Consider the following 71,888-nt stretch of genomic DNA (forward strand, 5'->3'; position numbering starts at 1 on the left):
CCAAAAAGAGAGAATGTATTTGAGGTTATATTTAGCTGTTTTCACTTAATGGTGTACAGACATCTTTCCCAATCCAGGCCTTGTTCATTTTGATAAGAGTCAGCCTGTCAGCATTTGCAGTTGACAAGCAGATACGCTTATCTGTGATAATTAAATCAGTGGCACTAAAAACCCTCTCTGACAGAATGCTAGCAGCAGGGCAGGCCAGGACCTCCAAGGCGTGGAGAGCCAGTTCATGCCACGTGTCCAGCTTGGATCCCCAATAACTAAAAGGCACAGAGGAATTACGGAGGATGTTTGTACTATCTGCAAGGTACTCCCTCACCATTTTCCCAAACATTGTACTTCTTGTGACAGCACCCCTTGCCTCTGTGCCGCCACGATGGAAGGGTCTGAGAAAACTGTCCCAGAACTTGGCCATTGTTCCCCTGCCTGAGCTGGATTGTACTTCTGTCTCTCTCGCTTGGAGTATTTGGTTGTACAACAAACTCTGATGTCTGCTGCCAGCGTTCTCACATGGGAATTTTCTAAGTAATTCTGCTACAAGAGCCCTGTGGTACTGCAACATTTTAGTACACCTCTCTGCCTCAGGCAGAAGAGGTTGAGAGTTTTCCTTGTAGCGTGGGTCTAAAAGTGTCACCAACCAGTAATGAGTGTCACCCAAAATTTTGATAATCCGAGGGTCATGTGAAATGCAGCGCAACATAAAGACAGCCATGTGTGCCAGACTGTTAACAGGCAAGACTTCCGTGTCCTGAACAACAGGATGACTGACCATGCTGTCCTCCTCCTCCTTATCCTCATCCTCCTCCTCCCTGTCCCCAGGCCATCCCCGGTGAACAGAAGCTAATACAGATGTGTTTGTAGTACCATCTATAGCGCATGAAAGTAGCTCCTGTTCTTCCCCCTCCTCCTCCTCCTCCTCCTCCTCATTGCCTACCAATCCACGTTGAGAAGACATGAGACTGGGCTGAGTGTAATCCCCCTGTATGTTTCCTTGCTCCATGTCCTCGTGCTCCGCCTGCAATGTATCCTCTTTTATTGTGAGCAGAGAGGTTTTCAGAATGATGAGAAGCGGGATGGTGATGCTAGTTATAGCGTCATCGCCGCTTACCATCATGGTGCAGTCCTCAAAGTTTTGGAGGATGTTACATATGTCTGACATCCATGTCCACTCCTGAGTTCTTATGTGTGGAGTCTGACCTGAAATTCGATGGTTTTGTTGATGTTGGTAGTCAACAATGGCCCTCTTCTGCTCACAAATCCTTTCCAACATTTGCGGCGTAGAGTTCCAGCACATTGGGACATCACACAACAGTCGGTGAGCTGGAAGCTGAAACCGCTGCTGAAGCACGGCAAGGGCAGCTGAAGCTGTAGCTGGCTTTCTGAAATGGGCAGACAGACGGCGTCTTTACTAGCAGATCTGGCAGCTCCGGGTAGCTTTTCAGAAAATGTTGAACCACAAGGATAAGTGTTATGATCTGGTGGCTTTGGAGCAGCATGTGACGTACTCTGGAGGAGGTGGTACCTGTACTGACCGCAAACCCTGAACTTAGCAGCGCAACTAGAAATAGCCGTGGGATGTACCTAACACTCCCTAGACACCTCGACACAGCCTAAGGACTAACTTCCCCTAAAGATAGAAACGGGAAAACTATCTTGCCTCAGAGAAAATCCCCAAAGGATAGACAGCCCTGACTGCCGTAGGGCCAGCAATCCTCGGCGTGGAGAGGATGTGTTCTATCCCAAGGTCTGACTGGGTCCCGGCTTCCACTATGTTAACCCAGTGTGCTGTCATTGAGATGTACCATCCCTGCCCACAAGCACTTGTCCACGTGTCCGTGGTTAGGTGGACTTTCCCGGTAACAGCATTGTTGAGGGCACGGGTAATGTTGTGGGACACATGCTGGTGTAATGCCGGAACGGCACACCGGGAGAAATAGTGACGACTGGGGACCGAGTACCTTGGGATGGCCGCCGCCATCAGGTTGTTGGAAGTTTCTGTCTCAACAAGCCTAAAAGGCAGCATTTCTAGTGCAAGCAGAAGAGAAATATTAGTATTGAGGACTGTGGCCTGTGGGGCGTTGGCTGGGTATTTCTGCTTGCATTCCAACGACTGGGTTAAAGACAACTGAACGCTGTGCTGGGACAAGGATGTAGACGGGCTTGCTGATGGTGCTGCTTGACTGTGGGCCACAACAGGTGCAGGGCTAGAGGCATCTTCACATGCATGGTGTACTGGGGATTGGCTTCTATGCAAAACAGTGGAAGAAGCAGTGGTGTGACCAGCAGGCAGTGGTCCTGGAGCCTGGGGTTCAGCCCACAAAGTCGGGTGCTTTACTTGCATATGCCTGATCGTGCTGGTGGTGGTCAGGCTGGTTGTTTTGCTACCCGTGTTGATGCGGGCATGGAAAGTGCTGTAAATGGCCTGTTTGGGGTTATCGGCAGAGTCTTTAAAAAATAGCCAGACTCGGGAAGATCTCACAGGTGGAATGGCAACTTCACTCATGTTGGTGTTACGGGGAACGGATGCACGCCTTCTGTCTGTGGCCACCCCACTGCTTCTTCCTGCCTGTTTGGGGGTATATGCCTCCTTCACCATTTATGATGCTGTACTCGCTATGCATGTCCTCCTGCCAGTTTGGGTCAGTCACTATGTCATCCACCACCTCGTCTTCCACATCCGCACCCTGCTCCTCCTCCTGACTTTCCGGCAATTGTCTCATCATCATCCACCTCTTGTGACACTTTCCCACCATTGCCTTCGTGTGACCGGGGCTGGTCAAAGCTTTGGGCAGCTCTACATGCGATCTCATCTTTCCCCACTTCAAGTTGACCGGCAGAGATTTCTGAATCTTGAAATGGAAAACTGAACAGCTCTTCAGAGTGTCCAAGTATGGGATCAGTTGTCTCAAGGCACTCGGCATGGTGGGAGGAAGGAGGATGAGGGTGAGGAATATCCTGGCCACACTCACGGCTACTCAGACTTGACCATATGGAAGACAAGGTGGTGGTGGCCAAGTGACTGGAAGCATTATCCGCTATCCAACCAACAACCGTTACACACTGCTCTAGCTTCAATAGTGGTGTGCTGCAGTCCCTCAGACACTGAGACAGGAAGGTCGAGTGAGAAGATGTGGGTCTTTGTTGTTGCTCACTTTCACCTTGCCCACGGCCTCGTCCTCTGGATGCACCATCAGCATCACGTCCACTTCCCCGTCCCTTGCCTTAACCATTTTAAATGGACTACTGCACTATTTCAAATGCTCAACAGAAATGTCTTTATTACTAGCGAAATAATATGTGATCAGTATGCCTGCAAATCTATGATTTTAGAAACCCAAACACCAGGCAGGCCTCAGCCTGACCTAACAGACTGTATTCAAATTTCTTTTTTAAAAGTTAATTTATGCTAAATAGCACTGTATAGAATTTGAGCATCACACAGCCAAAAAATAAGTACACCAGCCTCCAATGCCAAAACTTAGTGCACAGAGATATATGATGGCTGTAACGGAAATACCACACTGGCAAATCTATGGCCTTTGAATTTTTTTGGATGCTAAATAGCGCTGTATAGAATTTGAGCATCACACAGCCAAAAAATAAGTACACCGGCCTCCAATGGCAAAACTTGGAGCATTGAGATATATGAGGCCTTTTTCGGTGAATTTAAAACACCCAAAAAAAAAAGGGGCCACAAGGGTAGCACACACAACTATGCTACGTATGCCTGACAAACAAGCACTTTTCAACAGGCCTCAGTCTGACAGAACAGACTGTATTTTTTTTTTTTGGGGGGGGGGGATTTTTTTGAAAAAAAAAATTGGTATATAGACTGTAAATTAGTTGCAGCAGCAGGCAGTTATGGAGCTTTGGGAAGGATGCAGTGGGAGCAATGGATGCACATACAGTGCCTGCAGGCCTTGCACTGATGTGGATATGATGTGCCCTGCCTACATAGCGCTGCAATATCGGGACCCACAAATTAGCCCTAAAAAGGACTGTTGGTTTCTCAGGAGCTGTGGATGTAACAGTTGCAGACCTACACTACCTCTAAAACCACAATTCTGACCCTATCTCAGCTGCAGCTCTCCCTACTCTCGCTGAAACAGGAACAGAACGCGGCGAGCAGGGCGGCGCCAAGACTCTTATACTCGGGATGATGCTGTGCGGCCCCGCCAATCACTGCACAACACAACAAAGATGATGGAAGCGTTTCATGGCCTGGCAGACAATCCCTGCACCGTGATTGGATCTCTAAAGTCCGCCAAAACTGCTGGGTGGAGACTGCAGTTACCGCCGAATAATCCCGGAAATGCTCGCTGCTCGCCGAGTGCACCGAGTACCCCGATACTCGGGCGAGTAACGAGCAGTGGCGAGCACGTTCACTCATCACTAATTATTAACTGTGAATACTTCATACATGTGGTGACTGTCAAAGCCAAGGATTCTCTGCTCATTTCTCCTTTTTTATCTCTTTTCATTGGTTTTATTTAGTCTTCAATAAACATGCTACTTTTTACTGTTTGGGCTGCTTTGCGTCCCCTTTTTTGCGGTTATATATATTGTTGGAAGCGCCCCCTTTACTTATGGGTCTAATAGGTTCTTCCTCGCAGTGACCCCACAGTGCGGAGGTGTTTGTGCCGGATACGCAGCTGCATCGATTCTGCGGCTCTGATTACCACTTCTAGCAGATTCTCTTTGTCCTTTGGACGACCTGCGATGAGGTTCTGCCAGAGCGGCGTAACCTGCTCAGTGTCTCAGACCTAATTGCTTGTGGAATATATTAAATATCCATGTGGCCGGGGAAGGGGGGCACAAACCTTTGTAATGAAAGCAGAGTCGGAGTCCATAGCTGTACAGATCACACGGCAGTGATAGACCTGGATCTATACAGAGCAGGGAGGATGGGAGGATTGATCCCTGATATCATCATCATGGAAGTCAAACTGTCCCCTGCTTCTTCACAGGAGCTGTCAATAGGGTCCGGGAGGCATTATTGGGGTCAAGATACTGTAGTCAGGGACAACCTGGCATCATTGGGGTCCCGGTGCCATCGCTAGGGTCCTTGTGCTACCATTAGGGTCCAGGTGCTGTCATCGGGGTCCAGGTGCCATCATTGGGGTCCAGGTGATGTTATCATGGTCCACTTGTCGTTTTTGGGGTCCAGGTGCTGTTTTCATGATCCACCTGCCGACATTGGGGGTCCGGGTGCCATCATTGGTGTCTAGGCGCCGTCATTGGGGTCCAGGTTCTGTTATCATGGTCCACCTGCCGTCATTGGGGTCCAGGTGCCATCATCGGGGTCCAGATGCTGTTATCATGGTCCACCTGCTGTCATTGGGGTCCAGGTGCCATCATTGGGGTCCAGATGCTGTCATTGGGGTCCATGTCCTGTCATTAGTGTCCAGGTGATGTTATCATGGTCCACTTGCCGTTTTTGGGGTCCAGGTGCTGTTTTCATGGTCCACCTGCCGACATTGGGGGTCCAGGTGCCGTCATTGGTGTCTAGTTGCCGTCATTGGGGTCCAGGTTCCGTTATCATGGTCCACCTGCCGTCATTAGGGTCCAGGTGCCGTCATTGGGGTCAAGGTGCCGTCATTAGTGTACAGGTGCTGTTATCATGGTCCATCTGCCGTTATTGGGGTCCAGGTGCCATCATTGGGGGTCCAGGTGACGTCATTGGGGTCCAGGTGCTGTTATCAGGGTCCACCTGCCGTTATTGGGGTCCAGGTGCTGTTATCATGGTCCACCTGCCGTCATTGGGGTCCAGGTGCATTCATTGGGGTCCAGGTTCTGTTATCATTGTCCACCTGCCATCACTGGGGTCCAGGTGCCGTCATTGGGGTCCAGGTGCTGTTATCATGGTCCACCTGCTGTCATTTGGGTCCAGGTGCCATAATTGGGGTCCAGATGCCGTCATTGGGGTCCAGGTCCTGTCATTAGTGTCCAGGTGCTGTTATCATGGTCCACCTGCCGTCATTGGGGTCCAGGTGCTGTCATTGGGGTCAAGGTGCCGTCATTAGTGTACAGGTGCTGTAATTATGGTCCACCTGCTGTCATTGAGGTCCAAGTGCCGTCATTGGGGTCCAGGTGCTGTCATTAGTGTCCAGGTCCTGTTATCATGGTCCACCTGCCATCATTGGGGTCCAGGTGCCGTCATTAGTGTCCATGTGCTGTTATCATGGTCCACTTGCCATTATTGGGTCCCAGGTGCTGCTATCATGGTCCACCTGCCTTCATTGGGGTCCTGGTGCCATCATTGGGGTCTAGATGCCGTCATTGGGGTCCAGGTGCTGTTATCATGGTTCACCTGCCGTCATTAGGGTCCAGGTGCTGTCATTGGGGTCCAGGTCCGGTTATCATGGTCCACCTGCCGTTATCATGGTCCGCCTGCCGTCATTGAGGTACAGGTGCAGTCATTAGTGTACATGTGATGTTATTATGGTCCACCTGCTGTCATTGTGGTCCAAGTGCCGTCATTGGGGTCCAGGTGCTGTCATTAGTGTCCAGGTCCTGCTATCATGGTCCACCTGCCGTCATTGGGGTCCAGGTGCTGTCATTGGAGTCCAGGTGCTGTTATCATGGTCCACCTGCCGTCATTGGGGTCCAGGTGCCGTCATTGGGGTCCAGGTCTGGTTATCATGGTCCACCTGCCGTTATCATGGTTCGCCTGCCGTCATTGAGGTTCAGGTGCCGTCATTGTGGTCCAGGTGCCGTCATTGGGGTCCAGGTGCTGCTATCATGGTCCACCTGCCGTCATTGGGGTCCAGGTGCTGTTATCATGGTCCACCTGCCGTCATTGGGGTCCAGGTGTTGTCATTTGTGTCCAGGTCCTGTTATCACGGTCCACCTGCCATCATTGGGGTCCAGGTGCTGTTATCATGGTCCAGGTGCTGTTATCATGGTCCAGGTGCTGTTATCATGGTCCACCTGCCGTCATTGGCGTCCAGGTGCTGTTATCATGGTCCACCTGCCATCATTGGGGTCCAGATGCTGTCATTGAGGCCCAGGTGCTCTCATTGTGGTGAAGGTGCTGTCATTGGGGCCCAGGTGCTGTCATTGGGGTCCAGATGCTGTCATTGGGGTCCAAGTGCTGTCATTGTGGTGAAGGTGCTGTCATTGTGGCCCAGGTGCTGTTATTTGGGTCCAGGTCCTGTCATTTGGGTCCGTGACCTATTATTGGGGTCCACATCCTGTTTTTGGGAGGTCAGGTGCTGTTTTTGTTGTCTAGGTGCTGTTATTCAGGTGCTGGTGCTGTTATTGGGATCCAGGTGATGTTATTGAGGTTCATGTGCTATTACTGGGGTTTCAGTGCTTCTATTGGGGTCCAGGTGGGAGGTGCAGGGAATCTTCTTGGTCAGCGCACTTTGGCCATCGGGATCAATCACTTCCCAGAGGAGAATCCAAGAACTTTGAACAGTATGTCCCCCCAGCCTAGTCCAGGGCTGAGCCACTGCTGCCCTTGGAGGAATACTCCCATCATACACAGACGATGGACCTGTGATGGACATCTGTTGTGAATTCTGTGGCTGAATTCACTCCTGTGGTCACAAGTGGTACTGCAGCTTCTGAGCTTCCTCCCTCAGGTGTTCTGGTGAGCTCGTTAACTGCTTCATTACTTAACTCCGCCTGATGCTGCTATCCTTGCTCCTTGTCAATGTTTCAGTGTTGGATCTGAGCTTCTCCTGATTGTTCCTGTGACCTGCTGCTCTGTATAGCTAAGTGCTTTTTGCTTTTTTGTTGCTTTTTTTCTGTCCAGCTTGTCTTTTGTTTTGCTGGAAGCTCTGAGACGCAAAGGGTGTACCGCCGTGCCGTTAGTTCGGCACGGTGGTTTTTTTTTGCCCCCTTTGCGTGGTTTTGCTTTAGGGTTTTTTGTAGACTGCAAAGTTCGCTTTACTGTCCTCGCTCTGTCCTAGAATATCGGGCCCCACTTTGCTGAATCTATTTCATCCCTACGTTTTGTCTTTTCATCTTACTCACAGTCATTATATGTGGGGGGCTGCCTTTTCCTTTGGGGAATTTCTCTGGGGCAAGTCAGGCCTATTTTTCTATCTTCAGGCTAGCTAGTTTCTTAGGCTGTGCCGAGTTGCCTAGGTAGTTGTTAGGCGCAATCCACAGCCGCTTTTAGTTGTGTTTAGGATAGGATCAGGTGTGCAGTCTACAGAGTTTCCACGTCTCAGAGCTCGTTCTTGTATTTTTGGGTATTTGTCAGATCACTGTGTGCGCTCTGATCGCTAAGCACACTGTGTTTCTGGATTGCCTTCATAACACCTGTCATTAGCAAACATAACAGTACAAGGAGCCGCCTAATGATTCTCAATAGAGGGAAAGAAAAAGTTCTGACATCATTTTTTTTTTTTTTCCTGCTCTGTGTTCACTTTTTTTTTTTCCCCTAGACATTTGGGTGATTCTGGACACAGGTGTGGACATGGATATTCAGGGTCTGTGCTCTTCAATGGATAATCTCGTTATAAATGTACAAAAAATTCAAGATACTATTGATCAGAAATCTATGTTAGAACCAAGAATTCCTATTCCTGATTTGTTTTTTGGAGATAGAACTAAGTTTCTAAGTTTCAAAAATAATTGTAAGCTATTTCTGGCCTTGAGACCTCATTCTTCTGTTAATCCTATTCAACAGGTTTTGATTATTATTTCTTTTTTGCGTGGCGACCCTCAAGACTGGGCATTTTCTCTTGCGCCAGGAGACCCTGCATTGAGTAGTGTCGATGCGTTTTTCCTGGCGCTCGGATTGCTGTACGATGAGCCTAATTCAGTGGATCAGGCTGAGAAAAATTTGCTGGCTTTGTGCCAGGGTCAGGATGATATAGAAGTATATTGTCAGAAATTTAGGAAATGGTCAGTACTCACTCAGTGGAATGAATCTGCGCTGGCAGCTTTGTTCAGAAAGGGTCTCTCTGAGGCTCTTAAGGATGTCATGGTGGGATTTCCTATGCCTGCTGGTTTGAATGAGTCTTTGTCTTTGGCCATTCAGATCGGTCGACGCTTGCGCGAGCGTAAATCTGTGCACCATTTGGCGGTACTGCCTGAGGTTAAACCTGAGCCTATGCAGTGCGATAGGACTATGACTAGAGTTGAACGGCAGGAATACAGACGTCTGAATGGTCTGTGTTTCTACTGTGGTGATTCCACTCATGCTATTTCTGATTGTCCTAAGCGCACTAAGCGGTCCGCTAGGTCTGCCGTCATTGGTACTGTACAGTCCAAATTCCTTCTGTCCATTACCTTGATATGCTCTTTGTCGTCGTTTTCTGTCATGGCGTTTGTGGATTCGGGCACTGCCCTGAATCTGATGGATTTGGATTATGCTAAACGTGGGTTTTTCTTGGAGCCTTTGCGGTGTCCTATTCCATTGAGAGGAATTGATGCTACACCTTTGGCCAAGAATAAACCTCAATACTGGGCCCAGCTGACCATGGCTCCTGCACATCAGGAAGTTATTCGCTTTCTGGTGTTGCATAATCTGCATGATGTGGTCGTGTTGGGGTTGCCATGGCTACAAACCCATAATCCAGTATTGGATTGGAATTCCATGTCGGTATCCAGCTGGGGTTGTCAGGGGGTACATGGTGATGTTCCATTTTTGTCGATTTCGTCATCCACCCCTTCTGAGGTCCCAGAGTTCTTGTCTGATTATCAGGATGTATTTGAAGAGCCCAAGTCCGATGCTCTACCTCCGCATAGGGATTGTGATTGTGCTATCAATTTGATTCCTGGTAGTAAATTCCCTAAAGGTCGATTATTTAATTTATCCGTGCCCGAACACGCCGCTATGCGCAGTTATGTGAAGGAATCCCTGGAGAAGGGACATATTCGCCCATCGTCATCACCACTGGGAGCAGGGTTCTTCTTTGTAGCCAAGAAGGATGGTTCGCTGAGACCGTGTATTGATTACCGCCTTCTTAATAAGATCACTGTTAAATTTCAGTATCCCTTGCCATTGTTATCTGACTTGTTTGCTCGGATTAAGGGGGCTAGTTGGTTCACTAAGATAGATCTTCGTGGTGCGTATAATCTGGTGAGAATCAGGCAAGGAGATGAATGGAAAACTGCATTCAATACGCCCGAGGGTCATTTTGAGTATCTAGTGATGCCGTTCGGACTTGCCAATGCTCCATCTGTGTTTCAGTCTTTTATGCATGACATCTTCCGTGAGTATCTGGATAAATTCCTGATTGTTTACTTGGATGACATTTTGATCTTCTCGGATGATTGGGAGTCTCATGTGAAGCAGGTCAGAATGGTTTTTCAGGTCCTGCGTGCTAACTCTTTGTTTGTGAAGGGATCAAAGTTCTTCAACTATTCTGTTCTTCAACTGTATCATACGACGTATACAACGCATACGACGCCATGACAGAAAACAACGACGACGATACTGTTCTTCAACTATATCAATAGTAAAAGAATAAAAACTGAAAATGTAGGCCCCTTAAAAAATAGTGAGGAAAGAATGGTTGTAGATGACGAGGAAAAAGCTAACATATTAAACACCTTCTTCTCCACGGTATTCACGGTGGAAAATGAAATGCTAGGTGAAATCCCAAGAAACAATGAAAACCCTATATTAAGGGTCACCAATCTAACCCAAGAAGAGGTGCGAAACCGGCTAAATAAGATTAAAATAGATAAATCTCCGGGTCCAGATGGCATACACCCACGAGTACTAAGAGAACTAAGTAATGTAATAGATAAACCATTATTTCTTATTTTTAGTGACTCTATAGCGACAGGGTCTGTTCCGCAGGACTGGCGCATAGCAAATGTGGTGCCAATATTCAAAAAGGGCTCTAAAAGTGAACCTGGAAATTATAGGCCAGTAAGTCTAACCTCTATTGTTGGTAAAATATTTGAAGGGTTTCTGAGGGATGTTATTCTGGATTATCTCAATGAGAATAACTGTACAAATCCCTAGTTAGACCGCACATGGAGTACTGTGTCCAGTTTTGGGCACCGGTGCTCAGGAAGGATATAATGGAACTAGAGAGAGTACAAAGGAGGGCAACAAAATTAATAAAGGGGATGGGAGAACTACAATACCCAGATAGATTAGCGAAATTAGGATTATTTAGTCTAGAAAAAAGACGACTGAGGGGCGATCTAATAACCATGTATAAGTATATAAGGGGACAATACAAATATCTCGCTGAGGATCTGTTTATACCAAGGAAGGTGACGGGCACAAGGGGGCATTCTTTGCGTCTGGAGGAGAGAAGGTTTTTCCACCAACATAGAAGAGGATTCTTTACTGTTAGGGCAGTGAGAATCTGGAATTGCTTGCCTGAGGAGGTGGTGATGGCGAACTCAGTCGAGGGGTTCAAGAGAGGCCTTGATGTCTTCCTGGAGCAGAACAATATTGTATCATACAATTATTAGGTTCTGTAGAAGGACGTAGATCTGGGGATTTATTATGATGGAATATAGGCTGAACTGGATGGACAAATGTCTTTTTTCGGCCTTACTAACTATGTTACTATGTTAAAGTGTCTCTTCGGTGTGCAGAAAGTTTCATTTTTGGGGTTCATCTTTACCCCTTCTACTATCGAGATGGATCCAGTTAAGGTCCAAGCCATCCAGGATTGGATTCAGCCGACATCTCTGAAAAGTCTGCAAAAGTTCCTGGGCTTTGCTAATTTTTATCGTCGCTTCATCTGTAATTTTTCTAGCATTGCCAAACCATTGACCAATTTGACCAAGAAGGGTGCTGATTTGGTCAATTGGTCTTCTGCTGCTGTGGAAGCTTTTCAGGAGTTGAAGCGTCGTTTTTGTTCTGCCCCTGTGTTGTGTCAGCCAGATGTTTCTCTTCCGTTCCAGGTCGAGGTTGATGCTTCTGAGATTGGAGCAGGGGCGGTTTTGTCACAGAGAGGTTCTGATTGCTCAGTGATGAAACCATGTGCTTTCTTTTCCAGGAAGTTTTCGCCCGCTGAGCGTAATTATGATGTGGGCAATCGAGAGTTGCTGGCCATGAAGTGGGCATTCGAGGAGTGGCGTCATTGGCTTGAAGGAGCTAAGCATCGCGTGGTGGTATTGACTGATCATAAGAACTTGACTTATCTCGAGTCTGCCAAGCGCTTGAATCCTAGACAGGCCCGTTGGTCGTTATTTTTTGCCCGCTTCGACTTTGTGATTTCGTACCTTCCGGGCTCTAAAAATGTGAAGGCGGATGCTCTGTCTAGGAGTTTTGTGCCCGACTCTCTGGGTTTATCTGAGCCAGCGGGTATCCTCAAGGAAGGAGTCATTGTGTCTGCCATCTCCCCTGATTTGCGGCGGGTGCTGCAAAAATTTCAGGCGAATAAACCTGATCGTTGTCCAGCAGAGAAACTGTTCGTCCCTGATAGGTGGACTAGTAAAGTTATCTCTGAACTTCATTGTTCGGTGTTGGCTGGTCATCCTGGAATCTTTGGTACCAGAGAGTTAGTGGCTAGATCCTTCTGGTGGCCATCTCTGTCACGGGATGTACGTACTTTTGTGCAGTCCTGTGGGATTTGTGCTCGTGCTAAGCCCTGCTGTTCTCGTGCCAGTGGGTTGCTTTTGCCCTTGCCGGTCCCAAAGAGGCCTTGGACACATATTTCGATGGATTTCATTTCTGACCTTCCCGTTTCTCAAAAGATGTCAGTCATTTGGGTGGTCTGTGATCGCTTTTCTAAAATGGTCCATCTGGTGCCCTTGGCTAAATTGCCTTCCTCCTCTGATTTGGTACCTTTGTTCTTTCAGCATGTGGTTCGGTTGCATGGCATTCCTGAGAATATTGTTTCTGACAGAGGTTCCCAGTTTGTTTCAAGGTTTTGGCGAGCCTTTTGTGGTAGGATGGGCATTGACCTATCCTTTTCCTCGGCTTTCCATCCTCAGACTAATGGCCAGACCGAACGAACCAATCAGACCTTGGAAACATATCTGAGATGTTTTGTTTCTGCAGACCAGGATGATTGGGTGTCCTTTTTGCCGTTGGCTGAGTTCGCCCTTAATAATCGGGCCAGCTCGGCTACCTTGGTTTCTCCATTTTTTTGCAATTCTGGGTTCCATCCTCGTTTCTCTTCAGGACAGGTTGAGTCTTCGGACTGTCCTGGTGTGGATTCTGTGGTGGATAGGTTGCAGCAGATCTGGACTCAGGTAGTGGACAATTTGATCTTGTCCCAGGAGAAAGCTCAACTTTTCGCTAATCGCAGACGCCGTGTGGGTCCCCGACTTCGTGTTGGGAATCTGGTTTGGTTATCTTCTCGTCATATTCCTATGAAGGTTTCCTCTCCTAAATTTAAACCTCGTTTTATTGGTCCGTATAGGATTTCTGAGGTTCTCAATCCTGTGTCTTTTCGTTTGACCCTCCCAGACTCCTTTTCCATACATAATGTATTCCATAGGTCGTTGTTGCGGAGATACGTGGCACCTATGGTTCCATCTGTTGAGCCTCCTGCCCCGGTTTCGGTGGAGGGGGAATTGGAGTATATTGTGGAGAAGATTTGGGATTCTCGTGTTTCTAGACGGAAACTCCAGTATCTGGTTAAATGGAAGGGTTATGCTCAGGAAGATAATTCCTGGGTTTTTGCCTCTGATGTTCATGCTTCCGATCTTGTTCGTGCCTTTCATGCGGCTCATCCTGGTCGGCCTGGGGGCTCTGGTGAGGGTTCGGTGACCCCTCCTCAAGGGGGGGGTACTGTTGTGAATTCTGTGGCTGAATTCACTCCTGTGGTCACAAGTGGTACTGCAGCTTCTGAGCTTCCTCCCTCAGGTGTTCTGGTGAGCTCGTTAACTGCTTCATTACTTAACTCCGCCTGATGCTGCTATCCTTGCTCCTTGTCAATGTTTCAGTGTTGGATCTGAGCTTCTCCTGTTTGTTCCTGTGACCTGCTGCTCTGTATAGCTAAGTGCTTTTTGCTTTTTTGTTGCTTTTTTTCTGTCCAGCTTGTCTTTTGTTTTGCTGGAAGCTCTGAGACGCAAAGGGTGTACCGCCGTGCCGTTAGTTCGGCACGGTGGTTTTTTTGCCCCCCTTTGCGTGGTTTTGCTTTAGGGTTTTTTGTAGACTGCAAAGTTCGCTTTACTGTCCTCGCTCTGTCCTAGAATATCGGGCCCCACTTTGCTGAATCTATTTCATCCCTACGTTTTGTCTTTTCATCTTACTCACAGTCATTATATGTGGGGGGCTGCCTTTTCCTTTGGGGAATTTCTCTGGGGCAAGTCAGGCCTATTTTTCTATCTTCAGGCTAGCTAGTTTCTTAGGCTGTGCCGAGTTGCCTAGGTAGTTGTTAGGCGCAATCCACAGCCGCTTTTAGTTGTGTTTAGGATAGGATCAGGTGTGCAGTCTACAGAGTTTCCACGTCTCAAAGCTCGTTCTTGTATTTTTGGGTATTTGTCAGATCACTGTGTGCGCTCTGATCGCTAAGCACACTGTGTTTCTGGATTGCCTTCATAACACCTGTCATTAGCAAACATAACAGACATCGCTCCACACAACATCCATGAGAAGTTTAGATTCTTTTCCCGACGTCTCATGTTAGGAAGTAAAAGTTAAAAATGAGAGTATAAAACAGCGCGGAGGCTGCCGTCCTCCGAGCTTCCTGATTTGTGACAGACTTGTGGTCCGGAGATAATGCTCCTAAGCCGCTTTGTAATATATATTTATTTGATATAGTGACACTCGTATAGTTAATGAGAAATTCTCAGCTGTCAGCCGTGCCGCCATCGCGCTCCGCTGCTATAAATCAAAATGCAATTATGCAACAAATGTGATTCTAAGAACACGAGCAATAAATCATGAAAACGCCTCCAGATTGGATCTTGGAACAGAACTATGGAGGGATGCTGGGGCTTCAGGCCTGGGAGCCCGGCTTGCCGGAGTCTAGTGGAAGATGGCAATTCGGGGGTTAATGACGACATGTGGAGCTCTGGTGGGTTTTATGTTGGGGTTCAGCTTCCTGATCTCATGTGGAATGACGTCTCCTAATGGCAACTTCCAGATGGTGTATGGTCATACAGTGCCCAAATATAAGCGCCATACAGCACCGTTCCGAATATCAGCCAATCACACTCATACACAACATTGCTACCAACACCCTATAGAGTGAACTTATTAGACTGTATCATATCTAAGAAGACAAATAAATACCACTATGGAGGGTTTAAACATTACCGCCATATAGAGACCAGATAATCACTTGTACAGAAAGTAACCTAATCACAATTCTAGAGCGTCAATCCACCTCCGTATACAACTAATGCAATAAACTGTGTATAACAATGCCAAAGAAGCTGAGACAAATAAATGCCACTGTACGGGGTTTGAAAAATACCACCATATAGTGACCAAATAGCTGCTAATACAAATCTAATCACACTTCTAGCGTGTGCATCCACCTCCACATGCATAAAATCTAATAAACTGTATGTAACAGTGCCGAAGAAGCAAAGACAAATGTCACCATAGATGGTTTAAATAATACCGTAATATACTGTCCAAATAACCGCTTATACATAAAGTAATCTAATCACACTTCTAGAGCGTGCATCTACCTCTGTATACAACCAATGTAATAAACTGTACATAACAGTGCTGAAGAAGCCGAGAAAATAAATGTTACTACAGAGGGATTAAATAATACTGCCATACATTGACCAAACAGCCGCTTCATGCCTAATCTAATAATGCAACAGAGTACTGTCATCACCCTGCACAGTGAATACACTGTACCGCATCTAGAAAGGAGAGCCAAATAAATACCCCTATATAAGGTATAAATATTACTGCCATACAGTGACCAAATAACCGATATATACGTAAATGATATCACAACAATATAATAGACCTCCCCACTACCCTATATAGTGAATATAATATATTGTACCGAACCAAAGAAGCATGGACAATAAATATTTCTATAGAGGGTTTAAATACCGGTAATACTGACATATAGTCACCAAATAACAGTTTATACATAAAGTAATCTAATTATATTTCTAGAACGTGCATCCACCTTCTTATACAGCCAGAGTAGAGTCAAATAAATTCCAGAATGCTGTAGATAAGCCCTTGATGCTGGTGGGCTTAGCTCACCTTCGATTTTGGGGGTGACAGGTTCCCTTTAACTGAGGCAAATGAGGCATGCATCTTTAGATGCTGTTGTGGGGTGTGTTGTGGCCTTTTGAATGAGTCGTCGCTCATGGGGTAATGTTGATCAGCCGGACACTCCTAGGACGGTTCACCACTGTTCCAAGTTTTCACCATTTGCGGATAATGGTTCCCACTGTGGTTTGCTGCAGTCCCAAAGCTTTACAAATGGCTTCATAACCTTTTCCAGACTGATAGATGTCAATTGCTTTGTTTTTCATTTGTTCCAGAATTTCTTTGGATCGCAGCATGATGTCTAACTTTTGAGGAACTGTTTATCGTCTTCACTTCAGCAGGCAGGTCCTATTTAAGTGATTTCTTGATTGAGAAAAGGCATGGCAGTAATCAGGCCTGCATGTAGCTAAGGGATGTGAACTCAGCTTCCCAAAGATGTGATAAACAACTGTAAATTTATGGGGGGTTTTTGGGGGGAGGGGGCAATCACTTTTTCAAAGAGGACCCTGTAGGTTTGGATTTCTTTTTCCCTTAATAATAAAGACCTTCATTTATAAACTGCATTTTGTGATTACTCGTGTTGTCTTTGTCTGATATTTAAATTTGTTTGGTGATCTGAAACATTTAAGTGCGACAAACATGCAAAAGAATAGGAAATAAGGAAGGATGCAAACACTTTTTCACACCACTGTACATCATGAGCCCCACATAGCCTTCCTATATCCAACATGAGCCCCACATAGCCTCCCATGCTCATCATGAGCTCCACATAGCTTCTAATATACAGCATGAGCCCTCACATAGCCTCCTATATACAGCATGAGCCTCCACATAAAAAATGAGCCCCCACATATCCTCCTATATGCAGTTTGAATCCCACATAGCCTCCTATATACAGCATGAGCCCTCCACATATCCTTTATACCAGGGGTGTCAAACTGCATTCCTCGAGGGCTGCAAACAGGTCATGTTTTCAGGATTTCCTTGTACTGCACAGGTGATAATTTAATCACCAACTCATTATTTGTGTAGGTGATTAAATTATCACCTGTGCAGTACAAGGAAATCCTGAAAACATGACCTGTTTGCAGCCCTCAAGGAATGCAGTTTGACACCCCTGCTTTATACAGCATAAGCCCCCACCATTTCCTCTTATATAAAGTTTGAACCCCCCACAAAGGAAACAAGTTCATAATCATTTAGAAACAACAATACTAATGTTTTAACTCAGGAAGAGTTCAAAAATCAATATTTTGTGGAATAACCATGATTTTTAATCACAGCTTTCAGGTGTCTTGGCATGTTTTCCACCAGTCTTTCACACTGTTTCTGGCGCAAAACTGTAAGCAGTTTTTTGTTTGATGGCTTATAACTATCCATCATCCTCTTGATTACATTCCAGAGGGTTTCAATGGGGTTCAGGTCTGGAGATTGGGCTGCCCATGACAGGGATTTGATGTGGTGGTCTCTTAATTTTTGCCAGAGCTGCAGGGCCATATTTGCCACTAGCACGTGAGGACACATGCCTAGGGCGGCATGATGTGGGGGGTGGCACCAGAGCAAGGTTTTTTTTTTGACTGGGGCAACCGGCCGCCCACCCATCATCCCCCCTCATTCCACCCCCCCACTCACCCCTCCTCGTAGACGACATACTCACCCTCCTCCAGTGGTGCCTGCAGCTCCGTTGGTCTCAGCACCGGCAGCTCCTCCTGTGCTCACAGTGGTCACGTGGTACCGCTCATTAAGGTGATGAATATGGACGCATATTCATTACCTTAATGAGCGGTACCACGTGACCGCTCACACAGGAAGAAGCTGCTATGGCGCACCGGAAGTCGGGACAGAGAAGCAGGGAGTCCGTTCAGCGTGCTGTGAGGAGGGTGAGTGTGATGGCCCGGGGGAGGATGAAGGAGGACGGGGAAGAGAAGGAGGATGGGGAGGGGAAGGAGGACAAGAAGGAGAAGGTGGACGGGGAGGGGAAGGAGGACAAGAAGGAGGATGGGGAGAAGGAGGAGGATGGGGAGGAGAAGGAGGATGGGGAAGGGAAGGAGGACAAGAAGGAGGAGGATGGGGAGGGGAAGGAGGACAAAAAGGAGGACGGGGGAGAAGGAGGAGGATGGGGAGGAGAAGGAGGACTGGGAGGGGAAGGAGGACAAGAAGGAGAAGGAGGATGGGGAGGGGAATGAGGACAAGAAGGAGGATGGGGAGGAGAATGAGGACGGGGAGGAGAAGGAGGACGGGGAGAAGGAGAAGTAGGACAAAGGAGGATAGGGAGCCATGCATACAAGATGGGGGAGCTGAGACATGCATACAAGATGGGGGGGAGCAGAGCCATGCATACAAGATGGGACAGGGGAGTCGAGCCATGCATGCAAGATGGGGGGAGCTGAGTCATGCATACAAGATGGGACAGGGGGAGCAGAGCCATGCATACATGATGGGGGGAGCTGAGACATGCATACAAGATGGGACAGGGGGAGCAGAGCCAGGCAAACACCGGAGCATAAAGAATGGACGACGTGAAGATAAAAGCTGGACGACGACTCCAGGGATTCATGGACGCTCCTAATAAAGCAGCCGCACTCTTATCACTTCTAGATCAGCACTGTTCTGGGGGGAGACAACAGTCGCCGGCAGGAGAGCGGCGTCCACTGCGGAGAATACAAAGCTAATTACCGTATATTGTAAGCAATCAAAAGGAAAGACACATTAAAGGGAGATAACCCCACCGTACAATGCAAAGTTGGGGGGGGTGAGCCATGCACACAAGAGGGGGGGAGCTGAGCCATGCATACAAGATAGGGGGAGCTGAGCCATACATACAAGATGGGACAGGGGGAGCCGAGCCATGCATACAAGATGGGATGGGGGGAGCCGAGCCATGCATACACCGGAGCATAAAGAATGGATGACGTGAAGATAAAAGCCGGAAGACGACTCCAGGGATTCATGGATGCTCCTAATAAAGCAGCCGCACTCTTATCACTTCTAGATCAGCACTGTTCTGGGGGGAGACAACAGTCGCCGGCAGGAGAGCGGCGTCCACTGCGGAGAATACAAAGCTAATTACCGTATATTGTAAGCAATCAAAAGGAAAGACACATTAAAGGGAGACAACCCCACCATACAATGCAAAGTTGGGGGGGGGTGAGCCATGCACACAAGATGGGGGGAGCTGAGCCATGCATACAAGATAGTGGGAGCTGAGCCATACATACAAGATGGGACAGGGGGAGCCGAGCCATGCATACAAGATGGGTGAGCTGAGCCATGCATACAAGATGGGGGGTGAGCCATGCATACAAGATGGGGGGAGCTGAGCCATGCATACAAGATGGGATGGGGGGAGCAGAGCCATGCATACAAGATGGGATGGGGGGAGCAGAGCCATGCATACAGGATGGGACGGGGGAGCCGAGCCAAGCATACAAGATGGGGGGAGCTGAGCCATGCATACAAGATGGGACAGGGGGAGCAGAGCCATGCATACAAGATGGGACGGGGGAGCCGAGCTAAGCATACAAGATGGGGGGAGCTGAGCCATGCATACAAGATGGGGGGGTGAGCCATGCATACAAGATGGGGAGGTGAGCCATGCATACAAGATGGGGGGAGCTGAGCCATGCATACAAGATGGGATGGGGGGAGCAGAGCCATGCATACAAGATGGGGGAGCTGAGCCATGCATACAAGATGGGGGGAGTTGAGCTATGCATACAAGATGGGGGAACTGAGCCATGCATACAAGATGGGGAAGCTGAGCCATGCATACAAGATGCATACAAGCTGATTGGTGGAAAAAGAGGCCATCAGCACCTCCTCCATCAATGTATTCACTGCTGTCTGCATCCCAAGAATGTGGATAGCGGCGACGGTGATGGTGGATGGACAATGGGTGGGGGAGAGGGCACTGTGCGGTCCGTGGGCCACTGTTTCAGCCTTGCGGCTGTGTCGGTCTGCAGGCCGTAGTGGAACAGCCAGAGAGCCTGACATGGCCCTCAGGCTGTACTCTCCCAGGTCTGGATTAGACTACTTCCCCACCACCACACCCGACGGGCTTCTTCCTGCACCAGTCTAGGTGATTGACAGGTGCCTCCCGATGCACACACATGGTCGACAGTTGCACGAATTGCGAGACATATTCCCATTATCAGGCAAATTCATGATTTACATAAAGAAACTAAATAAATTGACTGTACATAACGATTAGTATGGAAAAATGAATAAAGTATTGGTGTGTGGACCCATGTGTAGCTGCACCGGCAGTATGTCCGCCTAAGGGTCTTGTGTCAATTTAGGGGTCTGGCCGGTGATGGTTTTGATCGGCGGGTGTGGACATTTCTAAGTTTGGGTCTACTCAGCCCCAGTCTCTGTGGCTTCACGGCTATCCTGTGACTCTTCATAGTATTTGTGGCCAACACCGGAGCATAAAGAATGGACGACGTGAAGATAAAAGCCGGACGACGACTCCAGGGATTCATGGACGCTCCTAATAAAGCAGCCGCACTCTTATCACTTCTAGATCCGCACTGTTCTGGGGGGAGACAACAGTCGCCGGCAGGAGAGCGGCGTCCACTGCGGAGAATACGAAGCTAATTACCGTATATTGTAAGCAATCAAAGGGAAAGACACATTAAAGGGAGACAACCCCGCCGCACAATGCGAAATTGTCAGGAGAAGCAGAAATACGGCAGATTATAAGACGAGCGCGGGAGGGAAGATAAAAGGGTTTCTACCTGGGAATAAAATAGCAGCCGAGATAGAAGCAAATTGTTCAATAGAAGTAAAATGAGTCAGACAGAAATTCACATCCAACATAATATAAAAGTCCGACCATGATAATGATTGCCAGAGGAACGCTGATTAAATTGTACAGATAGGAATTCAAAGAAAAATGCTCTGCGCTGCTGTGGGGCTCATGTACCGCACTGCAAAATCAATTATCGTAAGAAGTAAGACGAGGCAGAGGGGAAGAAAGGGGCGCGGGAGGCATCATGGGAAATAAGATTACAGTCCGCCAGGGTCACCCCCTGCAACCCGGGCACAGAAAACTGCGCCAGTCTGATTGAGAGCTAATGGCCCCGACATATTGGAGGCAGATTGGTGAGGAAGGAGAACAGAACTCTTCTGCTCCTCAACATCACTCTTACATTCCTCCTATCCTTTCTGCTATCACCTTCATTCTCTTCCTAAGTCTTTCCAATTCCTTTTCTTCTATTCCTCTTCATTTTCTTCCAATTCCTTGTCTTCTTCTTCTAATCTTTCTTCTTCCACCCACTACTCTTTTTCCTCATATTCCTCTTCTTTCTCTTCCTTCTCATGTTTCTCTTTTTCCTCATCATCAATCCTATTCCTCTTAGTATAACCTCTTGTTCCTTCTGTCCTATTGCTCTACTCATCCCTTCCCTTATTTCCTGTTCCTCTTCTTCCTCTTCCTATCTCCCAATTATATTCCTAATGCCTTTCTTTGTTTTTCTTACTCCTTTTCTTCCTCCTATTCCTCTTCTTCTTCCTATTCCCTTTCTTCCACTTCCTCACGTTTTTCTTTTCTTTGTCTTTTTCAATCTTATTCCTCTTCCTATCTCTCTTTTTTCCAACCCATTGTTGCTATCCCACTTCTTCCATTCTGTCCTTTTACTTCTTCCTGTTCTACTCCACTTTCAATTCCTCTATCTTTGTCCTATGCCCTTCTTTGATTTTCTAGCCCTCTTCTTTTGCTTTCTATTCCTTCTCCTCTTTTACCTCTTACTACTTCGCGTATTTCTATTTCTAATCTTCTTCAACATCCTGCTAATTTTTCCTCTTCCTGTTCTTATTCTTCCTCCTATTACTTTCTCCCCTTCCTAGTCATTTTTTTCCTCTTCCTATTCTCCTCTTCTTCCTTCTTCATCTTTGTATCTTCCTATTCATTCCCTTCCTCCTATTCCTCTTTTTGCCTGCTATTTAGTGTTGAGCATTCCGATACTGCAAGTATCGGGTATCGGCCGATATTTGCGGTATCGGAATTCCGATACCGAATTCCGATACTTCCTGCGTATCGGATACTGGAATCGGAAGTTCCCAGAATTCAAACAGAACGCAGCAGCCAATGAGGAATGATTGGAAGTGTGGGCACATCCTGTTTAGCATGGTGGGCATGTAAGTACTGGCAAGGCTGTGATTGGCTGCTGAAATGATGTCACTCTGCACTATAAAAAACGCTGCCGCCATTTTGCGCTCACTCTGCTGTGATTTCAGTTAGGGACAGGACGCTGTGTTCTAACTGAGGGCCAGCTGAGCTAGCTAATTGCTTTATTTTCCTTTCCAAAGGCTAATTTAGCAAAACGCTGTGTGTTCTTCACTGTTCACCTTGCTCTTGCCTTGCAACGCTGTTTTAACAGCGTTCTGCAAGGTCTCTGTGTGTGTGTGTGTGTGCAGCTCACTCTGTAGTCTGTGTGCAGCCATATACCCGGTTGTATTCAGCTCAGGGGGGGTTCACACTGCCTCACACAGTTGTCCTTTTTTGCTCATAGTGCAGCCTGCTGCACATTTTTTCTCAAATTTCCTATTAGTGTTTTTCCACCCGTCTCCAGCTAAATTGTGGAAAAACACTACATAGGATAACCTAGAGGGGGGTTTTTGGGCCTTGCAGCGCCGTTTACGGCTGTCTGCACGGTCTCCGTGTGAGCCCAGCTCGCCCTGTAGTCTGTGTGCAGCCATAGCCGGTTGGATTCAGCTCAGGGTTCGTTACTGGCTCATACCTTGAGAAAAATTTTCCTTTCTTTCAAATAGTGCAGCCTGTTTAAAAATTTAAAAAAAAATTCCCTATTAGTGTTTTTCCACCCGTCTCCAGCTAAATTGTGGAAAAACACTACATAGGATAACCTAGAGGGGGGTTTTTGGGCCTTGCAGCGCCGTTTACGGCTGTCTGCACGGTCTCCGTGTGAGCCCAGCTCGCCCTGTAGTCTGTGTGCAGCCATAGCCGGTTGGATTCAGCTCAGGGTTCATTACTGGCTCATACCTTGAGAAAAATTTTCCTTTTTTTCAAATAGTGCAGCCTGTTTAAAAATTTTAAAAAAAATTCCCTATTAGTGTTTTTCCACCCGTCTCCAGCTAAATAGTGGAAAAATACTACATAGGATAACCTAGAGGAGGGTTTTTTGGCCTTGCAGCGCCGTTTACGGCTGTCTGCACGGTCTCTGTGTGAGCGCAGCTCGCCCTGTAGTCTGTGTGCAGCTATAGCCGGTTGGATTCAGCTCAGGGTGCGTTACTGCCTCATACCTTGAAAAACAATTTCCTTTTTTTCAAATAGTGCAGCCTGTTTAAAATTTTAAAAAAAAAATTCCTATTAGTGTCTTTCCACCCGTCTCCAGCTAAATAGTGGAAAAACACTACATAGGATAACCTAGAGGAGGGTTTCTTGGCCTTGCAGCGCCGTTTACGGCTGTCTGCACGGTCTCCGTGTGATTTAAACTAGCTCTGTAGCTCGATCTGCACAAAAAAAAAGTAAAGTTCACCAAACACAACTTAACCCTTGTGTAGGCCACATTTGAAAAATAATAAAGTTTAGTCCACACTTTACAACATTAGTGTTTCTTACACCTGTTAGGAGGAGCATTTCAGGAATAAGCACGCTAAGGCCTTAGTACTTTTCTGCTTATCTTTATCTGTCAACCAAGATGAAGAGGGCAGGGAGTAAGGCACGTGGGCGTGGGCGCGGAGCAGGGAGAGGAGCAGGGAGAGGACGTGGTGATTCTGTGCCTGCTGCGGGCGCCGGTGACTTGTCGTCACTCAGTTTCAGCAGGGAACAGTCCTTCATGCGCAGCTTTGTCGGAGAGCGCCGTGCACCGCTGCTGCGTGAAGACCAAATTGAAGCCGTTGTCGGGTGGATGGCAGCTAACGCCTCGGCATCGACTTCAGTTAGTGCCACATCCTCTCAGGCACAGAGCACTGGAGAGCAGCCATCTGTCTCTTCACCACCTGCCAAATTGGCCAGGCAGTCAGAGAGCCCAGGACAGGAGCCGTCTCTACTTCTGTTCTCTGAATCTCTTGGCTTGGAAACAGGGGGCCAGCCAAGCAGCATTGGAGAAATGGAAGAAGAGGCAGTGTGCAGTGATGCCCAACAGCTTTTTCTCTCTGACTCTGAAGAGGCAGGTGGGCCAGTGCCTCCGGTGACCACAGCGCAGTACGCATCTGATGATAAAACTCAGGTGCCGCTTTCTGATGCGTACTGTGCTGCCGAGACTACCCAGGAGGAGCAGTTGGTGGCAGAGGGTAGTGGAGATGATGAGGTCCTTGACCCATCGTGGCGTGAGGAACAGGATGGTGGTGGGAGCAGCTCTGAGGAAGAGCTTCCCCTTACGGGCCAAAGAGGGAGAGGGAGGGGGAAGACTGCGGAGCCTGTAGCCTCCACTTTGGCACCCGTTAGGAGCCTGTCTCTTTCCAAAGCCAAAAAGGGCGCTCCCAAGACTTGCAGTGCCTGGTCCTTTTTTGACACAGTTGCAGATGACATTTGTTTTGTCAAATGCAAGCTGTGTCATCAGAAAGTAAAAAGAGGTAAAAGTGTCAGCAACCTCAATACCACAAATATGTGGAAACATGTGCGGACCAGGCACGCGGTGGAGTTACAGAAACACAGTGAAGACGTAGGCCAACCAACAGCGGCAGCTACCACCTCTTCATCTCGTGTTGCCTCTTCCTCCACTGTTGTCCAGAGACCTAGTGTAATTCCACCCACAGCACCACCTTCCCAGTCATCCTCACACTCCCAGTCTACTCTACAGCCATCGGTAGTACAGGCATGGGAGAAAAGGCGGGCATTCTCGGCCAACCACCCCCGAGCACAGGCTCTGAATGCAGGCATTGCCAAACTGTTGTCCCTGGAAATGCTCTCGTTCAGGCTGGTGGAGACTGACAGCTTCCGTGACTTGATGGCATTGGCAGTCCCACAGTACAAGGTGCCCAGCCGCTTTTACTTCAGCAGGCAGGCTGTCCCTGCCCTGCACAGGCATGTTGAGGTAAACATAAAACATGCGCTACTGAACGCCGTCAGTAGCAAGGTCCACCTCACCACCGATGCGTGGACCAGTCAGCATGGACAGGGGCGATATGTTTCCCTCACTGCCCATTGGGTTAATGTTGTTGAGCCAGGTACAGATCGTGCGAGTGGCGCAGGACGTGTCCTGCCCACTCCAAGGATTGCAGGAATCCAGTCTGTACGCATCGACTCCTCCTCTTACACCAGTTCCTCAGATTCCTCTCTGCAGGATCCGTCACAGTCCACCTCCACATGGACCCGTGAACGTTTACCTGTTACGACTGACATGAGCACAGCCGTGGCCAAACGTCAGCAGGCCGTCTTGAAACTAGTTTCATTGGGGCATCGAAGCCACACAGCGCAGGAGCTCTGGAATGCCATCAAGCAGGAGAGCGATGTGTGGTTACTGCCAGCGAATCTCCAGCCAGGCATGGTAGTGTGTGACAATGGCCGAAATCTGGTGGCAGCTTTGGCCCTTGGCAACCTCACTCACATCCCATGTCTGGCACATGTGCTCAATTTGGTTGTGCAGAGTTTTCTGAGGGACTATCCGGATCTTGATGCCCTGCTGTACAAGGTCCGCCTAGAGTGTGCTCACTTGCGGCGTTCCAGCTTGGCCAGATCCCGCATTGCTGCTCTGCAGCGCCGATTCCGCCTTCCGGAACACCGCATCATATGTGACCTACCTACCCGGTGGAATTCCACGTTACATATGTTGGAGTGGTTGTGTGAGCAGCAGCAAGCAGTTATGGAGTACCAGCTGCATCAGGCGCAAAGAAGTCGCAGTCAGCGCTGATCAGACTTCACAACCACAGAGTGGGCCACTATGAAGGACGTCTGCCAGGTTTTGCGTCCTTTTGATTATTCCACGCGGATGGCAAGTGCAGATGATGCACTAGTCAGCATGACTGTCCCCCTTATCTGCCTGCTTCAGCAAACTTTGCAAGGGTTAAGGGATGATGTTGTGGAAGAGGTGGAGGATGAGGAGTCACCTTTTCCATCAGCTTCTGGAGAGTCAGCGCCACGTGGTTCCTCACAAAGGGGTACGCAGGGGCCAATTTGTGAGGAGGATGAGGAGGAGTCAATGGAGGAGGAAGAGCTCCGTCCAGAGGAGGGAGCGACACAATTGTCCAGTGGTCAGTGTGTACAGCGAGGGTGGGGTGATGACGAGCGGGCAGAGATCATGTCTCAAGCAGGGGACAGCGTTTCTGGGCCAGTTGGCACTCTGCAGCACATGGTGGATTTCATGCTGCAGTGCCTGAGAAACGACCGCCGCATCGACCACATTCTCAACATGCCTGATTATTGGGTGTTCACCCTCCTCGATCCTCGCTACCGGGACAACGTCCAAAACCTCATCCCTGCGTTGACCCGGGAGCGTAAATTGTGGGAGTACCACGACACACTGGTGAATTCCATCATCTTCTCCTGTCCAACTGAGAGGAGTGCTGCTAGTGCTTTACAAAGCAGCTCAGTGCGTCGAGGCAGTGGGGGAGGCTCTGCCCAAAGAGGGAGCAGAAGCAGTGCCTCTGCCCAAGGCAAGCCCAGTATGGCACAACTCTGGCACACTTTTGTGTGCCCGCCCCAAATGTCTGTCTACACCATCACCGGCGGCTCCAGTCAGCAGGAGGCAACGGTTCCGTCAGATGGTGACAGACTACATGGCTTGCCCTCTTACTGTACTCCCAGATGGCTCTTCCCCGTTCAAGTTTTGAGTCTCTAAGCTGGATACATGGCCAGAGCTAAGCCAGTATGCATTGGAGGTGCTGGCTTGCCCTGCGGCTAGTGTCTTATCGGAACGTGTCTTTAGTGCCGCAGGTGGTGCACTAACAGACCGTCGCATGCGACTATCCTCCGATAACGTTGACCGGCTTACTTTCCTGAAAGTGAACCAGGCCTGGATCTCGCAGGAATTTGCCACTCCTCTGCCTGATTAAGTAATTGGGTGTCATCCAGGTCTCCTGCTGTGTTCATCTTTCTACCACCTGAACTGCTATTCCTGGGCTCCAACACCGCCAGTTGCGGCTCAGAAGTGCAGGCTGCACAGTAAAAACATACGACCCAGTGTTATTGGGTTTCAGTAACGTCAGCTGATCCCCAGCTGTGTAGCCGGCAATGTGTCCTGCGACCGCCACGCTGGCACAACAACCTAAATGTAAGGGAACCTGTTCCCCCCCCCCCCCCGTCGTTTGTTACTGAAAGAGCCATCTTGTGCAGCAGTAATGCTGCACAAGGAAAAGGTAGCTCTTTTTTTTTAGCTCCTTGCACACGCAGAACTTAACACTTATAAAATGTGTTCACTGATACCGTTATACTGTCCCGGAGCTGGGACTTTCCTTCGCAATGTGACGCAGCACAGCCGTCATTCCTACCCCCTTGGTGCCATGCGCTGCCTCCTCAGCGTTGTTTTAAGCTGTCACGGAGCCTGCGCTGTTCTGTTATCCCTTGGGCATGCCCTATTTGCGCTGCCTGTCTTCTGACATAATTTGGTGTCAGGCTGGCTGCGCCTGTGCGGCCGCGCTGCCCGAGATCCCGCCTCGCTGTGTCTTCTGATTGAGTCACACTGCGGGCCTGGGATCCATGGGCATGCGCAGTGCATATCTTCCCCTCGGGCTCTCGCTCATTTCCCTCCGCCTTCTTTAGACTGTGCGCCGTCAGCTGATCCCTAATAGCATGCCACGGCCGTGACACCGCACAGTCTGAAGAAGAGGGAAGGAGGGGAGTGAGAGTCGAGGATATGCACTGTGCATGTCCATGATTCCAAGGCCCGCAGTGGGATTACGTTGGACGAGACTGCGAGGTGGGATCTGGAGCAGCGTGGACGCACAGGCAGTGACAGCCTGACACCAAATTATGTCAGAAGACAGGCAGCGCTAATTGGGCATGGCCAAGGGCTAACAGAACAGCGCAGGCTCCGTGACAGCTTAAAACAACGCTGAGGAGGCAGCGCACGGCACCAAGGGGATAGGAATGACAGCTGTGCTGTGTCCCATTACGAAGGAAATTCGCACCTCCGGGACGGTTTAACGGTATAAGGGGACACATTTTTAGTGTTTACTTCGGTGTTTGCAAGGAGCATAAATAAAAGAACCACCTTTTCCTTTTGCATCGTTAGTGCTGCACAAGATGGCTCTTTCAGCTACAAACGTCTTGGCGGGGGGGTTAAAGGTTCCCTTTCAACTTGCTCCAATCAGGCTTCGGCCTACACTCTGTTTCTCTGCTCCTCCTGCTGTCCCTGGGCTCTAACACCGCCAGTTGGTGCCTGGAAGTGCTGTGTGCACAGTCAACAGTCGCTCCTGTTATTGGGGTTCAGTAACGTCAGCTGATCCCCAGCTGTGTGTGCGGCAATACCTCCAATCTGCTCCTCCTGCTGTCCCTGGGCTCTAACACCGCCAGTTGGTGCCTGGAAGTGCTGTGTGCACAGTCAACAGTCGCTCCTCTGTTATTGGGGTTCAGTAACGTCAGCTGATCCCCAGCTGTGTGTGCGGCAATACCTCCAATCTGCTCCTCCTGCTGTCCCTGGGCTCTAACACTGCCAGTTGGTGCCTGGAAGTGCTGTGTGCACAGTCAACAGTCGCTCCTCTGTTATTGGGGTTCAGTAACGTCAGCTGATCCCCAGCTGTGTGTGCGGCAATACCTCCAATCTGCTCCTCCTGCTGTCCCTGGGCTCTAACACCGCCAGTTGGTGCCTGGAAGAGCTGTGTGCACAGTCAACAGTCGCTCCTCTGTTATTGGGGTTCAGTAACGTCAGCTGATCCCCAGCTGTGTGTGCGGCAATACCTCCAATCTGCTCCTCCTGCTGTCCCTGGGCTCTAACACCGCCAGTTGGTGCCTGGAAGTGCTGTGTGCACAGTCAACAGTCGCTCCTCTGTTATTGGGGTTCAGTAACGTCAGCTGATCCCCAGCTGTGTATCCGGCAACGTGTCATGCGACCGCCACGCTGGCACAACTAAAATGTAAGGGGACCTGTCCCCCCCCCCCCCCCCTAGGCGTTTGTTACTGAAAGAGCCACCCTGTGCAGCACTAATACTGCACAAGGGAAAGGTCGCTCTTGAAATTATGCTCCTTGCAAACGCTGAACTACACACTCATGTAATGTGTCCCCTCACACCGTCCAACCGTCCCGGAGGTGGGACTTTCCTTTGTAATGTGACGCAGCACAGCCGTCATTGCTACCCCCTTGGCACCGTGCGCTGCCTCCTTAGCGTTGTTTGATTCCGTCATGGACCCTGCGCTGTTATGTTATCCCTTGGCCATGCACAGTTTGCGCTGCCCGTCCTCTGACATCATTTGTTGTCGTCCTGGCTGCGCCTGTGCGTCCACGCTGCCCGAAATCACACCTCGCAGTGTCGTCTAATGTGATCCCACAGTGGGCCTGGTATCCATGGCCATGCGCAGTGCATCTACTAGCCTCTCACTCCCCTTCTTCACGCTTCTTCAGACTAGGCGGCGTCAGCTGATCCCTAATAGCATGCCACGGCCGTGACGCCGCACAGTCTGAAGAAGCAGGAAGGAGGTGAGTGAGAGGCGATGATATGCACTGCGCATGCCCATAGATCCCTGGCCCGCAGTGGGACTACATTAGATGACACTGCGAGGTTGGATCTCGGGCAGCTTGGACGCACAGGCACTGCCAGCCTGACACCTACATGATGTCAGAAGACGGGCACCGCTAACTGTGCATGGCCAAGGGATAACATTACAGCGCGGGCTCCGTGACAGAACCAAACAACGTTGAGGAGGTGGCGCCCGGCACCAAGGGGGTTGGAATGACGGCTGTGCTGTGTCACATTACAAAGGAAAGTCCCACTTCCGGGATGGTTTGACGGTGTGAGGGGACACATTATATGAGTGTGTACTTCAGCGTTTGCAAGGAGCATATTTTTCGGAGCCACCATTTTCCATGTGCAGTATTACTGCTGTACAAGATGGCTCTTTCAGCAACAAATGCCTGGGGGGGGGGGGTTAAAGGTTCCCTTTCAACTTGCTCCACTGCAGGCTTCGGCCTACACTCTGCTCCTCTTTGATTCCCTGGGTTTCAACACTGTCAGTTGCCACCTGGAAGTGTTGTCTACACAGAAAAAACACTAGGTGATGTGTCAGTGGGGTTCAGCACCGCCAGCTGTTCCCCTGCTGTGTAGTCGGCAACGTGTCCAGCACAAGCCACGCTGGCACAACAGAACAAAAGCTGCCACCAGTGCAGGCTTCGGCCTACACTCTGCTCCTCTCCTCCTCCTGCTGACCCTGGGCTCAAACACCGCTAGTTTTTGCCCGGAACTGCTAGCTGCACAGATAAAAACACCAGCCAATGTGTTAGTGGGGTTCAGCAACGCCAGCTGTTCCCCTGCTGTGTAGCCGGCAACGTGACCTGCAAACGCCACGCAGGCACATGAACTGAAATTAAAGGGAACCTGGCCCCACCCCCCCAGGTGTTTCTATGTATAACAGCCACCTTGTACAGCAGTACTGCTGCATTTGTACAAGGTGGCTGACTTTTTCTCCTTGCCCACGTGGAACTCAACACGTACAAAATGTGTCTCATTGAGACCATTCCACTGTCCCTGAGGTGTGACTTTCCTTTCTAATGATACGCAGCACCACCCTTGTTAGCGCTGCCCGTCTTTTGACATCATTGGTTAGCTGGCTGCGCCTGTGCGTCTGCCCTGCTCGAAACAACGCCCCTCGGTGTCTTATTTTTTTGGACAGCGAGGGTGTGATTGATGGGCATGTGCAGTGCATATGTTTGCCTGTGTTCACTCATCTCCTTCCGCCTTCTTCAGACTGGGTGTCCTCATGGCCGCGGCAGGCGATAAGGGATCAGATGAGGCCGCCCAGTCTGAAGCTGGTGTAAGGACATGTGTGAGTGTCAAACATATTTACTACACAAGGCCACGAATCCCAGCCACGCAGTGTGATTTTTTGAAAACACACTGTGGGTCTGGGATTCATGTCCATCGCTAACCGCAACGGCCGACATGAAATGAGGTCAGAAGACAGGAAGCGCTCACAGCGCATTACCAAGGGATCACAATAGCGCAGACTCCTGTACAGCAAATAACAACGCTCAGGAATCTGCGCCCAGCAACTAGGTGTAAATTTTGACACCTGTGCTGCATCTCCTTAAAAAGACAAGTCACGCCTCCACTACTGTTTGACAGTATAGTGGGCTAAATAGTGTACGTGTTTTATTCAGCATGTGCAAGGAGCAAATTAAATAGAGCAACCTTTTACTTGTGCAGCATTAATGCTGCACAAGGTGTGGCTCTTGTACCTTGCAACACCTGAGGGGGGGTTAAAGGTAACCTTTGAAATTGGTTCAACTAGGCTTCGGCCTACACTCTGCTCCTCTCCTGCTGACCCTGGGCTCAAACACCGCTAGTTTTTGCCCGGACATGCTAGCTGCACAGAGAAAAACACCAGTCAATGTGTCAGTGGGGTTCAGCAACGCCAGCTGTTCCCCCGCTGTGTAGCCTGCATCGTGTCCAGCACAAGCCACGCTGGCACAACCGACCAAAAGCTGCCACCAGTGCAGGCTTCGGCCTACACATTGCTCCTCTCCTCCTCCTGCTGACCCTGGGCTCAAACACCGCCAGTTTCTGCCCGGAAGTGCTAGCTGCACAGAGAAAAACACCAGCCAATGTGTTAGTGGGGTTCAGCACCGCCAGCTGTTCCCCTGCTGTGTAGCCGGCAACGTGTCCTGCAAACGCCACGCAGGCACATGAACTGAAATTGAAGGGAGCCTGCCCCCCACCCCCAGGTGTTTCTATGTATAACAGCCACCTTGTACAGCAGTACTGCTGCATTTGTACAAGGTGGCTGACTTTTTCTCCTTGCCCACGTGGAACTCAACACGTACAAAATGTGTCTCATTAGAGACCATTCCACTGTCCCTGAGGTGTGACTTTCCTTTCTAATGACACGCAGCACCCCCATTGTTAGCGCTGCCCGTCTACTGACATCATTGGTTGGCTGGCTGTGCCTGTGCGTCCGCCATGCCCGACACAACGCCCCTCGTTGTCTTACTTATTTTGACTGCGAGGGTGTGATTGATGGGCACGAGCAGTGCATATCTTCGCCTGTCTTAACTCATCTCCTTCCGCCTTCTTCAGACTGTGCAGCCTCATGGCCGCGGCATGCGAGAAGGGATCAGCAGAGGCCGCCCAGTCTGAAGCAGGTGTAAGGACGTGTGTGAGCGGCCAAAATATTTACTGCTCAAGGCCACGAATCCCAGCACCGCAGTGTGACTTTATGAAAAGGCACTGTGGGTCTGGGATTTATGGCCATCGTTAACCGCACCGGCCAACATGAAATGAGGTCATAAGACGGGCAGCTCTAACAGGGCATTGCCAAGGGATAACACAAGAGTGCAGACTCCTGTACAGCAAATAACAACGCTCAGGAAGCTGCGCCAAGCACCAAGGCGTTATTTGGGACACCTGTGCTGCGTCTCCTTAAAAAGCCAAGTCACGCATCCACTACAGTTTGACTGTAGAATGGGCTAAATTGTGTACGTCTTTCATTCAGCGTGTGCAAGTAGACAAATTAATAGAGCAACCTTTCACTTGTGCAGCATTAATACTGCACAAGGTGTGTCTCTTGTACTTTGTAACACCTGAGGGGGGGTTAAAGGTTTCCTTTGAAATTGGTTCCACTAGGCTTCGGCCTACACTCTGCTCCTCTCCTCCTCCTGCTTCACCACGGGCTCTAACATCGCTAGTTTTTGCCCGCAAGTGCTAGCTGCACAGAGAAAAACACCCGCCATTGTGTTAGTGGGGTTCAGCAACGCCAGCTGTTCCCACACTGTGTAGCCGGCAAAGTGTCCTGCAAACGCAACGCTGACACAAAGCTGCCTCCAGTGCAGGCTTCGGCCTACACTATGCTCCCCCTGCTTACCCTTTGCTCCAGCACCGCTAGTTGGGGCTCTAGGAAGACAATCTTTAATAGGCAACGCATCTGGGTTCCAGCACCGTCAGCTGGTTCCGGGCCGAGCCTTTGGCTTAGGTGCCTCCTCCTGGGTATCCGAGTTCCGCCAACGTCAGGCGGTCCTTGGTAGTGCTTTTAAGCGCGGGCACCTACAGCTTAGTAACTGGGTTCCAGCACCGCCAGCTGGTCCTCGGTCGTGCCATTGGCTCTTGCACACTGGGGCAACGCATCTGGGTTCCAGCACCGCCAGCTGGTTCTCGGCAGTGTTTTTGTCACAGGTACTCCCTCGTGCCAAACCTGGTTTCAGCACCGTCAGCTGTTTCCGGGTTGTGTCAAACTCGCTGAGACGCCTATGCTTGCCCCATCGTGGTGCGGTCGGGTTAGCCAACTCCAGGGTGCCTCCAGTTTAGGAGCTTCCTATGTGGGCTGCATGAACTGGTAGTCAAGGCTGGTTCTGTAGTGCCAGTAGGCCCAGCTCCCCCTGTAGGACTGTTGGGGTTCGGTAACTGCGGCTGCCTCGCGGCCTAGCTGTTCTCTCCTCTCCTGTGGGCCTTGGGGTCCACCACCTGGTTCCAGCACCGTCAGCTGGTTCCAGGCCGAGCCTTTGGCTTAGCTGCCTCCTCCTGGGTATCCGAGTTCCGCCAACGTCAGGCGGTCCTTGGTAGTGCTTTTAAGCGCGGGCACCTACAGCTTAGTAACCGGGTTCCAGCACCGCCAGCTGGTCCTCGGTCGTGCCATTGGCTCTTGCACACTGGGGCAATGCATCTGGGTTCCAGCACCGCCAGCTGGTTCTCGCAGTGTTTTTGTCACAGGTACTCCCTCGTGCCAAACCTGGTTTCAGCACCGTCAGCTGTTTCCGGGTTGTGTCAAACTCGCTGAGACGCCTATGCTTGCCCCGTCGTGTTGCGGTTGGGTTAGCCAACTCCAGGGTGCCTCCAGTTTTGGAGCTTCCTATGTGGGCTGCGTGAACTGGTAGTCAAGGCTGGTTCTGTAGTGCCAGTAGGCCCAGCTCCCCCTGTAAGACTGTTGGGGTTTGGTAACTGCGGCTGCCTCGTGGCCTAGCTTTTCTCTCCTCTCCTGTGGACCTTCAGGTCCACCACCTGGTTCCAGCACCGTCAGCTGGTTCTCGGCAGTGTCTTTTGCTCTTGTACCTTCTGCTCCCCATCGTGGTTCCAGTACCGTCAGCTGGTTCCGGGCAGAGCCTTTGGCTTAGGTGCCTCCTTCTGGGTATCCAAGTTCCACCAACGTCAGGTGGTCCTTGGTAGTGCTTTCGGGCACGGGTACCTCCTGCTTAGTAACCGGGTTCCAGTAACGTCAGCTGGTCCTCGGTAGTTCCATTGGCTCTTGGACCTTCGGCTACCCATCCGGGTTCCAGTACCGTCAGCTGGTTCTCGGCAGTGTCTTTTGCTCTTGTACCTTCTGCTCCCCATCCTGGTTCCAGTACCGTCAGCTGGTTCCGGGCAGAGCCTTTGGCTTAGGTGCCTCCTTCTGGGTATCCGAGTTCCACCAACGTCAGGCGGTCCTTGGTAGTGCTTTTTAGCACGGGTACCTCCTGCTTAGTAACCGGGTTCCAGTAACGTCAGCTGGTCCTCGGTAGTTCCATAGGCTCTTGAACCTTCGGGTAGCCATCCGAGTTCCAGTTCCATCAGCTGGTTCTTGGCATTTTCTCAGCCTTCTTGTACCTTCTGCTACATTTCCAAGTTGAAGACCCTAAAGTCGACGACCCGGAAGACCACCCCGATGACGACGACGACGACCCGGAAGACCACCCCGATGACGACGGCGGAGACGACGATGGTGGAGACGACGACGACTGAGACGACGACGGCTGAGACGACGACGGCGGAGATGACGACACTGGAGACGACGACCCTGGAGACGACGACATGGAAGACCGAGAAGCAGAAGAACAAGAGGCTGCAGAACAAAGAGCAGAAGAACATTAAGCATAAGACTTAATATCAGAGCAAAAGATATTATCTAAATTATATGCAGAAGAAGACTAAGCAGTGTATGGGGGTGAGTCCGTTCCTCCTCGTGGTGCCCCTGGATAAAGCCTGATGCTGCAGGCCAAACTGAACGCGGACAAATGTAACTTTTGTGACTGGCAGAACGGAAGGTGTAATCTTCCAACTTTTATAGATAACAACTACGGGAATGCCTGTCACAAATGAGAATATGTTGAAGAAGTAGAATAGGAAGAATAATAACAGTGGAATAAAAAGAATATGTAGAATAGGAAGAATAATAATAGTTGAATAAAATGAATATGAAGAATGTAATCAAAAAAAAAAAAAAAAAGGTAAAGGATGAAGAAGAAGATGAATAAGGTGAAGAAGAAGTTGATGTCAAAGATGCTGATGATGATGAAGATGAAAGTGTGGGAAAAGAAAAAAAAAAAAAGAAAAAAAAAGAAGGGGAAGGGCGTGGAATAGTGAAACATCAATATCTGACAAAAAAAAATTAAAAATTTACATACTCAATATCTTTGTCACTCCGAACGTCTTAAAAAAAAACAAAAAACATGCTATTCTATTTGATTGGGATAAACCTCTATGACTTTAATGTCTCCGCCACCTCCCCAAATACATCCGGCATTATTCTTAGTTGTTTTCCTTCATGTAGAATGAACCTACAAGGCAAGAAAGGGTTTATTTTAATTCCGATATTTTGGTACCATTGACTTGCATTGGGATCGGGTATCGGTATCGGCGATATCCGATATTTTTTGAATATCGGCCGATCCCAACCGGTACCGATACTTTCCGATATCGGAAGGTATCGCTCAACACTAATGCTATTCTTCTTCTTCCTCCTATTCGTTCTTTTCCCCTTCCTATTCCTGTGCTTTCTCCTGTTCATCTTTTTCCTCTTCCTATTCATAATCTTCCTCATATTCATCTTTCTCTTCTGCTTCTTTTTCCTATTCCTGTTTCCTCTTTCTTTAACCTTTTTTCTCTTCATATTCCTAATGTTCATGTTTCTATTACTCATTTTCTTCCAATTTCTATTATTCTTCTTCCCCCTTTTCTTCTTTTTTTCTGGTCCTATTACCTTTCTTCCTCCTATTCCTTTTTTTTATTCCTCCTCTTATTCCTCCTGTTCCTCTTAAATGTTTCTCCCTCGTATCTCTACTTTTCTTATTACTCCTCTCCCTCTTATTATTCTTCTTCCTTCTTTTCCTCTTGATATTCCTCATCTTCCATTTTCTATTCAGTCCTGTCTTCATATTCCTCTTGTTTGTCCAATTCCTCTTTTTCCTCTTCCTGATCCTCTATTCCTCTTCTTCCTCCTCTTCCTCATTTTGCACTTCCTATTCCTTTCTTTCTCCTATTCCTCCTATTTTTCCTCTTCCTTTTCCTCATACTCATCATGTTCCCGATCATATTCCACCTCTTGCTCCTCTTCCTCCTTTTCCTCTTCAAATTCCTACTCTTCCTTATCATATTCCTCTTCTTTCTCATATTACTCTTAATTTCCTCTATTTCTCTTTTTCCTCTTCTACTATTCTTGCTCTTCTTATTCTCTCATCTTCATATTCCTCATCTTCCTCTTTCTATTCCTTCTCTTCTTTGCCTTCCTGTTCCTCTTCTTTCTCCTATTCCTCCTATTTTCCCTCATATTTATGCTGTTCCTCCTGACAATCCACCTTTTACTCATTTTCCTCTTCATTTTCCTCCTCTTCCTCATCATTTTCCTTTTCTTTCTCCTATTTCTCTTCATCTTCTTCTTCTTCCTCTTTTCCCTTTTCATTTTCCTCTTCTTTTCCCTCATATTTATGCTGTTCCTCTTTTCCTCTTCATTTTCCTCCTCTTCCTCATCATATTCCTCTTCTTTCTCACCTTCATCTTCTTCTCCTTCATCTTTTTCCTTTTCATTTTCCTCCTTTTCCTTCTTGTATCTCTCTTCTTCTTTCTCCTGCTTGTCTTCTTCTTCCCCAATATTCCCTGGTGCCTCCTTTACATTCGGCTCTGACAATTTATAATGTGTGCCCTAAATTCTCCATATAAATCCCCGGGTCACAGGGATCCTCGTAGATTACTCAGTTGTGGATTTTTCACCTCTTTAAATCTAATGATCTGTTCACGGCAATAGGTATAAAAATCAATGAACTGTGAATCTGGGTCACTCTGACATCTGACCGACTTGTCCTTAGGAGACATTTCTGCCAAGTTCCTGTGGATGACGTCTACTCTGGCGCTGAATAAAATAGATTTTCGGAGAATTTCATCATTCGCTGCATATTTTCCTGCTTATCTCTGAGGAAGAGGGATATGCATCCAAAAGGCGGCCCAGATAAGTGCAACATCTCAGCCCGTAGGGACGGGAGCATTACAGCCGCCGATTATCAACACAGAACACCTTCTGCAAATACTGGATACCGGACTTCTTTATTCTTCACGTAAAACGTAGATCAACCTTAACCCACAATGACAATCGTATGATGAGTCCTGGACGAGAAAGGAATATTTGTACAATATTAAGGTCAGCAGCCATTTGCCAGACCTCGCGGCCCCTGATTTCATCCTGCTAGGGCTAACGCTCTGAATCCATTAATCCTAGTGACCCTGCACGCACCACTTAGCTCTGCAGTGGGTCATAACTGGGGTGAACTTTTGTAATAGAAATTGAGGGAAAACTTTCACCTCTGAAATACAGTAGTCAGAATTAGCCACAGAGTTCACACAAAAGAAGGTGACTCTGTGATGACATTGAGGAAGCAAGGTGATGTCATCATTGTAAAACAGTTTTATGTTGTTAGTAGTAGAAGGAGGTCACATCATATAGATTTATACAGCCACCACTAGAGGGAGCTCACTGCATACAGATTTATACAGCCACCACTAGGAGGAGCTCACTACATACAGATTTATACAGTCACCACTAGAGGGAGCTCACTACATATAGATTTATACAGCCACCACTAGGAGGAGCTCACTACATACAGATTTATACAGCCACCACTAGAGGGAGTTCACTACATATAGATTTATACAGCCACCACTAGGAGGAGCTCACTACATACAGATTTATACAGCCACCACTAGAGGGAGCTCACTACATATAGATTTATACAGCCACCACTAGGGGGAGCTCACTGCATACAGATTTATACAGCCACCACTAGAGGGAGCTCACTACATACAGATTTATACAGCCACCACTAGGGGGAGCTCACTACATACAGATTTATACAGCCACCACTAGAGGGAGCTCACTGCATACAGATTTATACAGCCACCACTAGAGGGAGCTCACTACATACAGATTTATACAGCCACCACTAGGAGGAGCTCACTACATACAGAATTATACAGCCGCCACTAGAGGGAGCTCACTACATACAGATTTATACAGCCACCACTAGAGGGAGCTCACTACATACAGATTTACACAGCCACCACTAGGAGCTTGTAGTCTGTGGAGGAAGGTGCTGTTTTGTGTGCTCCAGGAGAGTAACCAGTTTTTCACTCAGGAATCCCCCCCTCTCTGACCCAGGCAAGAGAGGGGTGTATTGGATGGACTGTGGGGCTGAGTCCCCGTCTCCCACCCCTCGGTCTAAGCCGGCGAGGGGTGGGAGCTCATCGCTACCGGCAAAGAGGGTCACCAGATCCGGCAAGGCCCAGAACATGGTGGAGCCCAGGAAGACCCAGGAGGGCTGCAAAGCCCCTAAGGCTGAGGCGAGGGCCACTGCGGTGTCTCCTCCCGGAGGTGAGCGGAGTACTCGCAGAGGTGCAGCGGCGCCGGTGCCGAAGGATTGGGGCACTAGGGCCGCACGGGAGCCGGTTGACAGCTATGGCTCCCGCGTCCATGCGTACCTCAGCGAGCATGAGGAGGCTGGGAAGACCCTCAGGAGACTCCGGGAGGAGATGAAGGAGGTGAGGAAGGCTGCAAGCAGAGCCTCCCGCACAGAGAAGTCTGCCCTAACAGCCAGGATATCCAGCCTGGGGATATGCATTGAGGGCATGGAAGCCCGGAGAGCGGCGATATTAAACAACAGCGGGCCCTTCCGGGAAAAGCTGGAGAATGACGACCGATTCCACAACATGGCTGCTGCAAAGGAGCCAGAGGGGTCTCGGCGTCCGACCCAGGTGGAGGAGGTGGACCATGAGGAGATGGAGGAGGCACCGTACCCACCTGGGGGCTTGGTAAGTGATCTCCAGGCCACACACAGCGGGATAGATCCAGTGCAGGTCCCACTCCCATCAGACCATAGTATTTCAGAGGATGATGGGGGTGATGCGGATGATAGCAGCAGCGATAACAGCAGCAGTGGGGGTTGCCTCGTCTTGCAGCAGATCCGTCAGCTAGAGTCCCCAGTAAATTATGCCCACCTGAAGTTTGGGGATGAGGTCTGCGGGGACGAGGCAACCGGGAGGGGGAAAAAGAAAAGAAAAAAAAGGAAGAAAACATCGGAGGAGAGGTTGGTGTTTGTCCCCCTTCCTGGGACCCCCCGAACCCGCTGTGTGGAGCCCGCTACCCACCCCGGCCCGGGACCTGCAGTGGGTCCGGTGCGAGGGAGCGGGGAGAGTACAAGTCATATGGCGCAGGTCGCCGTCTCTGCTGGTGGTAGCAGAGGGGGCGAGAGTGGGCATGCGGCTGCAAAGCCGGACAGTGTGCATGGTCTGGAGAGTGGCCCTGAGGCGGGCAGTAATAAAACCTGTGGAGGTGTCCAGGCCCGATCCTCTGTGGAAACGGGGGACGGCCTGGTGCCTGCTGCACCCGCTGACGCTCGGGGGGTAGGGGCTGTGGGTACCTTGCCGGTGGTCACCGCTCCCCGCAGTGTTGGCCGTGCGCTGTCAGCCGGGGCCGCATCATCGGCGGTGTGTGCTGTGGTGTCGGGGTCCCCCACATGCAGATCCGATGCTGGGTCAAAATCCGGGACCCCGGCACCGGTTATCATCTCGGGTGCAGCTGTAATGGCTGCGGTAATGCAGGTCCGGACGGCATCCTCGCCGAAGAAAGTCGCACCGCCGGGGTCCTCTGCATGTGTGTCACCTGTATCTGTGGGGGACCCGGTGGTGAAGTGCACACAGGAGCGTGGAGAAGGTCTGCAGGAGAGGCTGGAGCAACAGTCTGCAGCTGCCAGCACATGCTCTGCTGAAAAGCAGGGTGTGGTAATTAAACCCTGCAGTATCGATCTTAAAGGGGCAGCTGCACTGCAAACAGCAACAACCCCAGCAGAAAGCAGAAAAAAAAATGCAAAAAAAAATGTAAATAAGAATGGAAGTGGTGCAAGTGGTGTGACTAGTGTGTGTGATAATGGTGAAGGGTCAGGTGTTGGAAGGGCAGTTTCTGCTGGAGGTATGGTTGGTGTGAATGGTGCCAGCGTGGGGACTTCTAATGAAAATGGTGAGGCTGAGGTAAGTGAGGTGGAGATGGTTGACTGTGAGGTTGAGGGTTCAGGGAATATAGGGGCTGGTCCATCGTCCCTGTAAGAGGGTGAACTGTAGTCCCACTGAGAGGGCACTAGGACCCTGTGGTTTTTGCCTGTTGCAGCAGAGGACAGACCTCCCAGAGACAATGTGTGCTGCGGGGTGGGGTCTAGTGTCTCGAGTGTAAAGTGAAAGTAGGAAGTGAGAGCTGAGAGAGAAAAGGCAGGAAGAAAAGGAGAAGCTGCTGTGAGATCTTAAAAAGAGACTGTGTGGATTTACTGCAAGTGTTTTTGGAGGAAAAGAAGCTTTTGAGAGACTTTTTGTTGCTAACGTTCCCCTGGAGAAGAGCTAACCTTTTGTTTAACTCTGTGAGAGACTTGTGTTGCTAACGTTTCCTGGAGAAGAGCTAACCCTTTATCTAAGAAAAGACGGAGACTTTGCTAAGAACCCAGTACGAATTTGGAAGTCTGTGGATTCCCTGTGCATTGAGTGGAGGAACAAGTCTGGACAGACTGCTGATACAGAGACGGACGGATTGTCGTGGAACCATTCCTAGGAGCTACAGAAGCAGAGACTACATCGTGAGACCACTAACTAAGTCCCCGGCGTTTGGGCTCGGCATCGGCCGACAAGACAAGAGGAGCTTACTGTAACTTATTGGCGCTGAAGATATGAACTGGCTACAGCCTCTGCGGATTCCTGCCTGAGAGGAAATCCGTCTCAGGATACGGTACCATAGTTATAGATACCCGGGTATCTCTGCTCAGAGTGTTAAATTGTTACTTTAGAGGTGTATCTTATATTAGAGTTGTGTAAGTTATACTCAATGTGCCATTCCAGGGGCTCCCTTAATAACACTACATTCAATTTACACTTGTTCCTGTTTTTAGTTGCCTGTTAGATAAATTTCTTACTAGTCTGTTGTAGTACACAGTTCTCAGGAGACCTTTGAGTGGCACAGTGATTTCAGCTGCTGCTGAATTAGTGTATCTTTGGGGTGCATCTGCCTTAATATTCTCCATATTACCTTGATTAATTTGCCTTTGAGTAAAGACCGTTGGAGATTTCTGCCTTGGTCTTGGTTTGTGACTCACTGGATCTTATTCGGACCTCTGGTCATTACATTTTTGGCGTAGTCGGCAGGATCCAGTGTTTGTCATGGACGAGGGCAAGGGTGGAAATGACCCCGCTGTATCCGCATCCTCCTCGGGGGTTGGGGTTCCCCTGGCAGCCGCTGCGACTCCGGGAGGGTATGTGCCTGTAGGAGCTTTACTTCAGCACATGCCGAAATACGATGGGCGCAATATGGCGTTGCAAGATTGGGCTGAGAGAATCCGGAGTATTCTGCGCATGTGTAATTTGACCCCCGCGTTACGCGCTGAGCTGGCATTAAATGCACTGGAGGGTGATATTAGGCGTATGGTGATGGTGCGCCCAGAATCAGAGAGGGATACATTAGAAAAGATTTTGGAACTGTTAGAGGGGAGTTTGGGGGGCCGAGCGCGTGTGGCCCAGCTTCGGTCCCTATTCTTTAATCGTCCCCAGAGAGAGTGTGAGTCCCTGATGCAGTACTCTAATATTTTACAAGAGATGTTGAATGAGATGCAGCGACTAGACCCGGGGGCCATGGGGGCGTTCCGGGAGGTAGACCGCTTGCTCCGGGACCAATTCATCACCAGTTTAGCCCATAGACTTCTCCGGGACAAGCTGTTGGAAATGGCCCGGGTTGCACCAGAGTTATCTTTCTGGCAGATTTACCGAGCTGCAGTGGAAAGGGAAGAGAAATCAGCCTATGTTCCCGAGGGGTCAGTGAACAGTGCCCAGCTGGAGGAAGGTGTGTCATCAGGGTCGGGGGGAGAGGGGCTTGTAAGCGTGGTACAAGCTTTGCGTGCTGAGGTGAAGGAGTTGAAGCTGAAATTGTCTCAACTGACAGTTGATCCCGCCTCTACCACCTCACGGGAACCTCCTGCCCCACCCCCTGGAACGGTGACCCCGCAAATGGCCAGGTCGTCCTATCAGAATGAGTCAAGCCCTCGCCCACAAGGAACAATCACCTGCTGGAAGTGTGGCCGCCAGGGACACATCTCGCGTTACTGCCGGGCGCTTACAGCCCCTGAGACCCCGTCGCCGGCTTTAAACTTCCGGCCGCTGCCATGAGAGGGCAAGCAGCAGCGGCCCCACCCACACAAAGCCCTCGACGGAATGAACAAGATTTGTTTGCATGTAGTCCAGTGATAGAAGCAGAGTTTGAAGGGCGGAAGATGAGGTGCTTGGTTGACACGGGATCCGAATGTACTATAATGCCTCTAGAAGTATATGAGAGATACTTCAGTCGACTAGTGATTCCAGAGGATGGCCGAGTGATACGACTGACCGCCGCAAATAATGGTCAATTGTCAGTCAAAGGGATCGTGTGGATGCAACTAAAAATGTTTGGTCAAGAGCTGGGGCAGAAAGGGGTAGTACTGGTGGATCACCCCCCTAGAAGAGGGATGGAAGTGACGCTCGGAATGAACGTGCTGCGAGATTTGAATCACCAGATGTATGCCAGTGAAGGACCCCGATACTGGGCCCGTGCGACAAGACACCGACCCACACAGAGAATTCTACACCGTCTAGTGCTGAGTTGCGACTTGCTGAAAAGTGCGGTCCCAGGTGGCCGGGTGGGCCGGGTCCGAGTGACTTCGAGGGCCCCGATCCTGCTGGGACCCAGACAAGAGGAACTCTTAATGCTGCCTGTGGGAGCTGCACAGAGATTGAATGGGCTTGAAGTGCTACTTGAGCCCGCCCGAGAGGGTTCCTCATTTGCCAAGGTACATGTGGCCCGGTCTTTGGCGATTGTGAAGAATGGACGAGTGCCGGTCCGATGCATCAATGTTTTAGATGAAGCTGTTGCAATTCCCGCTGGGACCATACTGGCTGAACTGTTCGTGCCGGCAGAGAAGGTGCTGGAAAATGCAGGGTTCGAATTGCGACCAGACCAACAGTCATCCTGGACATTCGCGGTCGAGGTAGGCCGGACTGAACCTCCTACGGAGGAATGGAATGTTCATGTGATCATGGAGCAGATGGGAGTGGATCGGGAGAAGCTGACCCCCGTGCAGCTGGAGCAGTTGGAGAGAGTTTTGTGGGAACATCAAGAGACATTTTCCCGACATGGAGAGGACTTCGGGTGTACCCAGACGATTGAGCATGAGATTCCAACGGGGGATACTCCACCCATTAGAGAAAGATATCGTCAAATTCCTCCGGCGCTCTATCAAGAGGTGAAGAGCATGGTGGCCAGTATGCTGGACAACCAAGTGATCCGAGAGAGCCGGAGTCCCTGGGCGGCCCCTGTAGTCTTGGTCCGCAAGAAGGATGGGACACTCCGATTTTGTGTGGACTATCGGAAATTGAATGCCCACACCGTACGGGACGCATATCCTTTACCCCGTATTGAAGAATCCCTGTCGGCCCTGGGTAGGGCCAAGTATTTCTCAACGTTGGATTTGGCAAGCGGGTACTGGCAGGTCCCAATGGCTGAAAAAGATCGGGCCAAGACGGCGTTTGTCTTGCCAATGGGGCTCTTTGAGTTCAACCGGATGACCTTTGGCCTCGCTACCGCCCCAGGAACCTTCCAACGCCTGATGGAACATTGCTTGGGCGATCTAAATTTTGAATCAGTCCTGATATATCTAGACGACATTGTGGTGTTCGGAACCTCATTTGAAGATCATCTGGAGAAGCTGCGTCAAGTTCTCCGGCGGCTCAAGAGCTACGGCCTGAAAATAAAGCCAAAAAAATGTCAACTGTTACGAAACCAGATTGAATATTTGGGGCATCTGGTGACCCCGGACGGGGTACTACCTTTAGCCAGTAAGATTAAGGCGGTACAAGAGTGGCCACCTCCTTGTGACCTGCGAGAAGTGCGGGCCTTCCTGGGCCTAGCAGGATACTATCGGCGGTTTGTGCCTAAATTCTAACAAGTGGTGAGTCCCTTGAATGAACTTTTGAGAGGGACAGCGCTGGGTCCTCGAAATCGCCCCATTCCATGGGGGCCCCTACAGAAAAAGGCATTTGATGGAGTGAAAACCGCCCTAACGAGTGCCCCATTGCTGGCCTACGCCCGGTTTGACACCCCTTTTTTGTTGTATACCGATGGTAGTCTTCATGGGTTGGGGGCAGTACTAGCACAGGTGCAGGACGGCCGAGAACGAGTGATTTCTTATGGCAGCAGATCTTTAAGAGACTCCGAGCGAAATTCGGCTAACTACAGCTCATTCCGGCTGGAATTGCTGGCCCTGTTGTGGGCAATGACAGAACGCTTCGCCGAGTAGCTAACAGGGGCTGAGGTGCTAGTCATGACAGATAACAACCCGCTAGCTCACTTAGAGAATGCAAAACTGGGGGCGTTGGAGCAGCGGTGGGTCGCCAGACTGGCCAAGTTCAATTACCGCATTAAATTTCGCTCTGGTCGAGAGAACGGCAATGCAGATGCATTGTCAAGGGTGCCCCTTGGGTCATCCGGGGAAGATGTTGACGAACAACTTGAGAATACTGAAACTCCAGCTTTGGGGCAGATACCTATCTTCCAAAGTGTGGTACACTCAAGTGGGGTGGCCACCGGGATGCCCTGTGTCCTGGGTAAAACACCCTCAGATTGGACAAGAGTCCAGGATGAGTGTCCGGACATTGCACTTGTGCGCCGTTGGGTACAAAACAAGGCCTGGCCCAGTGCAGAGGACAAGGCTCAGTTGTCCATGGAAGGAATGAAACTCCTTCGACAATGGGATAAATTGTGTGTGGAGCAAGGTCTTTTGTATCGTAAGGTGTACCTGCCATCGGAGCTGCAGCATCGGTACCAACTGATAATTCCTGTGGGGATGGGGCCAGTGGTCGCTCGTGAGGCGCATGAGAAGGGGGCCCATTTTGGAAGTGAAAAGACACTTCAGTGGTTGCAGCGAGTCCTCTACTGCCCTGAGTTGGGAGGGATGGTGGCCGACGCGTGTCGGCAGTGCCGAATTTGTGGGCTCAACAAAAGCCCTGAGCAGCGGGCTCCCACACAGTCTATTAAGACTTCAGCTCCACTGGAGCTACTCATGATTGACTACGTGTTGATAGGGTACTCTACGTCAGGGTACTCCTATTGCCTGGTGATGACAGATCACTTTACCAAGTATGCTGTAGCGGTGCCGACAAGAGATCAGACGGCCAAGTCGGCGGCTGAGGCAGTGTGCCGACATTTCTTCCATTCTTCCAAGTGTTCGGGTGTCCGCAGAGAATACATTCAGATCAAGGGGCCTGCTTTCAGGGGACGCTGATGAAAGAGTTGCACCAGCTCTATGGTATCGAGCAGTCGAGAACAACGCCTTACCACCCTCAGGGTAACGGGGCGTGTGAGCGTTTTAATCGGACCCTGTTGCAAATGTTGAGGTCCTTAGAGAGTCAGCAACAGACATGCTGGCCTGAGTATCTCCCCGAATTGATGTGGGCTTACAATAACAGGGTGCACAGTACTACTGGTTACTCACCACACATGTTGATGTTTGGTAGACCTGGCCGAGACATTGAGGATTTGAACATGCCAGATCCCTCCTCCGCCCCCCTTCGGACTGCATCCGAGTGGGTACGAGAGCATCGGCGGCGGTTGAGGGTGGTGCATCAGGTGGTGGGCGACCGCCTTCGACAGGTGGTCCATAAGGACACGCGACCTGTACAAACAGAGCTGTTCTCTCCGGGGGACAGAGTGTTGGTGAGGACAAAACGACGGTCAGGAAAGCTGAGTGACCGATGGGAGGCGATACCGTATCTGATAAAACAACAGGTGAACCCTGAGATTCCAGTGTACGAGGTCGAACCAGTGGGGACAGGGGGGCCAACCCGTAATTTGCATCGTAACATGTTACAACGGTGCTGGTTTGAAGATTCGGCGCCTACCCCCCTAGAGCCAGAGGCCATGTTCCAAGGGGCGGAAGCTCTGAATGAACTTGAGTTTGATGGTGTGCTTACTCCTGCGCCTGCTTATTTGCCTCCTGTGACCGATCTGGCCTCGGGTGATGAGAATGTTGGGGATATGGAGGATGTTGTTGAGGAGAGTGCATCAACTATATCAATAGTAAAAGAATAAAAACTGAAAATGTAGGCCCCTTAAAAAATAGTGAGGAAAGAATGGTTGTAGATGACGAGGAAAAAGCTAACATATTAAACACCTTCTTCTCCACGGTATTCACGGTGGAAAATGAAATGCTAGGTGAAATCCCAAGAAACAATGGAAACCCTATATTAAGGGTCACCAATCTAACCCAAGAAGAGGTGCGAAACCGGCTAAATAAGATTAAAATAGATAAATCTCCGGGTCCGGATGGCATACACCCACGAGTACTAAGAGAACTAAGTAATGTAATAGATAAACCATTATTTCTTATTTTTAGTGACTCTATAGCGACAGGGTCTGTTCCGCAGGACTGGCGCATAGCAAATGTGGTGCCAATATTCAAAAAGGGCTCTAAAAGTGAACCTGGAAATTATAGGCCAGTAAGTCTAACCTCTATTGTTGGTAAAATATTTGAAGGGTTTCTGAGGGATGTTATTCTGGATTATCTCAATGAGAATAACTGTTTAACTCCATATCAGCATGGGTTTATGAGAAATCGCTCCTGTCAAACCAATCTAATCAGTTTTTATGAAGAGGTAAGCTATAGGCTGGACCACGGTGAGTCATTGGACGTGGTATATCTCGATTTTTCCAAAGCGTTTGATACCGTGCCGCACAAGAGGTTGGTACACAAAATGAGAATGCTTGGTCTGGGGGAAAATGTGTGTAAATGGGTTAGTAACTGGCTTAGTGATAGAAAGCAGAGGGTGGTTATAAATGGTATAGTCTCTAACTGGGTCGCTGTGACCAGTGGGGTACCGCAGGGGTCGGTATTGGGACCTGTTCTCTTCAACATATTCATTAATGATCTGGTAGAAGGTTTACACAGTAAAATATCGATATTTGCAGATGATACAAAACTATGTAAAGCAGTTAATACAAGAGAAGATAGTATTCTGCTACAGATGGATCTGGATAAGTTGGAAACTTGGGCTGAAAGGTGGCAGATGAGGTTTAACAATGATAAATGTAAGGTTATACACATGGGAAGAGGGAATCAATATCACCATTACACACTGAACGGGAAACCACTGGGTAAATCTGACAGGGAGAAGGACTTGGGGATCCTAGTTAATGATAAACTTACCTGGAGCAGCCAGTGCCAGGCAGCAGCTGCCAAGGCAAACAGGATCATGGGGTGCATTAAAAGAGGTCTGGATACACATGATGAGAGCATTATACTGCCTCTGTACAAATCCCTAGTTAGACCGCACATGGAGTACTGTGTCCAGTTTTGGGCACCGGTGCTCAGGAAGGATATAATGGAACTAGAGAGAGTACAAAGGAGGGCAACAAAATTAATAAAGGGGATGGGAGAACTACAATACCCAGATAGATTAGCGAAATTAGGATTATTTAGTCTAGAAAAAAGACGACTGAGGGGCGATCTAATAACCATGTATAAGTATATAAGGGGACAATACAAATATCTCGCTGAGGATCTGTTTATACCAAGGAAGGTGACGGGCACAAGGGGGCATTCTTTGCGTCTGGAGGAGAGAAGGTTTTTCCACCAACATAGAAGAGGATTCTTTACTGTTAGGGCAGTGAGAATCTGGAATTGCTTGCCTGAGGAGGTGGTGATGGCGAACTCAGTCGAGGGGTTCAAGAGAGGCCTGGATGTCTTCCTGGAGCAGAACAATATTGTATCATACAATTATTAGGTTCTGTAGAAGGACGTAGATCTGGGTATTTATTATGATGGAATATAGGCTGAACTGGATGGACAAATGTCTTTTTTCGGCCTTACTAACTATGTTACTATGTTACTATGTTACTATGTAGGTCAACTGCTTGGTCCTGACGCTGTATCACAGGACATCGAGCCGCAGGAGGAGACAACTCCACTTACGCCCACTAACACGACCACGGAAGAGACTCTAGCTCCCTCTAAGGTCGCACCTGTTGATGTAGGCCTCAGAAGAACTACACGATCTACGGCAGGAATACCGCCTCAGCGATATGCTCAAGATGAATTTGAGTGGGAAGGTATGTCGAGGACGCCAACCTCTAGTGGGGTGGCATGTAAGAGGGTGAACTGTAGTCCCACTGAGAGGGCACTAGGACCCTGTGGTTTTTGCCTGTTGCAGCAGAGGACAGACCTCCCAGAGACAATGTGTGCTGCGGGGTGGGGTCTAGTGTCTCGAGTGTAAAGTGAAAGTAGGAAGTGAGAGCTGAGAGAGAAAAGGCGGGAAGAAAAGGAGAAGCTGCTGTGAGATCTTAAAAAGAGACTGTGTGGATTTACTGCAAGTGTTTTTGGAGGAAAAGAAGCTTTTGAGAGACTTTTTGTTGCTAACGTTCCCCTGGAGAAGAGCTAACCTTTTGTTTAACTCTGTGAGAGACTTGTGTTGCTAACGTTTCCTGGAGAAGAGCTAACCCTTTATCTAAGAAAAGACGGAGACTTTGCTAAGAACCCAGTACGAATTTGGAAGTCTGTGGATTCCCTGTGCATTGAGTGGAGGAACAAGTCTGGACAGACTGCTGATACAGAGACGGACGGATTGTCGTGGAACCATTCCTAGGAGCTACAGAAGCAGAGACTACATCGTGAGACCACTAACTAAGTCCCCGGCGTTTGGGCTCGGCATCGGCCGACAAGACAAGAGGAGCTTGCTGTAACTTATTGGCGCTGAAGATATGAACTGGCTACAGCCTCTGCGGATTCCTGCCTGAGAGGAAATCCATCTCAGGATACGGTACCATAGTTATAGATACCCGGGTATCTCTGCTCAGAGTGTTAAATTGTTACTTTAGAGGTGTATCTTATATTAGAGTTGTGTAAGTTATACTCAATGTGCCATTCCAGGGGCTCCCTTAATAACACTACATTCAATTTACACTTGTTCCTGTTTTTAGTTACCTGTTAGATAAATTTCTTACTAGTCTGTTGTAGTACACAGTTCTCAGGAGACCTTTGAGTGGCACAGTGATTTCAGCTGCTGCTGAATTAGTGTATCTTTGGGGTGCATCTGCCTTAATATTCTCCATATTACCTTGATTAATTTGCCTTTGAGTAAATACCGTTGGAGATTTCTGCCTTGGTCTTGGTTTGTGACTCACTGGATCTTATTCGGACCTCTGGTCATTACAGTCCCCATCACCTGCAGCAGCCATTAGTTATGCGGCTGCTGCCGCTGGGGTTCCACAGGGGTCTTCCTCATCTCCGGACCCAGGGAATGAAGCTTTTCGCCGCCGTTTCCTGGAGGCCCTCAAAAAAGGGGAGCAGACGATCAATGTAGAGGGAAGAGAGGTGGCGTTGTCCTACTGGCTAGATAAGTTTGGTCTAGCTGCCTTCCAAGAGAAAAGGGGGGGGGGAGACCGTGTGGTCCCTCCCGACAGCCGGGCAGGGGGTCTCCAGGAGAAATGTGGTTCGTCTTCGCTGGAGGGGCGATGAAGCGTGTCCATCCAGGACAAATGTGGTGAAGCTCCTCATGAAGATGGACTTCAGGGCTATTGACATCTTTGCTCTGATACATCCTTTTGGGACCTCCACCTTTGATATCAGCTTTGTTCGGCCGGAGGGCTTGGAGCTCTTTTGGTCGAATTATGAGCTGGTAAAAGAGGAGCCCGGCTGGCGAGGTTTCGCCGTGGAAGCAATTTCTTGCCAAAGTGGGCCGAAGAAAGTGACCGTTTTAACATGTAATGAGTCTCTTTCTGGCGTTGACATAATGACCTGGTTGAGTCGGTACGGCAAGGTTGTGGAGGTCCCGAAGAAGAACCGGGACGATTTTGGTATCTGGTCAGGGGGCTGGACCTTCATGGTAAAGTTGAAGCGTTCAGGGGGCACTGTCACCCACATCCCTTCCTCGGCTTTTCTGGGAAGGGATCGGATTCTGGTCTTCTACCAGGGGCAGCCGAAGGTATGCCACAGGTGCGGTGATCCTCGCCACTTCAGCGCGGGCTGCAAGGTGCAGAAATGTGCCTTGTGTGGCGAGGTAGGTCACCTCGCCGCATCCTGTGGTGTCATTCGATGTCACCTGTGTGGTGATCTAGGTCACCCGTTCAGCTGCTGCCCTCGTTCCTTCTCTAATGCCATGGCCAGCCGGGCGGAGGGGAGCCGTGAGGAAGTTCCTGGCGGTGCAACTTCTGCAGAGGTTGGAGGTGGTAGCGGGGGAGGAGCTGAGGGGCCGATGAGGAATGGCAGGGCTAGGGGCCCCTCTTACCAGCGGAGGCAGGCAAGGCGTCAGGAGGGCAGGGGGCAGGAGGAGCCTCAGGAAACTGGGGTAATGGCTGCCCCCTCCTCCGAGGCGACAGCCCATGTCACTGAGGCCCCGGGGGAGGAAGCGGTGAATGAGGAGATCAGACGGGTGGAGAATGAGGAAGCGGCTGATCTCTCAGATGCCTCTCAATATGAAAGTTTTGATGAGGATGGAGGGGAACAGCCAAAAGAAATGGGTGACAAGGGTACCAAGAGTGCCAAGAGTGCCAAAAGTAAAAAAAAGAAGAAAAAAGGTGGAAAATCTTCTTCCCTGACCAAGGTGCCTAAGGAAGGTCCCACCAACTCCCCTCTGATCCCTCTCTCCAACCGGTTCCAAGCCCTTGACGATCCTGCTGAGATGGGAGTCGGGGGTGAGGTTCCGGAGGTAACATCGGGAGGGCCTTTGGGAGGCGGGGGAGTCCCTTCTCCGGGGGGTGTGTCTTCCTCGGGAGGTGGGGACGACCCTGGGTCCGGAGATGAGAAAGAGGTGGGAGGGATGGATACCTCTGTCTCTCTGAAAAGAAGAGGGGGGGCTTCATCATCCGGAGATGAGCGGGCTAAGAAAAAAGGTGGGGTGAAGAAAAAGGCCATCTAACTCGATCACTCATGATGGCGGCACCCACCCCGTTGACTCTAGCGACCATTAATGTCGCTAGTATAAAGTCTGATGCGGCTAGATTTGCGGCCTTTGATTTTCTCACCCGATTTGAGGCTGAAATTTTGTTTTTGCAGGAGACCAGGCTTACGGATATGGGGGCCATACGCAAGGCGAAGAACGAGTGGAGGTGCGGGTCTTCGTACTGGTCTCTTGCGGCCGAGCCGTGTAGCGGGGTGGCAGTCCTTTTTAAGACTGCATCGGTTGAATGCCAGAGAGTTATCGAGGTAGAAATGGGGAGGTGCCTGGTCTTAGACGTCTTCATGAGGGGACAGGAGCTTCGGCTCATTAACATCTATGGTCCGCAGTCAAAGTGGGACCGTAAATGTCTCTTCCTGAAGATTAAGCCCTATCTTTTTACGAGTCGGCAGGTGGTCTTTGGAGGTGACTTTAACACTGTCACAAGGCTTCGTGATAGGGGAGGCTCCATTGACCGGCTGGCTTATGATAGTAATACTCTTAATAGCATAGCTAGTGACGCTCGCCTGGTGGATGTCCACATCCGGCACACCCCAGGTCATTGTGGTTTCACCTTTCATAGAGGTAATTGTAGGTCTAGGATAGACAGGTTTCTTTTAAAGGAGGAAGCCATCTCTTCAGCAGTGTCCGTTGTTGAGGTGGAGTTCTCCGATCACTGTCTGATTTCTTTTTCTCTGAATGTTTCAGAAACCCCTCGGATGGGAAGGGGACTATGGAAGCTGAATTCGTCCCTCTTGGAAGAAGCAGAGATAAGACAATCCTTTGAGGACTTTCTTCAGAGCCAGGTACCGCTTTTGGATCTCTGTAGCGATAAGTCAGAGTGGTGGGAGATGTTCAAAGATCGGGTTGCGAGTTTCTTCCACCAGCTCTCGAGCCTCAGGAGCCTGTGCAGGTACCGCCTGTGTCAGGAACTGAGGAGGAAACTCGAAAATCTCGTCTCGGCTGGAGGTGACCGTGAGGAGATCTCCAGAGTGAAGTCTTTACTCAAGAGGTGTCAGTACGATAGGCACACATCTTTGGTTTTTGAGAGGGATTTCGGGAGGTACCACTCGCCTGACCCCTACAGAAACTGTAAGATGTCAGTGAGTTGTAAGGTGGTGACAGGTTTGGTCGACGATACGGGTTCCCTGAAAAGATCCAAATCAGGGATCCTGGAGGTGATCAGATCTTTCTACTCACACCTCTTGGGGAAGAGGGATCTGGATCGGAACGTGATGTCGGCTTTCCTGGCCGAGGCCATCCCTGAGCCAGGGGATGACCCCTCGCTTCACGTTTTGACAGAACCAATCAGGGAAGAGGAAGTGCGACTGGCCATTGATGGGCTTCGGCCTAAGAAATCGCCAGGTCCGGATGGCTTAACATCCGAGTTTTATAAGACCTTTAGGGACTCCTTGGTCCCTCTCTTGACTGAGGTGTTTAACGAGTGTCTCTCCTCGGGCGCTCTTTCCCAGTCGATGAGGCAGTCTGCCCTGATTATCCTGTCAAAGGGTAAGGACCCGTCCCGTATTGAGAATTGGCGTCCCATAGCGCTTCTCAATACGGACCGGAAGGTTCTGGCAAAGGTGCTGTTCAAACGGCTGGTGAAGTTTGCACCCCGGCTCCTTTCGGGGGCCCAGCACTGCTCTGTTCCAGGCCGCAGTACGTTTAGTGCTGTGCTCGGTGTCCGAGAGGCAGTGGAGCAGGGTAGGGCAGGTCACTGGAAGGGGTACTTGCTGTCCTTAGACCAGGCGAAGGCTTTTGATCGGGTTAACCATGAGTACCTCTGGTCCGTCCTTCTGAGGTACGGTCTGCCTGGGGGGTTTGTAAATTGGCTAAAGATCTTGTACGCGGGGGCAGAGACTTTCCCGCTCGTGAATGGTTGGTCTGGCCGCCCTTTTGAGGTTGGGTCTGGGGTCCGCCAGGGCTGTCCATTGAGCCCGCTGTTATACGTGTTCGCGATAGATCCCCTTTTAAGGAGGATTGAGCGTGGGCCGTTGGCGGGAGTCAGGATGGACCAGGTGGCCCCGGAAGCCACTCTGAGGGTGGTAGCGTATGCCGATGACGTCTCCCTTTTCGTGTCCTCGGGTGAGGAGGCGGAGTGGGTCATGTCTGAGGTTGATCGCTACTCGGAGGCTTCTGGGTCCAGAATTAATCAGGAAAAGTGTGAGAGTCTCTGGCTGGGAGGGGGAGACCCTAGTTTTGGTCTCCCGGACACTCTTCCAGAGCCCCAGGCATCGGCAAAAATCCTAGGCATCGAATTTGGCCCTGGGGACTACCCCCAGCAAAATTGGGAGGGCAGACTTAAGATCGCCGCCCAGAAGGTGGACCAATGGAAGGGTTGGTCTTTGACCCTGAGGGAAAGGGTTAGCCTGGTTAAGGGTTTTTTGCTACCCTTGTTAATATACCTGGGCAGCGTCTGCATGTTGCCAGAGCCGCTCTGGACATGGGTCTACAGCCTGTTTTTCCAGATGTTATGGGGAAATAGGCTGAACCTAGTCAAGCGGGAGGTCACATATTGCACAAGGAGACTAGGAGGGTTGGGTATGGTCAACCCAGTGGTGTTTCTAATAAACACTTTTGTCAAGACTAACATCGCCAACCTCTGGTCAGAGAGGGCTCCTCCGTGGGTATTCTCCTGCAGGGGATGGCTTCGGCCCTTCTTCCAGGAATGGGAGACAGGAGGGCAAGTGAAGGACCTGCGCACACCGCACGGGCATCTCCCGGCTTACGCTACCCCGGTTCTGAAGGTGATCCGCCGGTGGGGTCTGGGAATGTGGGAGATCAGGACCATGTCGAGGAAATTCCTTGACAGGAGGGTTCTGTTGACCCATTTCCAGAAGCCTCTGGTGCTCAAAGATTGCCCAAGTCGGGATCTGGAGGGTGGGCTGAGGTTATTGAAATCTACACGGGTCCCCTTGAAGTTTTGGGACTTGGCTTGGCGCTGCTTCCATGGGAAACTGTACGTAAGGGACAACCTGAAGTGTAGGAACTCCGATGATCGGGGTTGTCCCCGTGAGGGGTGTTGCGACGCACTGGAAAGCATGGAGCACTTCCTCCTTCAGTGTCCTTTTAATACAGGGGTCTACAACAGGGTAGGTGCTTCCATAGGCTGGCCTCGGCTGGCACACCTTTCCTATGCGGAGTGGGCGTATGGGGCATTCGGATCCCTGGGTGGCCAAGATCGGGGCACTTTATTTCTAGTCAGTTTAGTCGTCAGGTTTTACACATGGAACGCACGGTGCTTAGTGTCAACTCAGCAGAAAATCCTCCCCCGGGACGAGGTTGTTAGGAACATTCTGGGTGGCCTGGTGAAGGTGCGCTCTCTGGAGTGTGACAGGCTAGGTGCAGCGAGGGCCTCTCTTCTCTGGAGAGGGTTCTCATTTAATGTACCTAGGGCTTAGATAAGCACGTAAATGGTAGGGACAGGTAGATAGCCTCAGTAGGGACAGGTAGATAGTTAGGGACAGGACAGGGACAGCCCAGGGACAGTTAGGTAGGCACGCGGTGAGTTAGGTAGGGTAGTAGGGTCAGGCAGGGAGAGACAGGGAAAGGTAGGTAGAAAAAATAGGGGCAGATGTCTAGACAGGTAGGGACGGCTGGTAGAGTAAGGATTGCTAGGGTAGAAGCCTGTCATCTCCGGTTTCCCGGTGGCGGGCTGGGGCTTTTCACGATCAGATTTTTGTTTTGCAGAAGTGAATTACTGATATAGGGCTTACAGGCACCAATCCTGGCTCTGGGTAAGTGTTGTGTATATATAGAGTAATGTAGCAGTGTATTGTAAGGGTTAATGCACCTGTCTTGTAAGCAAGAGGTTATGAGTTCCTCGGTGAGGTTATTTTTGTATTGTGTGGGTGTTTTTTGTGGTGGGGGGGAGAGGTTTGGTGGTAGGTTGTTTATGGTTGTATTTGCTGTGTAAAAAGGAAAAAAAAAAAAAGGAAAAAAATAATAATAATTAACCCCTTTCTGCCATTAGACGTACTATTGCGTCCATGTGGGGTGGGCTTTACTTCCCAAGGACGCAATAGTACGTCATATGCGATCGGCAGCGCTCACGGGGGGAGCGCCGCCGATCGCGGCCGGGTGTCAGCTGTTTATCGCAGCTGACATCCGGCACTATGTGCCAGGAGCGGTCACGGACCGCCCCCGGCACATTAACCCCCGGCACACCGCGATCAAAGATGATCGCGATGTGCCGGCGGTACAGGGAAGCACCGCGCAGGGAGGGGGCTCCCTGCGGGCTTCCCTGAGCCCCCCGCAGCAACGCGATGTGATCGCGTTGCTGCGAGGGTCTCACCTCCCTCCCTGCTCCCTCCAGCCCCGGATCCAAGATGGCCGCGGATCCGGGTCCTGCAGGGAGGGAGGTGGCTTCACAGAGCACTGTGAAGGCTGCAGCGCTGCATGTCAGATCAGTGATCTGACAGAGTGCTGTGCAAACTGTCAGATCACTGATCTGTGATGTCTTCCCCTGGGACAAAGTAAAAAAGTAAAAAAAAAAATTCAAATGTGTAAAAAAAAATAAAAAAAAATATTCCAAAATAATGAAAAAAAAATAAAAATATTATTCCCATAAATATATTTCTTTATCTAAATAAAAAAAAACAAACAATAAAAGTACACATATTTAGTATCGCCGCGTCCGTAACGGCCCGACCTATAAAACTGGCCCACTAGTTAACCCCTTCAGTAAACACCGTAAGAAAAAAAAAAAAAAACGAGGCAAAAAACAACGCTTTATTATCATACCGCCGAACAAAAAGTGGAATAACACGCGATCAAAAAGACAGATATAACTAACCATGGTACCGCTGAAAACGTCATCTTGTCCCACAAAAAACGAGCCGCCATACAGCATCATCAGCAAAAAAATAAAAAAGTTATAGTCCTGAGAATAAAGCGATGCCAAAATAATTATTTTTTCTATAAAATAGTTTTTATCGTATAAAAGCGCCAAAACATAAAAAAATGATATAAATGAGGTGTCGCTGTAATCGTACTGACCCGAAGAATAAAACTGCTTCATCAATTTTACCAAACGCGGAACGGTATAAACGCCTCCCCCAAAAGAAATTCATGAATAGCTGGTTTTTGGTCATTCTGCCTCACAAAAATCGGAATAAAAAGCGATCAAAAAATGTCACGTGCCCGAAAATGTTACCAATAAAAACATCAACTCGTCCCGCAAAAAACAAGACCTCACATGACTCTGTGGACCAAAATATAGAAAAATTATAGCTCTCAAAATGTGGTAACGCAAAAAATATTTTTTGCAATAAAAAGCGTCTTTCAGTGTGTGACGGCTGCCAATCATAAAAATCCGCTAAAAAACCCGCTATAAAAGCAAATCAAACCCCCCTTCATCACCCCCTTAGTTAGGGAAAAATTAAAAAAATGTATTTATTTCGATTTTCCCATTAGGGCTAGGGTTAGAGTTAGGGCTAGGGTTAGGGCTAGGGTTAGGTCTAGGGTTAGGGTTAGGGTTAGGGCTAGGGTTAGGGCTAGGGTTAGGGTTAGGGTTAGGGCTAGGGTTAGGATTAGAGCTAGGGTTAGGGCTAGGGTTAGGGCTAGGGCTAGGGTTAGGGTTAGGGCTAGGGTTAGGGCTAGGGTTAGGGCTAGGGTTAGGATTAGGGTTAGGGCTAGGGTTAGGGCTAGGGCTACAGTTTGGGTTGGGGCTAAAGTTACAGTTAGGGTTTAGATTACATTTACGGTTGGGAATAGGGTTGGGATTAGGGTTAGGGGTGTGTCAGGGTTAGAGGTGTGGTTAGGGTTACTGTTGGGATTAGGGTTAGGGATGTGTTTCGATTAGGGTTTCAGTTATAATTGGGGGGTTTCCACTGTTTAGGCACATCAGGGGCTCTCCAAACGCGACATGGCGTCCGATCTCAATTCCAGCCAATTCTGCGTTGAAAAAGTAAAACAGTGCTTCTTCCCTTCCGAGCTCTCCCGTGTGCCCAAACAGGGGTTTACCCCAACATATGGGGTATCAGCGTACTCAGGACAAATAGGACAACAACTTTTGGGGTCCAATTTCTCCTGCTACCCTTGGGAAAATACAAAACTCGGGGCTAAAACATATTTTTTGTGGGAAAAAAAAAGATTTTTTATTTTCACGGCTCTGCGTTATAAACTGTAGTGAAACACTTGGGGGTTCAAAGTTCTCACAACACATCTAGATTAGTTCCCTGGGGGGTCTAGTTTCCAATATGGGGTCACTTGTGGGGGGTTTCTACTGTTTAGGTACATTAGGGGTTCTGCAAACGCAATGTGACGTCTGCAGGCCATTCCATCTAAGTCTGCATTCCAAATGGCGCTCCTTCCCTTCCGAGCTCTGCCATGCGGTCAAACGGTGGTTTCCCCCAACATACGGGGTATCAGCGTACTCAGGACAAATTGGACAACAACTTTTGGGGTCGAATTTCTCCTCTTACCCTCGGGAAAATACAAAACTGGGGGCTAAAAAATAATTTTGGGGGGAAAGATTTGTTTTTTAAATTTTCACGGCTCTGCGTTACAAACTGTAGTGAAACACTTGGGGGTTCAAAGCTATCACAACACATCTAGATGAGTTCCTTAGGGGGTCTAGTTTCCAAAATGGTGTCACTTGTGGGAGGTTTCTACTGTTTAGGTACATTAGGGGCTCTGCAAATGCAATGTGACACCTGCAGACCATTCCATCTAAGTCCTCATTCCAAATGGAGCTCCTTCCCATGCGCCCAAACAGTGGTTCCCCCCCACATATCGGGTATCAGCGCACTCAGGACAAATTGGACAACAAATTGTGGGGTCGAATTTCTCCTGTTACCCTCGGGAAAATACAAAACTGGGGGCTAAAAAATAATTTTTGTGGGAAAAAATTTTTGTTTTATTTTTACGGCTCTCCATTATAAACTTCTGTGAAGCCCTTGGTGGGTCAAAGCGCTCAGCACACATCTAGATAAGTTCCTAAGGGGGTCTACTTTCCAAAATGGTGTCACTTGTGGGGGGTTTCTACTGTTTAGGTACATTAGGGGCTCTGCAAACGCAATGTGACACCTGCAGACCATTCCATCTAAGTCTGCATTCAAATGGCACTCCTTCCCTTCTGAGCCCTCCCATGTGCCCAAACAGTGGTTCCCCCCACATATGGTGTATCATCGCACTCAGGACAAATTGGGCAACAAATTTTGGGGTCCAATTTCTCCTGTTACCCTCAGGAAAATACAAAACTGGGGGCTAAAAAAATAATTTTTGTGGGAAAAAAATTTTGTTTTATTTTTACGGCTCTGCATTATAAACTTCTGTGAAGCACATGGTGGGTCAAAGTGCTCACCACACATGTAGATAAGTTCCTTAGGGGGTCTACTTTCCAAAATGGTGTCACTTGTGGGGGGTTTCAATGTTTAGGCACATCAGTGGCTCTTCAAACGCAACATGGAGTCCCATCTCAATTCCTGTCAATTTTGCTTTGAAAAGTCAAACGGCGCTCCTTCCCTTCCGAGCTCTCCCATCCACCCAAACAGTGGTTTACCCCCACATATGGGGTATCAGCGTACTCAGGACAAATTGTACAACAACTTTTGGGGTCCAATTTCTTCTCTTACCCTTGGGAAAATAAAAAATTGGGGGCAAAAAGATAATTTTTGTGAAAAAATATGATTTTTTATTTTTACGGTTCTACATTATAAACTTCTGTGAAGCACTTGGTGGGTCAAAGTGCTCACCACACCTCTAGATAAGTTCCTTAGGGGGTCTACTTTCCAAAATGGTGTCACTTGTGGGGGGTTTCAATGTTTAGGCACATCAGTGGCTCTTCAAACGCAACATGACGTCCCATCTCAATTCCTGTCAATTTTGCATTGAAAAGTCAAACGGCGCTCCTTCCCTTCCGAGCTCTCCCATCCGCCCAAACAGTGGTTTACCCCCACATATGGGCTATCAGCGTACTCAGGACAAATTGTACAACAACTTTTGGGGTCCAATTTCTTCTCTTACCCTTGGGAAAATAAAAAATTGGGGGCGAAAAGATAATTTTTGTGAAAAAATATGATTTTTTATTTTTACGGTTCTACATTATAAACTTCTGTGAAGCACTTGTTGGGTCAAAGTGCTCACCACACCTCTAGATAAGTTCCTTAGGGGGTCTACTTTCCAAAATGGTGTCACTTGTGGGGGGTTTCAATGTTTAGCCACATCAGGGGCTCTCCAAACGAAACATGGCGTCCCATCTCAATTCCAGTCAATTTTGCATTGAAAAGTCAAATGGCACTCCTTCACTTCCGAGCTCTGCCATGCGCCCAAACAGTGGTTTACCCCCACATGTGGGGTATTGGCATACTCAGGACAAATTGTACAACAATGTTTGGGGTCCATTTTCTCCTGTTACCCTTGGTAAAATAAAACAAATTGGAGCTGAATTAAATTTTTTGTGAAAAAAAGTTAAATGTTCATTTTTATTTAAACATTCAAAAAATTCCTGTGAAGCACCAGAAGGGTTAATAAACTTCTTGAATATGGTTTTGAGCACATTGAGGGGTGTAGTTTTTAGAATGGTGTCACACTTGGGTATTTTCTATCATATAGACCCCTCAAAATGACTTCAAATGAGATGTGGTCCCTAAAATAAAATGGTGTTGTAGAAATGAGAAATTGCTGGTCAACTTTTAACCCTTATAACTCCCTAACAAAAAAAAATTTTGGTTCCAAAATTGTGCTGATGTAAAGTAGACATGTGGGAAATGTTACTTATTAAGTATTTTGTGTGACATATCTCTGTGATTTAATTGCATAAAAATTCAAAGTTGGAAAATTGCGAAATTTTCATAATTTTCGCCAAATTTCCGTTTTTTTCACAAATAAACGCAGGTACTATCAAATAATTTTTACCATTGTCATGAAGTACAATATGTCACGAGAAAACAATGTCAGAATCACCAGGATCCATTGAAGCGTTCCAGAGTTATAACCTCATAAAGGGACAGTGGTCAGAATTGTAAAAATTGGCCCGGTCATTAACGTGCAAACCACCCTTGGGGGTAAAGGGGTTAAAAAAAAAAAAAAAAAAAAAATTTTAAATTTAAAAAAAATTGTGTGTTTTAGATAGATGTGTTTAAGCCAGGTGGCTATAGTGTTTCTTTTTGGGCGATGGACCAGAGTTTTCTTTGTCAGGTTTGGTATGAAGTGTGTATGTGCGTGTATTAATAAAATGTTTCTTCTCTCCTTGGGTGAAGTAACCTGGGGAGGAGGAGATCTGGAGAATCAAAAAGTGAAAAGACAAAGGACAGAAAATAACATAAGAAGGAAAGATGGAGGAAGCTTCTCTGAGAAAGAAGAAGGCAGTTTGTTTTCTTTTGCGGGGTTGCTTTGACTGGGGGCTGTTATGCTGGACTCGGACTTTGCTTTGGACTCGGGGGGTAATGCTGGACTCGGACAGTTGCTTTTGCTGGGGTTTTGATTTTTGCTGTTTATTGTAAGTTTTGTATTTTTACAATAAAAGAGTTCACTACATACAGATTTATACAGCCACCACTAGAGGGAGCTCACTGCATACAGATTTATACAGCCACCACTAGAGGGAGCTCACTGCATACAGATTTATACAGCCACCACTAGGGGAGTTCACTACATACAGATTTATACAGCCACCACTAGAGGGAGCTCAATACATACAGATTTATACAGCCACCACTAGAGGGAGCTCACTACATACAGATTTATACAGTCATCACTAGAGGGAGCTCAATACATACAGATTTATACAGTCACCACTAGAGGGAGCTCAATACATACAGATTTATACAGCCACCACTAGAGGGAGCTCACTACATACAGATTTATACAGCCACCACTAGAGGGAGCTCACTGCATACAGATTTATACAGTCACCACTAGGGGAGCTCACTACATACAGATTTATACAGCCACCACTAGAGGGAGCTCACTGCATACAGATTTATACAGCCACCACTAGGGGGAGCTCACTACATACAGATTTATACAGCCACCACTAGAGGGAGCTCAATACATACAGATTTATACAGCCACCACTAGAGGGAGCTCACTACATATAGATTTATACAGTCACCACTAGAGGGAGCTCATTACACACAGATTTATACAGTCACCACTAGTATTAGCTCACTACATATAGATCTATACAGCCACCACTAGGGGGAGCTCACTACATACAGATTTATACAGTCATCACTAGTAGTAGCTCACTACATATAGATTTATACAGTCACCACTAGAGGGAGCTCATTACACACAGATTTATACAGTCACCACTAGTAGTAGCTCACTACATATAGATTTATACAGCCACCACTAGGGGGAGCTCACTACATATAGATTTATACAGTCATCACTAGGAGGAGCTCACTACATATAGATTTATACAGTCACCACTAGAGGGAGCACATTACACACAGATTTATACAGTCACCACTAGTAGTAGCTCACTACATATAGATTTATACAGTCACCACTAGAGGGAGCTCATTACACACAGATTTATACAGTCACCACTAGTAGTAGCTCACTACATATAGATTTATACAGTCACCACTAGAGGGAGCTCATTACACACAGATTTATACAGTCACCACTAGTAGTAGCTCACTACATATAGATTTATACAGCCACCACTAGGGGGAGCTCACTACATATAGATTTATACAGTCATCACTAGGAGGAGCTCACTACATATAGATTTATACAGTCACCACTAGAGGGAGCTCATTACACACAGATTTATACAGTCACCACTAGTAGTAGCTCACTACATATAGATTTATACAGTCACCACTAGAGGGAGCTCACTACATATAGATTTATACAGTCACCACTAGTAGTAGCTCACTACATATAGATTTATACAGCCACCACTAGAAGGAGCTCACTACATACAGATTTATACCGTCACCACTAGAGTGAGCTCACTACATACAGATTTATACAGTCACCACCAGGGGGAGCTCACTATATACATAGTTATACAGTCACCACTAGAGGGAGCTCACTACATACAGATTTATACAGTACTGATGGAGGGCCTTTTGCGTAGGGTTTATACAGCTCCCAGTGAACTTATTGAGCTCTCCCTACTGGATAAATATTGTACATTTTCCAATGGCCCACCAGAAGCTTAGTCCCCTTCCGTCCTATGACCCAGTCTAACGTCTTATATCACTGTACAATTGTAGGAGCTTTGTCACATGTTGTCCTTGAGCGTGTGGGATAAAGACAGTGCTCGGCGCTTTGTATCCACGGCCACGGAATGTTCTGATATTAATGGCACAGCACGATTATCAGTCACTGGTAGCGGCGGCGGCTGCGGGGGAGCGCGCTCTGATCTCTCATCCTGTAATGTCACTGCTAATATTTATTGGGTTTGATCAGCAGAATCCACCTGCCAGAGCCGGGGGTCTTTATCCGAGTGGATGGAGCGCTCCACTCACATTAATGCTACCAGTACGCTAAATATTTGATGAAGTTTTATAATCACGGGCTCGGCGTATGGCGCGGAGCTGCGGAACCTCGCTCCCTAATGGTCCATCAGAAGCACAGATGTCTGCTTCGTCTTCTAATTCACCTGCAGACGATGGGAGTTGTTGTGTCATCATCCTGGGGGCTGATTACTCCAGGATCGGCTCTTAACATATTTGTTTGCACACCGGCAGCATACAAGCGGCGGCCGCGGTGCGGAGCGAGGAGACGGAGCGTATAACGCAGGATGAGACTTTTATTAGATTTTCATTATTGCATGGAGAATCTCTAGAGGTCAATCAAGGTCACTGGGGGCCCAATATAAAGGCGTCCGTCCAGATGCCCATGGCGATAGCGACCGCAGCTAGAGATGAGAGAAGCATTGCATAGCGAAGTGAATTTCCTCGATTCATGTGATTAGTCGCCATTTTGGAAAGAGGTCAAAGAGATGAAGTCAGCACGATATTAAATATGGAAGTAGCAGTACGACCGTATGAGTGCTGCTCCATTATTTTTGTAAATATTTTTATTTTGTTTCTTTGCGCCTTTTTTTGTTTTCACCCAATTTATTTATTACTAGCTGAAGAGCCCGGCGTTGCCTGGGCATAGTAAATATCTGTGTTTAGTTATAGCACCTCACATCTCTTATTTTCCCATCATGCCTCTCATTTTCTCCCTCACTCCTCTCATTTTCCCCCTCACTCCTCTCATTCTCCCCTAACACTTGTCATTTCGACCTCACAGCTGTCATTTTCCGATCACTCCACTATTTTCCCTCACTCCTCTCATTTTGCACTCACACGTTTTCATTTTCACCTCACACCCCTCATTTTCACCTCAGTATATACATGTTTGTCATCTCCCTTATATATAGTATACATCTGTATGTCATCTCCTGTATATAGTATATACCTGTATGTCATCTCCCCTGTATATAGTATATACCTGCTGTGTGTCATCTCCCCTATATATAGTATACACCTGTATGTCTTCTCTTGTATATAGTATATACCTGTATGTCATCTCCCCTGTAAATAGTATATACCTGCTGTATATCAACTCCTCCTGTATATGGTATATACCCATGTGTCATCTCCTCCTGTATATATTATATACCTGCATGTCATCTCTTCTGTATATACTATATACCTGTATGTCATCTCCTGTATATAGTATATACCTGTATGTCATCTCCCCTGTATATAGTATATACCTGCTGTATGTCATCTCCTCTACATACCTATGTGTCATCTCCTCTTTTATATAGTATATACCTGTATGTCATCTCCTCCTGTATATAGTATATACGTGTGTCATATCCTCCTGTATATAGTATATACCCGTGTATCATCTGCTCCTGTATATAGTATATACCTGTGTGTCATCTCCTCCAGTATATAGTATATACCTGTGTGTCATCAAAACAGTATATAGTATATACCTGTGTGTCCTCGCCCCTGTATATAGTATGTACCTGTATGTCATCTCCCCTGTATACAGTGGGGCAAAAAAGTATTTAGTCAGTCAGCAATAGTGCAAGTTCCACCACTTAAAAAGATGAGAGGCGTCTGTAATTTACATCATAGGTAGACCTCAACTATGGGAGACAAACTGAGAAAAAAAATCCAGAAAATCACATTGTCTGTTTTTTTATAATTTTATTTGCATATTATGGTGGAAAATAAGTATTTGGTCAGAAACAAAATATCATCTCAATACTTTGTAATATACCCTTTGTTGGCAATGACAGAGGTCAAACGTTTTCTGTAAGTCTTCACAAGGTTGCCACACACTGTTGTTGGTATGTTGGCCCATTCCTCCATGCAGATCTCCTCTAGAGCAGTGATGTTTTTGGCTTTTCGCTTGGCAACACGGACTTTCAACTCCCTCCAATGGTTTTCTATAGGGTTGAGATCTGGAGACTGGCTAGGCCACTCCAGGACCTTGAAATGCTTCTTACGAAGCCACTCCTTCGTTGCCCTGGCAGTGTGCTTTGGATCATTGTCATGTTGAAAGACCCAGCCACGTTTCATCTTCAATGCCCTTGCTGATGGAAGGAGGTTTGCACTCAAAATCTCACGATACATGGCCCCATTCATTCTTTCATGTACCCGGATCAGTCGTCCTGGCCCCTTTGCAGAGAAACAGCCCCAAAGCATGATGTTTCCACCACCATGCTTTACAGTAGGTATGGTGTTTGATGGATGCAACTCAGTATTCTTTTTCTTCCAAACACGACAAGTTGTGTTTCTACCAAACAGTTCCAGTTTGGTTTCATCAGACCATAGGACATTCTCCCAAAACTCCTCTGGATCATCCAAATGCTCTCTAGCAAACTTCAGACGGGCCCGGACATGTACTGGCTTAAGCAGTGGGACACGTCTGACACTGCAGGATCTGAGTCCATGGTGGCGTAGTGTGTTACTTAAGGTAGGCCTTGTTACATTGGTCCCAGCTCTCTGCAGTTCATTCACTAGGTCCCCCCGCGTGGTTCTGGGATTTTTGCTCACCGTTCTTGTGATCATTCTGACCCCACGGGGTGGGATTTTGCGTGGAGCCCCAGATCGAGGGAGATTATCAGTGGTCTTGTATGTCTTCCATTTTCTAATTATTGCTCCCACTGTTGATTTCTTCACTCCAAGCTGGTTGGCTATTGCAGATTCAGTCTTCCCAGCCTGGTGCAGGGCTACAATTTTGTTTCTGGTGTCCTTTGACAGCTCTTTGGTCTTCACCATAGTGGAGTTTGGAGTCAGACTGTTTGAGGGTGTGCACAGGTGTCTTTTTATACTGATAACAAGTTTAAACAGGTGCCATTACTACAGGTAATGAGTGGAGGAAAGAGGAGACTCTTAAAGAAGAAGTTACAGGTCTGTGAGAGCCAGAAATCTTGATTGTTTGTTTCTGACCAAATACTTATTTTCCACCATAATATGCAAATAAAATGATTAAAAAAACAGACAATGTGATTTTCTAGATTTTTTTTTCTCAGTTTGTCTCCCATAGTTGAGGTCTACCTATGATGTAAATTACAGACGCCTCTCATCTTTTTAAGTGGTGGAACTTGCACTATTGCTGACTGACTAAATACTTTTTTGCCCCACTGTACATTTTGTGCTCCCGTACTCCTTTGTTTTATACATTGGCAGGAAGTCCAGCCCTGCTGCATAGTCATATGCACCCCAGTAGGCCTTGGAACCCACATACAGGATGGGCCCAGGAAAATCCACTCATATTTTTTAATGGTATGATGGTTCCCTCTTTGCACAATTATTTGCAGGAGAATTTTGCAATTTTATTTGACCTGTTTTTAACAGTAAGGTTCAGATACGGCTTTAAAAAAAGCAAATACTTTCAATACAAGGCAATTTTATGGCAAACTACAAAATTCAAGGAATAGTATGATTAAATAGTGTGAGTGCGTACACTTTTGTATGTGTTAACATACACAGGTTAATAAGTACATATAAGGATTAAATAAATATAGTGATTACGTATATATGAAGATTAACTACATACAGTATAGTTAGATCATCACCAAGAGGCTTTTAAACATCATCCATCTGGAATATCAGAGAAGCAACACCAAGACAGAGAACCCCTGGGAGATTACCTACACTGTATGGGCGTCCCTAATTATGCAGGTATCAGCACACTGTACATGTACAGGTACCCCAGTTTTGGCATCTGGCTTAGTCATGTTTCTCTGGTCTTATATAGTGAATAACACTATGTAGTAACTCTAGTTTCACCCACACATTCAAGTGGCGACTTTTCAAGGTTGGATAAAACTGAGATATCATGGAGTCATCAGACGAGGGGCCATAAACCCCTAGAAAATAAAAACTACAATGTTTTAGATCAAACCACCACCGGCATAGTTTCAGTAAACCTTAATGTTTTACAATGACAAACAGCAAACATATAGAGGCTTAGAACTGTTTGTGAAGTGAATAAACAAACATTTATCAAAATTGTGTCACTATGAGCATTGTCTGTCACATCTGTAAATGTTTTACAAGAAATTCAGCTATGTGATTGTCTGAATGCATTCAGTATACAGTATTTCAGTCTTGTTTACACCATTTGTATATTCTCTATTTGTACATTTAAGGCAGACAAAGCTAAGGCTCGCAAGGAGAGAAATTATTATAGTGGACAAAGCTATATTTTTAATGAACTACTGAGGCAAAGTAACAGCATTGCTTTTTCAAATTTATATGAAGTGTATTGTGTCCAATGTTAGCAACCAGGCAACACAAAAAGGAGCTTTTCAAGTGAGCTCAAGGTACACAAATGGTATGAAGTGTTTGCCAACAAGGATGTGGTTTCACCAATGGGGGTACCTTTTGTAAAAATAGACTAGTGCCATCACAGCCCCCCTTGCCCAAACTTTACCGGCCTATAACAGTACAAATCACGTTCACCCTGGTGATCTAGTGGCAGTTAAACAAGAGACATTGCAGGAGTCAGAGTTAAGAAGTAGGTCCAATGGAATGCCATGCCCAATTCCCCAATGTGGTGTCCTTTTTGGACTGATTACAATAGTGCCATCACAGCCCCCTAGACCTAAATGCCCCGTACAGAGCACGTTCACCCTGGTGATCTACTGGCAGGAACTGGACAAATTGCAGGAGATCATGTTAGGTGTCGAGTTCCCGCCTCTGCACAGGGGGAATCTCGAACCATCTCCCATTGCTCTCCAGCCGCAGTGGAGCCTGCTCAGCAGAAACGTCGGTCCCAGCGTCTGACTCAGGCTGATAATGGGCGACTGGTTACTACTTTTCTTCCAGACTCTGCCTTTGTAGCCAGCGCTTATGAGCAGCGAGCAGATCTTTCTGGGACTAAGTCCTGCTTTTCCCATACTGGGCATGCCCACGGGACGACCTCCCATTGGAGGTCGGGGGTCACATGCGCAGCTCCTAAAGCGGTTCCTTTTGGACCACTGGGAAGGTTTTTGAGTGCTAAAACTATAAAAGGTTTGCATGGCCGTACGGCCATGCGCTAGTATCAAACCTATGTTATGGGCTCAGCGCCAGTGTGGTCATGGTTGTATGTGGTCAGGGTTTGGCTAAAATAAGCCCCTAGAATACTGGCACCTCCGGTGAGGAGTTTTGTGTATGTGGATTCAGGGCTGGTGTATAGCCATTAGAATTCCGGCTCCACCGGAGAGGAGTTGCTGTGTGCTATTCTGACTGCATGACCACTGTTGGCTTTATTTGGTAGCTGTGATCTCCTGTGAGGTTAACAGGGCACGGTGTTCTCTTATCAGTAGTGAATCTGTGAAGTAACAGAGTTCGCTTATACCACCATATAGTACCGCCTGCTACTAGCAGCAGGTTTCTCTCCTGCACGGTGGACCCCGGGTTGCGAACGCACCTACTGTCTCATATATATATATACAGTGGGGCAAAAAAGTATTTAGTCAGTCAGCAATAGTGCAAGTTCCACCACTTAAAAAGATGAGAGGCGTCTGTAATTTACATCATAGGTAGACCTCAACTATGGGAGACAAACTGAGAAAAAAAATCCAGAAAATCACATTGTCTGTTTTTTTAACATTTTATTTGCATATTATGGTGGAAAATAAGTATTTGGTCAGAAACAAAATTTCATCTCAATACTTTGTAATATATCCTTTGTTGGCAATGACAGAGGTCAAACGTTTTCTGTAAGTCTTCACAAGGTTGCCACACACTGTTGTTGGTATGTTGGCGCATTCCTCCATGCAGATCTCCTCTAGAGCAGTGATGTTTTTGGCTTTTCGCTTGGCAACACGGACTTTCAACTCCCTCCAAAGGTTTTCTATAGGGTTGAGATCTGGAGACTGGTTAGGCCACTCCAGGACCTTGAAATGCTTCTTACGAAGCCACTCCTTCGTTGCCCTGGCGGTGTGCTTTGGATCATTGTCATGTTGAAAGACCCAGCCACGTTTCATCTTCAATGCCATTGCTGATGGAAGGAGGTTTGCACTCAAAATCTCACGATACATGGCCCCATTCATTCTTTCATGTACCCGGATCAGTCGTCCTGGCCCCTTTGCAGAGAAACAGCCCCAAAGCATGATGTTTCCACCACCATGCTTTATAGTAGGTATGGTGTTTGATGGATGCAACTCAGTATTCTTTTTCCTCCAAACACGACAAGTTGTGTTTCTACCAAACAGTTCCAGTTTGGTTTCATCAGACCATAGGACATTCTCCCAAAACTCCTCTGGATCATCCAAATGCTGTCTAGCAAACTTCAGACGGGCCCGGACATGTACTGGCTTAAGCAGTGGGACACGTCTGGCACTGCAGGATCTGAGTCCATGGTGGCGTAGTGTGTTACTTATGGTAGGCCTTGTTACATTGGTCCCAGCTCTCTGCAGTTCATTCACTAGGTCCCCCCGCGTGGTTCTGGGATTTTTGCTCACCGTTCTTGTGATCATTCTGACCCCACGGGGTGGGATTTTGCGTGGAGCCCCAGATCGAGGGAGATTATCAGTGGTCTTGTATGTCTTCCATTTTCTAATTATTGCTCCCACTGTTGATTTCTTCACTTCAAGCTGGTTGGCTATTGCAGATTCAGTCTTCCCAGCCTGGTGCAGGGCTACAATTTTGTTTCTGGTGTCCTTTGACAGCTCTTTGGTCTTCACCATAGTGGAGTTTGGAGTCAGACTGTTTGAGGGTGTGCACAGGTGTCTTTTTATACTGATAACAAATTTAAACAGGTGCCATTACTACAGGTAATGAGTGGAGGAAAGAAGAGACTCTTAAAGAAGAAGTTACAGGTCTGTGAGAGCCAGAAATCTTGATTGTTTGTTTCTGACCAAATACTTATTTTCCACCATAATATGCAAATAAAATGTTAAAAAAACAGACAATGTGATTTTCTGGATTTTTTTTCTCAGTTTGTCTCCCATAGTTGAGGTCTACCTATGATGTAAATTACAGACGCCTCTCATCTTTTTAAGTGGTGGAACTTGCACTATTGCTGACTGACTAAATACTTTTTTGCCCCACTGTATATATATATATATATATATATATATATATATATATACTCGGTGCGTTCTGCCAACCCTAACAGACCGAGTTAAGAATTAGGCCCAAAGTAATGTCATGCCCAATTACCCAATGTAAAATCCTTCTTTTTACAAATAAAGGAGTGGCATGACAGCCCCCTTGGCCAAAAGGCACCGTACAGTGCATGTTGACCCTAGTGATCTAGTGGCAGGTACAGGACAGATTGCAGGAGGCCGAGTTAACAAGTAGGCCTAATGTAATGTCATGCCCAATTCCCCAAAGTGTTGTCCTTTTTGGACTTAAAAATATATTGCCATCACAGCCCACTTTCCCAAAATTCACCGGCCTATAACAGTACTGAGCACATGCACCCTGGTCATCTAGTGGCAGAAATAGGCCCGATGGAATGCCAAGACCAATTCCCCACTATGGTGTCCTTTTTGGACTGATTAAAATAGTGCCATTACAGCCCCCTTGGCCAAAATGCACCGTACAGAGCACGTTAACCCTGGTGATCTAGTAGCAGTTAAAGGACACATTGCAGGAGACAGAATGAAGAAGTAGGCCCAATGTAATTGGAGCCCCCCCAGACACAGGGCCACAGGTTACTCAGTACCGGTCCTTTCTGTCTCAGTTCTGGGGTTGTCACGGTGGCTGGACCCGGTCCGTGACCCTGCTAAGGGGCGTCCAATAAAAGGGGTGATGGTAGTTTGTCAAGGTTTCGTGACGCCACCTGGGGTGTTCGGTCAGGGCGACCGACGCTGCTTTGGGTCCACTGGGGTGATGGAATGGCAGCTAGATGGTATACCTTCCCACAGGTGAAGTGTATCCCCAGGGCTTCCCAGTAAGGTGGATGGTGATGGTGTGAGGTGCAGACAATAACGAGGACACAAGGTTGCAGTCTCTTTAGCTCTTTACTGAAGACTTCAGGATCCTCAATCCAGAGCACGGTTAACAGGGCTGTCTGAGACCGGCCGGTCCGAAGGCACATCCAAAGTTCCCTTTGCAGGTGGAAATCTGTTGTGAATTCTGTTGTCGAACTCCCTCCTGTGGTCGTGAGTGGTACTTCAGCGAGTTCTGTCTATGGGCTCCCTCTGGTGGCTATGAGTGAAGCTGCTGCTTCTGAGGTTCCTCACACAGGTGACGTGTGTTGTCCTTTGGTTGGCTGCTCTATTTAACTCCTCTCAGATCGTTACTCCATGCCAGCTGTCAATGTTTTTGCATTTGTTCAGTTCGCTCCTGGATCTCTCTGGTGACCTGCCTTCTCCTGCAGAAGCTAAGTTCCTTATAGTCTTATTTTGTTCACTGTTTTCTTGTCCAGCTGGTTTTCATGATTTTGTCTTGCTAGCTGGAAGCTCTGGGATGCAGAGTGGCACCTCCGCACCGTGAGTCGGTGCGGAGGTCTTTTTTGCACACTCTGCGTGGTCTTTTGTAGTTTTTTGTGCTGACCGCAAAGTTACCTTTCCTATCCTCTGTCTATTTAGTAAGTCTGGCTTCCCTTTGCTGAAACCTGTTTCATCTCTGCGTTTGTGACTTTCATCTTTACTCACAGTCAATATATGTGGGGGGCTTCCTTTACCTTTGGGGAATTTCTCTGAGGCAAGGTAGGTTTTATTTTCTATCTCTAGGGCTAGATAGTTCTTAGACTGTGACGAGGCGCCTAGGTCTGGTCAGGAGCGCTCCACGGCTATTTTTAGTGTGTGTGATAGGATTAGGGCTTGCGGTCAGCAGAGCTCCCAAATCCCAGAGCTCGTCCTGTATGAGGTTTAACTATCAGGTCATTCCGGGTGCTCCTAACCACCAGCTCATAACAGAAATCGTTGCCTACCAATAGCGCCTGTGTGTTGTAGTGCTACCCAGCTGAGCATTCGGAATAGTCCTCACAACTTCTATTCTTGTTCGTTCGTTCTTTCTAATTTGTTCCAGATCTTTCTAGTTCTCTGTCCCCCAGGTATGTTATGGCTAGGACGCACCCGTTTGACGGGTAGGCTCGGAGCTCTTCCGGGACCCTAGAGATGCCCCTCTCCACGCGTTGCCCCCTATGTCTGCGTAGGTGATGTAAGGTAGACAGCCAACCTATAATT

At 48.3% G+C, this 71,888-nt stretch overlaps 1 protein-coding gene across 2 annotated transcripts; it reads left to right on the forward strand.

Annotated features, from left to right (window-relative positions):
- Window positions 1-38,535: 38,535 nt before the first annotated feature.
- LOC138658654 (uncharacterized) lies at window positions 38,536-55,188 on the forward strand. Of its 2 annotated transcripts, XR_011317493.1 has the most exons (3): window positions 38,536-39,166; window positions 52,049-52,146; window positions 55,031-55,188. XR_011317493.1 is itself a non-coding variant. In XM_069745855.1 (2 exons), the coding sequence occupies exons 1-2, from the start codon at window positions 38,537-38,539 to the stop codon at window positions 52,082-52,084; spliced, it is 666 nt and encodes a 221-aa protein (XP_069601956.1). In that variant the 5' UTR covers window position 38,536; the 3' UTR covers window positions 52,085-52,205. The 2 variants fall into 2 exon arrangements, 1 of the variants encoding a protein (XP_069601956.1); XM_069745855.1 differs by lacking the exon at window positions 55,031-55,188 and having other exon boundaries at window positions 52,049-52,205.
- The last annotated feature ends 16,700 nt before the right edge of the window (window positions 55,189-71,888 follow it).

This window comes from Ranitomeya imitator, chromosome 1 (genome assembly GCF_032444005.1).
Source record: "Ranitomeya imitator isolate aRanImi1 chromosome 1, aRanImi1.pri, whole genome shotgun sequence".
NCBI classification, from domain to species: domain Eukaryota; kingdom Metazoa; phylum Chordata; class Amphibia; order Anura; family Dendrobatidae; genus Ranitomeya; species Ranitomeya imitator.

Bases quoted from the DNA above. Each gene is read 5' to 3' on its own strand.
- LOC138658654 (XM_069745855.1), top strand. From the start codon at position 38,537: ATGGACTGTGGGGCTGAGTCCCCGTCTCCCACCCCTCGGTCTAAGCCG. The intron at 39,167-52,048 runs GTAAGTGATCTC...TGAATGTTTCAG, and splicing joins CGTACCCACCTGGGGGCTTG to AAACCCCTCGGATGGGAAGG.